This window comes from Gastrolobium bilobum, unplaced genomic scaffold (assembly GCF_033153095.1).
Source record: "Gastrolobium bilobum isolate Gb01-03AN ecotype WA unplaced genomic scaffold, APGP_CSIRO_Gbil_v1 utg413, whole genome shotgun sequence".
Lineage (NCBI taxonomy): Eukaryota > Viridiplantae > Streptophyta > Magnoliopsida > Fabales > Fabaceae > Gastrolobium > Gastrolobium bilobum.
Window position 1 is genome coordinate 36,024 of NW_026895670.1, and position 72,089 is coordinate 108,112.

Sequence of the window (72,089 nt, forward strand, 5' to 3'; positions counted from 1 at the left end):
GTCAGTGGCCTCCACTTATATACGAGAACTCTATGGGATAACCGAAGCAGTTAGAAAATGGAGACACTACCTACTTGGGGCCCATTTTATAGTGCGAACTGATCATCAGAGCATTCGGGAACTCCTATCCCAAACGGTTCTCGGTTTGGAGCAACATAAATATGTTTCGAAACTGTTGGGGTATTCCTTTGATATTGAATACAAGCCTGGCAAATCGAACATATTAGCGGATGCGTTGTCCAGGCAGAATGAGGAGGATAACAGTCAAGGAGCCTTGTTGTCATTAATTTGTGAGCTTACTTTTGACGTGTTAGCTCAGATTAAAACTGAGAATGACACCAAATCTGAGCTTTTGGCAATTCATGAGAAGCTGGCACGTGGTGATTCAGTTGATTCCCATCTCACACGTAAGGATGGACTTTTATACCATAAAAACAGATTTTTCCTCAGTTCCGATTCTGACCTTAAGGCAGCTCTGTTAGAAGAAGCCCATTATTCACCCATTGGTGGTCATGCAGGTATCCTTCGGACCTTTCTGCGGTTGTCTGCTTCTTTCTACTGGCCCAGAATGCGCACTGATGTCCAGAAGTTCGTGCAAGAATGTCCAGTTTGTCAACGGATAAAGTCCTCAACGCAAGCTCCATTGGGTCTTCTGCATCCTCTCCCCATTCCAGAAGCGGTATATGAGGATCTGACCTTGGATTTCATTGTGGGCCTTCCATGTTCACATGGATTTTCAACTATTTTGGTTGTTGTTGACCGCCTCACGAAGTATGCCCATTTTGGTCCCTTACCAGCATCCTACACTGCTGTAATTGTTGCAGAATTGTTTGCTGATATGGTCATAAAGTTACATGGTTTTCCTCGTTCATTGGTGTCGGATAGAGACCCAATTTTTATGAGCCAATTCTGGCAAAAATTATTCCGTCTTAGTGGTACTAAATTGAATGCGAGCTCAGCTTACCACCCTCAATCTGATGGGCAGACCGAGGTAACTAATCGGTATTTAGAGCAATACCTTCGAGCCTTCTGCTCTGATCAGAACCAGAAGTGGCCATCATTTTTATGTTGGGCGGAGCTCCATTATAACACATCGGTCCATTCTTCGATAGCCATGAGCCCCTTTCAAGCTTTGTATGGTCGTCTTCCTCCGGCTATGCCTCACTACCCTCGAGGGTTGATGAAGATAGAAGCACTGGAAACTATGTTACAACATAGAAATGAGCTGCTAGCTCAATTAAAGTTGTCTTTGGCTCGAGCTCAAAATAGAATGAAGTCTTTGGCAGATCAGCATCGTACTGATCGTAGCTTCCATGAAGGTGATTTGGTATTGGTCAAGTTACAGCCATATAGGCAATTAACGGTTCAACGTAGATCTAATCATAAGCTGGCAAAACGATATTATGGACCTTACCCTATACAGAAGGTTATTAGTCAGGTAGCTTATCAGTTAAAGTTACCAGATGGCTGTAAAATACATCCCACTTTTCACATTTCAGTACTCAAACTTTATAAAGGTTGCCCAAATGTTTCCTGTTCACCTTTACCTTCGGCAAGTATCAATAATCACCCTTTACAAGCTCCGGTTGCCATATTATCTCACCGTGTGGTTTCAGTGAAAGGGCGTTAACAGCAACAAGCTCTTGTTCAATGGTCAGCTAGTGTTCCAGAAGATGCATCTTGGGAACCAGTTGCAGAGCTTCGTCAAGCTTACCCATCTTTAAACCTTGAGGACAAGGTCCATGTTGAGGGGGGAGCAGTTGTTACGACTTCAAGAGTAAGGAGGCAAAGACGTGAGCCAGCATGGACAAAAGATTACTGTAGCGTGTAACTTTTGAGCACTTGATGTAATTACATAAATAAATGATACATTGTAATTGATTGGTTAGACGGTTAAAAGCTTGACAGTTGTCTGTAATATGTTAGGTATAAAAACTGAATTGATGTCATTACTTGGTTCATCTGAATAAAAAAACAACCTATTCCTCATTCTTGTTATTTTGCTCTGACTCTTGATACCTTGCGTATCACCTAGTATATTATTATTTATTATTTTTTATACTATTTGTAATAGTCCTCTTTTTCTCCTCAGTTCATTTCACCTCATTTTATTGGTTAAAGAGACTTTTTGAATGATTTTATTCTATATTATGTTGTTTGGATATACATTGAATTTATGAATATTTATGGAATCACTAGTATTGTTGATTGTATATTCTGTTTGGATAAATTTTTGTTGTCTTATTTTTTTTAACAGGCGAACAGGCTAAACCGGACTTTTATATTTTGTAAATAAGTCAGGCCACAAGCCGATAATTATATTTATAACAGGTAACAGGCTTGATCAGGCTGGCACATTTAAACACTTTTAAGATCAAAGCTCGGCTCGGCCCGTTAACACCCCTAGAGATTAACCTAGTGTTTCTTTGGAAGCTATCTAAGGTAACATACTTGAATTCTAATGATTTATTCTCAATATATCATCTATGTTTTCTCTATTTTAAGGTTGAAAAGATGATGTTATACTCTTGAGTATTTGATGGGGTTTGATGCCTAAGAATGTTGGTTGGTTGGTTTAAAATGAAACTAAGCTTCAAAGGTTAATAAAAATGCATGTTGGTGGGTTAAAAATCTAATTTGGGTTTCGGCCTATGCATGGATAATATAATGTATCATGTCTTTGATGTTTTATCAATATGAAACCATGATTATGGACAAGTAAATGGAAGCTTAGAGTAAATGGATTTGGGTTTTAATTGAAGAAAAACTATAAACACCTATGTATATAGCCAATTCGGCTATGCCATTGAATGAGCGTGTAAGTAGAATATAATGAGTTTAAAATGTACAATGATATTTGTAATAAGTTGTTAGGTGAATGGAGTATTTATTGTTCATGAAAAAGATGTAAAAACTTAAAGAATGGCTAGTGTCAAATCGGCCATATAGAAATAAAGTGGACGGAATCATGTTTGATCATGGTTTACTTAATGTTGATGAACTTTAAGATGTGTTTGCATGATTAGAATAATGAAAGGATCATTTGAAAACCTAATTAGGTCACTTGGAGTTTAAAGTGGACAATTAGGGTAACTAAAGAAAGATATCATTGAAAATGATTTGACAATGATTTTTATGGTGATTAAAATGCCAATGGAACCTTAAAGAGTTATTAAAAGCTTGGCAAATTCATGAATTGATCCATGCTATATGCAATTATTAAGTGGTTTAATGGAATTGGAAGTTGTTTTATAGATAACTACTTGAATTAAGCTAGGTGATGGATTAAGAAAAGGTGAATGAAAAAAATGTAAGGATAACGAATTAACTAGCCCAATATTCGGCCATCACATGATGTATAGCCTGGGAGGTTTTTTTAATTCAAGTAATTGGTGATAAAGAATCTATATAAGTCACCTAGGTTAATTGGAGAATTAACATGTAAAATGTTTGTGAATTGCAAGTGACACTTATTCAGTAATTGATAGTGTTTTATTTTATGCTATTAGAGTTGACTCAGGAGAAATATATTGGAGGATCAAGTTGCTTGTGAGAAAAGCTTAACAAGTAAGCTCTTGGTTTAAGGAGTTTTCTCTTAGCTTGTAGTTCTACCAGAACCCAGTGGGTTGATGGTTTATGTCTGTATTAATGATGTGGTTAGACACTAGTATAGTTGTATTCATATAGTAAATAAAATGTGAATATATGTGAAGTAATGGTGTTGATCTATTTGATATATCCGATGATGTTAATAGGTTTAAAAACTTGACATATCTGATAAATTATGAACTGTGTGATATGTTTGATAAATTATGAAATGATTGATATGTCTGACAATTCTGAGATAAACTGATAAGTCTGAAATTTTGGTGGTTTGATATGTCTGACAAGTCTGATGTTTGATGTTTTATAAGTGCAATGTGGTGATGAATTTTGGTGTGTATGATGATTTGATGGGGAATATGTATATACATTGTAGTGTGACAAGTGTTAAAATATATGTAATATGTTTTATACATATATTACGGATTATGAAAAAACTCTAATTAAAAAGGGATACACTAATTGTGTGTTTGAATTAAAGTGCATATTTTGATAATGTGATTATAAAAAATATGATATTTGATAAGGTGTATATATATATATATATATATATATATATATATATATATATATATATATATATGTATGTATATTCCAGTACAATACAAGGCCAATGAATAATCTGGTTGTACAAGTTGAGTGCATCTGGATGACGGGTGGCTATAGTGGAATATGATTAATTATTACAGTGAACGCATCCGGTCTTCGATTGGTTCCGCCTACTCTATAGATCAGTGATATATCTATATATTTAGAATATTGTGTAGAAATACTAATTACATGATATTGTGTTTTCTACAATATGTTTGAGTGGATTGTTATGTATATTTTATGCTCTTTGATTTAATGTATTTGTTGTGTTGTCTTGTTTGGCAAATAACTCTGGGTGATCTATTACTGATATTTGGTACTTGTTGTTATTTGTTCATTTTAAATATGTTTGTAAGTTCTGTAGTGTTAATATTGATGAAGACTGTATTTGATAGTTAATTGAGGTGTGATTATTATCTGTATTTAATTTGATGTGTAAGGTGGAAAGTTATCATTGTTTGATTTGAAAGAGATATGATAACTTAATATGAAAATATTGGATGATGCTATGATACTTAGAGATATTACTCTGGGAGTATCAGGTTATCGGAACACAGGTGATAGCATCCGTATGAACCATAACATTTAAATTGTGTAATGATTTCAGTATAGATTGTGATAATCAGGAATTGAAACAATGAATAATGGTGATCTATGAATAGTTTATCAAGTTAAAGTACAGATACTTGAAGGTAGATTATATGTTTACATGATTAATATTTGTAGTTGTGTTAATTGATTTAAATACAATAAGTTGCTTTGAAAAAGCAGGAAGATTATATGTAATTAACCTTAGGGTGAAAATCAACTAGATTAACTATAAAGAATTCTATATGCTATTTGTTGTATGTTATATGATGAATTTGTATATGTTAAATCATATGATTCTGCTGTCCTATGTGTGCCAACCAATTATGCAGGAAGTGAACTCAAGGGTGGAGATCGCTCTATAAACCCCAAGTTTACTGAGATTTTATATCTCACCTTGCGTTTCAGGGCATATTTCAGGTGCTCCTTCGGACGTTGGATCTTTTAAGATAAAGTGACTTGAGAAGGATGGTTAGCAGACATAGCCGGATCAACTTGACAGACTGATGTTTTGGGATTGTGCATATATGTTTATATTTCAGATATTATCTGTATTTCGAGACATAGATGTAGTTGATACATCTATATATATTTGGTATGATGGTGAATGTGTGCATTTATGTTGGAAAACACTATATACAGGTTTGGAACTTATTTCTAATATGAGGTTATGCAGTTAAATATTTGGATATATTATATACAGGTAAGTATATCTGTATATGTTAAGTTTGCTGAAAGTGAGTAGGTATTGGACCGGTCATGCATTTGACCCGGTATGAAATCGGTGAACCATTTCTAAATTAGGTTTAACCGGTATTAAAGAGGTATCAATTTTGTTTTAAAAATTGATTTTGTGAAATTTTTGACAAAAAACTTGAAAAATACTACTAATGAAATGTAAACCTAAACCATGTAAATTATAACTTATAGCACTTACCATTTATCCAACTCTAATTATTAGCTTAAATGCTTCTAATTTTATATTTATTGTATTTTGTTATATATATTTCATGTGGTTGAACCAGTAACCTACTAGTTGAATTGATGACCCATTGACTCAGTACCCCAACTAAGTCGATGATCGATCCGACTTTGATAACAGTATATAGGAAACGAATGTAGCACAAAAAAGATAATAAAAATGTGCAAGTGTGAGGAAAACATGAGTACTATTTGTTGTGATTTTTTGTTTTTTATATTTGAAGTTGTTATTAAATTTTAATAGTGAAAACGATTTAAAAGGTTGTTTTCTTGTTTATATTATTATATAGTTCACTTTTTTTTATACAAATGTGAGAATTAAACACATAACGTAATACAAATTACTCAAGTCCCTCACCACTGGACCAAATCTAAAGGCTTATATAATTCAATCTTTTAATTCTTACTGAGTCTTCCTTTGGGCTTGTGGCATGATTATGTTTCCACATGTTATTCCTTGCATTATTTAATTTTTACATAGTTCAATTTGATTCACACTTTTAACAATTTAGAAAAAGATATGTGCTGCATAATAATGATACTAGGTGTTGAAATTGAATTTGACTAGAATAATAACCTTGCTTTTTTTCTATCTCCATAGCTCAACAGCCATGAAGTCCCCTAGTAAAAAAAATCAACAAATCACGTTAAACTTCATACCAAATTAAAAGAAGAATAAGACCAACATAAGTCGTACTAGCTAGCACAAAATTAGACCTTACTAGAAGGAGATTTTGGTGGACACAAAGTAAGGTCATCTATACTATTAATTCATTACGAGATAATTCCATTAGGTCAAAAAGAAATAAGTAATAAGCAATAAAAAGAGGAAGAAGCTTCTACTATAGAATATGGATACAACAAAACCATGATACTCGACTAAAATAATTGGCCTATGTTTTAATTCCTTCTTCGCCAAAATGACGTTACTATGACATGAGTATTAAACTTTAATTTGGATTGGCATGTGCATTCAAATCATGACTTATCCCATATACTTTCAACATGCAATATCTAGAGGAGGTAGTTGTTTACTCTTATAAAGGGAGATAGAGGGGGGGGGGGGGGGGAATTGAATATTTTTGTTTGGGGTTTTGCACACTGCATAAAGCATGATAAACATGATACCAAAATCAAACTCCAGCACAAGCATGCAAGGGCTCTCAATTGCTCTCCTGTCTCTCTCCTTAGTTAATGTTAGTTCTTTCATTCATTTTGTTTGGTGTTTAAGGACCTCCAATGAATGCCTCATTGTTTTATCTCTTATTTTCATTTCTTTATTATATTAATATTGTTTCCTTAGTTACAGTGCCCCAGGCCAAAAACATTATACTGGATTCTATTGGGATCAATTTGTAATTTTGCAAAAAACTTATTTCCCTAAATTCAAAGTCATGACCTCTCGGTAACAAAGAACTCCAGCCTCACGATGGCATGTTCAGCATGGTTGTATGTTTAGTCAACCTTCAGAACCCCTGTAAATGAATTCTACATGTTGTGGTTTTTTTCATAGGGCATCATATAGGTGATAGTTTTGGGCGCCCACATCACAATAAGCCCACTCTGAATCTCAAGTACCCTAACGTTGAGGCACCAAGGAGTGAATGCATAAGTGCTAGGCCCGCTATCAAAACTGAAAACCATCATTTCTTGGTTCAAATGATTCATAAGTAGCTTCCTTAAGCATGACTAATGAAATCATCATAAGATCATTTCATCTTGTTGCACAATCAGAGCTTGATATACATTATACATGTCTTGTTGCTTGTTTTATCTTTCTACAATTTAAACCAAACCTAAACACATGCAAAATACCTATGCTTAAAGAATTTGTGGTTGTAAGAACACAGATATTAATAACCCTTCATACAGTGACAAATAACATTGTACATCCATGCAGTTTCTGGTTTCAATGCTCCAATGCTAGAAATTCACACAGCCACGGAACAATGAGCGTTAACTTTTCAACCAAGGGATAACTTTGGAATGAGAGCATAGTGGGATGCAGGAAGATTCCACTGGTTACTGAACAGTGGGTGAGAATGGAGGCAGCGGCAGGAGGAACTCACCAGAATTGAGGCACAATGGAGGAAATGGCTGCCGGAATCGAGCACTGCAGAGGAAAGCACCACTGAACAGTTGGTGTTAGGTTTTGATGGAGAGATGAAGTGAAATTGTGTAATAGTCTGCAAACTGATCTCTTATTTATATATAGTCACAATCAATCAAGGTGAAAATAAAGAGCTAACATACAATTGAGAAACTTTTAAGATATACAATTGACCATATACTTACACGCTAAATCTAAGATAAACAATAATCGAACTTATCAGCTCATTCTACAAATTATAAACCAATCAATCTATTTGACTGCCATATCAGCATTGAAAAATTGTTTCACTATATATAGAAAAATTATAAAAATAAATAAATAAATAAACCTTTTTGGAAGCCCATGAACTTACAAGCATTCATGTGAAATGTGCTTTAACTTGTACAAATGTATTCAGTTTTATTCAACACCTCTCTGAAACTTCAGATTGGAAACAAGCAGAGAAATCCGTCAATCCAAATTGGGGGTTCCTTGACCTTTTCTACTTCAAATTATAGTTGCACTGAGACCTCATCTCATCCAAAATCAATTCAACGAGCCAGAAAATTATTGACTGCTGAAATCAGAATTTTGAGGCTGTCATTTACAGAAAATTAAGCACAAGGCACACAAAAACCTAGATCTGAAAAAGCATGTGTCATAGAAGCAGTCAGTAACATTGCTTAGAGGCATTGAAGAAACAATGAGTAGTAGATATAAACTTTGTTTGGATGAAATATTTGAACAGTATCGCTACAAGTGTAAAATTATAGCACCAACAGGAGATCGATTCATAAAAGCAACATAATAAATGTTGGAATATCTAGAAGATATCTTATAATATTATGATTATATCTTTAAAAAATTATGAGTATCGTAGCTGATCTCTAACAATTGGTTTCCATATTTCCTTATATTTCATGATTTGTTTCTTATTTAATTAGGATATTACTACTTAAATTGAGGAACTATGTCTAATCAGACTACACAAGGATCTATTAAGACGATATGGCACACTAATATAAATACATTTTACGCTCCCCGTCAAGCTAGTGCATATATATTGTACACACCAAGCTTTCTACAAAAATAGTCAACCCAAGAACCTCTAAAGGCTTTGGTGATAATATCTATACCTTGATCATGGGAGTTGACTAATGTTATCTCGATTTCTCCAAATTGAATCTTTTCTCGGACAAAGTTATAGTCAATTTCAATAAGTTTGGTTCTTTTATGAAAGACTGGGTTAGAGAATACATGCAATGCTACCTGATTGTCACAAATCAGTTTCATTGGTTGTTGTTCATAGAGACTTAGTTCTTTGATCAATTGCTTTAACTAGATCAGCTCACAAGTTGCATCTCTCCTCACTCGATACTTAGCTTCTGCACTTGGTATGGCTATCATAATTTGTTTCTTGCTTTTCCAAGAAACCGGATTTCCTACAAAGAGAACATAGTAGCCTGAAGTGAAATGTCTATATGAGGGAGAGTCTGCCCAATCAGCATATGTATGGTCACAAACCTCCATATGTCCCTTATCTTCATATAATACGTCTTTGACAATTGCATTCCAATAGGAGTCACATGGAGAGTCAAGGAATTGGCTTTCCACATTGCAAAAGAGATATCTAGTCTTGTTACAATAGGATAATTTAACTTCCCAATTAGTCTCTAATAACGACTAGGATTTGTAAGTGGTTCCACCTATCCAGGTAGAAGTTTGACATTAGGATTCATAGGTGTATCAATAGGCTTGCACCCTAACATGTTAATCTCTTTCAAGGTATCCAAGGCATACTTGCTCTATGAATGGAAACGTTATGCTAGATTGCTCAACTTAAATGTCTAACAAATAACAGAGCTTTCCAAGATCCTTGGTATGAAAATATTTGAAAAGTATTATTTCAGTTATTCAAATTCAACTAGATCACCATTAGTGATTATAATGTCATCCACATATATAACGAGATAGATGCACGGGGAGCTATGCTGATAGAAAACAAAATGATCAACTTTGCTCTAAGTTAAGCCAAAATGCTTGAAAACTAAACTGAAGCGGCTTGTTGTAAATAGAAGTATAAAAAGTAAATTTATTGTAAAAGGAAGAAATCCCACATCATATATATCTCACTATTTTTCTCCTTTAGTTAGTTATATAATAGAGCCTCCATTGTGTAATTAACACACGAATTTCAATATATGCCTCTCGGGCCTTAATAGTTAACACGGTATATGAGCCTAACTAGAGGAACCTTAATATGTGTCTTTCTGATGGACCCATTATCCACCGAGTAATTTTTTTTCCAAAAACTGTCACATCGTCAATTTTCGGCTTCCGTCTACCTCCAACAACAATCTCAGATACTGTTTGGTCGCAGTCATTGTTGACAGTCACCGCCGATGACTTTTCCAGTGAATCACCCCTAGATCTGACCATTGCAACGAACCGGTTCTTTTTTTCCAGGGCCCACCCTGAACAACCCATCCACGCGCCTTCACGCGCATGACAAACACATTGTTCCAGAATATGCAGCAGCGCATGGAGGCACATGGGATGTCCCTTCACGCATGGCATGGACGAAGAGGCTCGCCCTCTCTTGTTGATTCCAATTATGTAGTCATAGTTAGAACCATCCAACTCGTCCGTGCATAATGGAAAATTAACATAATTGGTGAGAATTGGTGCCTCAGGCTTTGGAACACCCTTAGATGCATCATGGAGCTGAGAATCAACCATGGGTCACCTGAAAAAGGGAAAAAAACGCAAAAAAAAAAGCATTAACAGCAACGGAAAGGGAAAATTTTTTCGGGAAAACTTCAATGGAGTCGAAACCACAAGGTTCTGATCTCAAACTTTGGCTTGATGGACGGATCATGCTAATCATTTCATCACTAAGGCTGAGTCTATTCCGGCAGATGAGAGCCCTTGGTGGAAAAAGGTTGTTGCTCAATTATGTAGCATCATCAAGTCCACAATCCACCCACCATTAAAGAATATCTTTCATGCTCATGTTACTTGAGTCTGCTTGGCATCAAGCCAAGGCGCTTTATACTAATGTAATTCAGCGACTCTGGTGCTTGTCAAAATTTGATAGCTATTATTACTCCTCAACATTTTGATGTATCTCTGTCTATGTATTTGGGAAGGTTCATGACTTAATTCACTATTTCAATGAGCTTCTACCCCCTGCTAAGGACTGTGCTAAGGAACTTGAGCAATGAAACACCTTTATGTTACTAGCTCTTTATGGCTTGCCCTCAGAGAACCTTGCCAATTGGGATCAGATTCTAAGCTCCACTACTATTATGTCACTGGATTCTGTTTTATCTACATCGATTTGGATTCCACCTAACCTGCTAAGGAACCTACAACGTCTGCTCCCTCTTCGGTTAATTCCTCTACCCAGGTCTCCAAGGGTTCTGGTCACGGACTCAAACCCTCCAAGGGTCGCCCTCATTGCACTCACTGCAACAAGTCGGGCCATACTATTGATCGTTGTTGGGATCTGTTAAAGACCTTCTACTCAGATTACTAAAATAAGGACAGTAATAGAGATCCTTGGCCTGAATAATCAAGTTTTTATATGTTTTTCCAGAGACAATTACAATTGATACAGTAATTCAGAGACAAATTACAAGAAGAAAGAAAAATACAATGAACTGGAAATTAAATAACAGTAAGGAAATCAGTAAAGGATAATTCTAGAGGAATTCTAGAGCCCCCAGTCTCTCCTAAATCACCCTAAGGTGCCCAAGGTTCAAAATGGCCCAAAAGATGATCCTCCACACTCCAAATAGAGCAATATATATGCGCCTTCAGCATGCTTCTCACATCTAACCGTTTTCCTTACTATATTCACAACTGAACGAATATTTTCTTCTAATATGGCTGAGTCAGCAATAACAGACTTTGAGTAGCTGATCCCCAGAACCGTTGCCTATTGTGCACCCTCATCTTAGAAAGATCGTATCAATACTCCTCCCAAAACAATCACCTTGTCCTCAAGGTGAGTACAAATAATGAATGTTACCTCCGGGATCCCATTGCTTGAACTGTAAGGACCGCAATGCATGACAATTCCATCAGGATCCCATTGCAAGGTAGTGTAAGCGCTTAGAGCAATTGCTTGAGTATGCAAAAGTTCATTATAACCCGTGGTGCCCTCATTGTCATCTCGACTCACCAAAGTTAAAATATAATCAAGCAATTGGCCCCTTCTTTTCACTCGGAATGGTGTACCACTTCCATCAACATTACATAGTAATTTAATTGTTGTGATATCAGCTAATGTGGGACGATGCCCAATTGTTTTGGCCTCAGTCACTATTGATGGGGCATGCATAGTATCATTTTCATACATTAGAGTCAAAACAACATATATCACACTAGACTTTTGTGTTCCGAAACTATTAGAGAACAATAACGGTATCTTGGACAGAATTGCACGAGTTTTGAGTCTCTAATTCTGAATTAAGTCCATTAATAACAGATTCTAAGAAAGGAACTGAAGTATCATATTTTTCACCACGATGCCATTGTTCTTTTGCAACCCCCACTAGTTGAGGATTATAGATAGGCAAGTCAGAGATGCATCCCATTTTAGAATTCGTATGTGGAATTTCATAAAGCCAAGCATGATAACAAGGAATTGTTCCATCACTCATAATCCCAAAAAAAAGACGACTAAGTTTCCCTACCCATCTCAACCTGGCTAACTCCACAACTTTCGTGTTCAGTACATTTTTCTTCCTATCTTGGCAGACCACTCCACCAAAACTTCCATAATTTTTTTTAGAATATTTTGGCACCTCTTTCATCAAAGCATCAACAAGGTGGTTCTTTCCATATGAAAAATTTTTAATACAAAAAACACAAACGAAATTGGGCACACAAAATATTTCGAGGCAAAAATCTTCATAATCATCAACATAACAAATATTCCCCTGGCCCTGACCTGCACCCCCGATATCATCAATAGCTTCACCCACATCGATAGAGAAACAGGGCACCAGTGGGTCCCACACAAAAACCTCATTCAAATTAAAACATACTCCACCCAACAAGTTACAACCATTTGAATCAGACACGTGGTTCCCGGGTGGTTTCCAAAAAGAGACCACAAGGATGGAAGAAGAATATGGGCATGTCTGAAAACATATCTTTGTTTAAATTCGAATAACGTAGTCTAGCGCACGTGTCTAGACAGCAATGCTGCCACTGCATCGGTGCTGACATCAGATTGCAGGGATGGTACCACAGGTAATGAATCCATCAAATCTGAATTCTCCTTTGTTGGCGGTCGAGGCGGTTCTGATTTCGCTTCAGACTTGAGCTCAAGTGGCTTTTCAGCTTCAAGCGGTGCCTCATGTACGTCGTTTTCTTTTTCTTCGTCCAGGTTCTCTTCCTTTGGCTTGTGATTCTCCATTAGTGGCCAGATGTAGGCTCTGTTGGTGATTTTGTTGGATCTGCATAATGTGACTCACAAGCCCAATTTGTACAAAAAACAGGGGTTTCATTGAGTTGGGTTTGGAGAAACTTAACAGCAATTTGGGCCTGGCCCGTTACGTCAGTACCTTGGCTCAATTTTTGTAAATCTGACCTGGCTTGCCCCTCTTCTTCCCGCTTCTCATGCGTTTGCAGCAGCTGATTTTTCTCATGGTTGCACTACATTTTCCGATCCTCCTTTTCTCCATTTTCCAGTTGTCATAGATCTGAAAATTGTTGGAAAATCGTTGGCTCGATTCCTCTGTTCTTCCTTGTCTTCCATCCTCTTGTCTTCTGTGAATTTGATTTTTGTTGATGGTGTTCTCAAGAACATTGATGCGCTTCAATATCTCTGTATTTCTTTCTATGCTGCTCTTCCTTTCTTCCTTTATTGTTTTTATTTCTGGTTCAGCTTCATCATCCTCCAAGCAAATCTCCGATTGGAATTCTTTAAAGAATGCTTTTAAAAATGTCCACCAGCTAGCCATTGGGTTTTGCCAGATCCAGAATCGATACCAAATGCGAGCTTCACCAGTGAACGCCTTCACAGCTTCCTTGCGTTTTTTCATTTTCAGAAATTCCATATGCCTTAAAATACCGTTCAACCTGAATCAACCATTCCTAGGCTTCTTCTTCACCGGAAAACTTAGGAATTCTCATTTTCTGAAATTGCTCTTTCATTTTTATTTTTTTTTGTTATCAGCGTGGTTCAAAGCTACCCGGATCGGATAGCTCTGATACCATTTGTTAAAGACCTTCTACTCAGATTACTAAAATAAGTACAGTAATAGAGATCCTTGGCCTGAATAATCAGGATTTTATATATTTTTCCAGAGACAATTACAACTGATACAGTAATTCAGAGACAAATTACAAGAAGAAAGAAAAATACAATGAACTGAAAATTAACTAACAGTAAGGAAATCAGTAAAGGATAATTTTAGAGGAATTCTAGAGCCCCCAGTCTCTCCCAAATCACCCTAAGGTGCCCAAGGTTCCAAATGGCCCAAAAGATGATCCTCCACACTCTAAACAGAGCAATATATATGCGCCTTCAGCATGCTTCTCACATCTAATCGTTTTCCTTGCTACTCACAATTGAACGAATATTTTCTTCTAATATGACTGAGTCAGCAATAATAGACTTTGAGTAGCTGATCCCCTGAATCGCTGCCTATTGTGCACCCTCATCTTAGAAAGGATCGTATCAGGATCTTTATGGTCGCCCTCCTTGCTCAACTAATGTTGCTCAGATCACCTCCTCTTACTCGGACACTCAGCTAACAGCTACCCCACAACTACCTCCATCTATTCTCACTAACTTCATGCAAAGGTATGAGGAGAAACGTGCTATTGGTTCCACTGTCTTTGTTGCACACACAGGTAATTCCTTTGCTATCCTTTCTTAGTCGCACTCTCTTGGTCCTCAGATTCTCGATTCTGGTGCGTCAAACCATATTTTTTATATTAAGTCTTTATTTACTTCCCTTTGTACATCTGATATGATTAGGGTTTCGCGGAAGCAAGGCATCCCAGAACGTGAGCTATGGTACCAACTTATATTTGAGGGATTGTGTCTATTCAAACTACACAAGGATCTATTCATAATAAAGAATTACATAGGCTTGGACCTTATTTACATGATATGGTACAATAACATAAACAATCTATACAAATACTTTTGAACAATATTAGTACAAATACGGACAGTGCTTTGGAGTTTTAATCACATTATTATATCAAATCAATTTCAATTTCATATTATTGATTCTTTACTCTCTATTTTCTTCCTGTCCTCCCTATATCCCCATAATTACAACATGGTACAGGAGAGGTATCATCAATTGTGACCTGTCTCGTCACTACTCCACTACTGAGTTCCCTAAAAACTTGAGATCGACTTTATTTCCATGACTAGTTTTTCCCTTCCAATCAGTCATCTCTTTGTTGGGGTTTGCCTTTAGCCGTCCGTGTTGTCTTTCCAGCAACCTTCTCACTGTCATCCGCTAGTGTCCACTATCGTATCATCATTCCAGTAGTTGGGCCACCGTCTACATTCTCTGGCCTCCACCACCAGAAAATCTCCAAACAACCTTTCCAGCCGCAACCAACACTGCCAAACTCGTCGTCTATTGAACTCTTTGTTGTCAAAGTCTCACATCCAACCACCTCATGTGCCATTCCCATTGTTTGTCTGTATTCATTCTATACGGCCTTGCAACCACATCTAGACACGTGCATGACTTGTTTGCCTAGTCGTTTAATGCGCCATAGTTGCCCACAGTCTTCCCTCGTTTGATTGGGTTTCGCCCAGCCTTCTTCTCCAATGCCCAACCTTTTACTGCGTTGTTTGGTGAACTTGACATAGTAGACTTGCCTTATTGTCCTCTTTCTAGATCTTTCGTTTAATTGGCTCTTTTTCAAAGCCAACATAGCATTAAGGGGGAGAAATTTGTCCTAATTATGCAATCTGGCCCCAATCTTTGTCCCGAATATGCAGTCTATCCCTAGTGATTGGTCTTTGGCCCAAATGTAGTCTGACCCCATTAGTCTTTGCCCCAACAACGCAATTTGGCCCTCCTAATCTTTGTCCCAGATGCAGTCTAGCCCCGTCAGTTGTTGTCCCAAATACGCAATTCGATCTCGATCTTTGTCTCAAATTCAGTATGGCCTTGTCTCATATTATATTGTTTGTTTATTTTCCTTTCAAAAGGGGTTCATTTGTAACAAGCTTAAAGCTTGGTAAGTTTTAGTTTGAGGGGGAGTGTTAAAATAATTAGAAGATATCTTGTAATATCATGATTATATCTTAAAATAGTTTAGAGTATCTTATATGATTTTTCTTAGGATTGGTTTTGTATTTCCTTATATTTCATGATTTGTTTCCTCGTTTAACTAGGATAGTATTAATATAAATAGGGATAAGTGCTTTGTAGTTTTCATCACATAATAATAAATCAAATTTTATATTTAGTTCTTATTCTCTCTTTCCTTCCTTTGCTACCTATATAGCGGAAATACCTCATTGAAAAAAACAGAAAATAACCAAGCACTCAACAGCATTCGCTATGCACAACCAAAAAAAGATAGAAATAATATACAGAAAAAAAATTGAAATATTATAAAGACAGATATGAACAGAAAAAGAAGCTTATGCATATTAAGATAAGGACAAAATCTCACATTGGTGAACTAATGCCTAAGAACAGTTGGCAAGCATCTGCAGGGGGTAAAAATTGCAAGGCAGAAACTCAGAAAAACTGTACCAGAACAAAGTACCGAATTATCAATTGCAGGAAGTTACAATGAGCATAATGCAATGTGACATTTTTAAAATACATTTCATCTTCGGATATAAGGAACAGAGAATCTATCCAACAAAAAAATTTAACCAAATATCTACAATAAAAATTTGTAAACAAAATATAAACAGCATGTAGTAATTGCACGCTCTTCAATATTCATACAGTAAATTGACCATAACAAACATATTTACACATCTTTCCATGAACTTAGTAGAAGACTTGCCTCACTTTGTCATTTTCCATGGCAAAACTATTAAACATTTAAACCATAGCTAAGAAACTCGAATCTTTCCACTGAAATCATTCTCCACCACCAGAAATTAAAAAAGGGAAAAATCAAAGAAAATAACACACATAGCACACACGCTTCCAAATTCACCTAACGGACTTCCTCTATGTTCCTCATTTTCTACCCGTCTACATATCAGGTTTTAAAGTTGTTGAAACCTCTCTTAAGCTCTAGAATGCCACAGCACTGTAATCATAGATAATGAACTAGACACGTTCCCCCTTAATCATCTAATATTATCTCAGCAATTGTCAACGATCAACACAGTGACCAATAATTAATGATGCTACGTTAGTCTCAAATTTAATAAGACAACAGCCAGAAAGAAAGTGAAAAGGATTGAGAAAACATTTTACCTACTCTCATGTTCTACTTATAGCCTACTTGTACCATCAAATGGCGATAGTAACGTCCACGTATTATTCTGTGCCACAGAAAACGAATTAAAATGTCAAACCCCAGCTGCATCCGCTGCTGGACAAGCCTGCAACCAAATATCAGCTTGAATAAGTATCTTAATCCTCTACAGTTTATAATCAGCCCATTGAATCTAAAGAAAATCAGTTACCATCTCACTAGACACCTCTGAATTCCTTTAGATATGGGACGAAGGAAGGGTGGATCCCGTTGAGCATAAAGCAATCCCACCTACAAAAGACCACAAAGAAGGGGAAAATTGGCACGGGTTTTCCTTGGCAATGCATATAAGTAAATGGTGTTAATAAATTTTACAAATATATTTTAAGGAGTTTAAGGCCTTCATACTAGTGAAAATTTATAGCCAACCCCACTTAATGGGAAAAAGCTTTTGCTGTTGCTGTTGTTGTATACTTCTCATAATAAAATCACGAGTTTCGGTTTCCTAATTTTCTGAGGTTAAGTGTCATTTGACTAATTTAATTCACCCCAACTAAGGGATAAGTTAGGTCGTTATTGTTTTTTATTTTCTGCAGTGAAAATTCAGTAGTTCGTTTAAGCTTCTATTTGATGGTGTGGATTTTCAAATAAAAATTGTAGCCATAATAAACCACTTTTTGTAAAAAACACAAAATATAACAAACTCATTGAAACATACAATTCTAAAGTATCTGCTAAAGATCATCTTCTTCTTCTTCTTTTGTATATAATGATAGCACTGAGGGTTGAACCTATGACCTCATCATGCAGACTACCCAAATCCCTCACCACTAAACCAGTCCTAGTAGCTTACTGCTAAAGATCATCTGAAACATCTCAGAAGTTCAGACTAAATGAGCTAGTTAGTAATATAAAAAATGGCATGGAAAATCATGATAGGCTACTGGGATTTCTGAAATATTATTAAGATAAACAAAGATAATGTACCTCTAATAATGCAACAGTTGATGGATCATCAAATATTTCTTCACTATAATCAGTTCGGTAATTGACCTGCATGAAGATAACTATCAGTATTACCAAAAAGATGCCATTCAAATCTTTACATGGTCAATAAGTCAAAAAACTAAAGGTACCTTACAGCACTATAAACATCCAATTATTGAACCGGATACTACTTCCATGAAGATTGTATTCGAATATTTTTAGTAACATAAAATAAGTTGTCTGAAAAAATAAATCTTCAAAACAAATTTATCGAAAAAAAGAAAAAGTATTTGTTTATTCCTTCTCAGCTTTTAATATGAGACATTATATTAAGTTTCCTTTAATATAAAATATTAGGTCATGAAATAGCCAATAGTTAATCGCTTTCTAAAATCTTAAATGCAATTTGATACGATCCTAGTCAGCAAACACACAACTAATGCCACGTCAGCTAGGAGTTTCCCAAATTACCCCGTAACAGAATGGAGAGCATGGAGGTGACTTGAAGTTAGTTATATACAGAGGGAAGGCAACATGGTGGGGCATCAGAAAAGTATATTGGAATTGGACTCTTGGGAGAGAGTGAAGCCTCTCCAATTGCTTCACCACTATCCTTTATTGTATTTCCTTTACTGTTATGCATTTCCAGTTTTGTAATTGTTCCTTTTCTTGTAATTTGTCTCTGTTTAATGTCATAGGATCTGTAATTGTATCTTGAATTCCATAAATATATGAAAAATCTGATTATTCAGGCCAAAAAGTCTTGGTTTCTCTGTTATTAGTTGATTGTTCCTTATTTTCAATAGAGATCTGTATCACAATTCTAACAAAACAAGGGCAAGGAGGGAAACTGCTTATGATGGGTAAAGCAAGCTCAAAAGAAAATTCAAAAAAAAAAAAAAAAATGTTAGAGAATATAATATAAATCATTAAAAAGATCCCTCACCCAACACCTTAAGGTTTTGGATTGAAGTGGTTCTTTTACATGGTATCAGTGCTTCAGTGACCATGAGGTCACGAGTTCGATCCTCACCGCCTCCCCCTTTCAGGTGGAATTAAGAAAAGCACAAGGCAGACCAAAAAATGGGCTTGTGCAGCACAAGGCAGACCAATAATGGACTTGTGTCATATCCACACTTCAAGCCCAAAGGGCTCTTGCGTGAGGGAGTGTGTTAGAGAATATAATATAAATCATTAAAAAGACCCTCACCCAACACCTTAAGGTTTTGGGTTGAAATAGTTCTTTACAAAAAAAACACCCCGATACTGAGTTTTGGAGATAAGAGAGGGGAAAGGATAAGGGACACTTTAACTTGTTTGGCAGATTCCTTTGATTTTAAGAGGAAGGAGAATGAACATTGGGCCCATTCCCATCCTACGAGATTACACACGAAAATCTATATCCTAGAAAGCTCTCTATTCTACTAACCAAAGCAAGAACGTAAATTTCCTTCTTATTTCTTATCAATGACCCAAACCAATAGAAATCTCTAAGAGAATTTGCTTTCACCTTTAAATTGTCTACCAGATTGTAATAAGGAATTTCTGGGTCAGATATACATCATATGCAAATAATTTATTGAAATTATATTTTCTCCAAAATTTCTAATAACTATATAAGAATGAAAGTTTGTAGAAGACAGAAAACCCCATTCAAAGACCGATTTCTGAAAACAAAATAAAATAAAATATTTCTAATTAGACAAATATGAAAACCAATCTGTTATAACAGTCCCTTGCACATTAAAATATGATATTGTTGTAATTATTGTAAATTGTATGGTTCTTATGATAGATTATCATTTTTCATTAGGATAGATTATTAATTGTGTTAGATTTAGCTGAAATTTAGGCAAGTAATTATCTTGCTACATATTGTAATGAAACTGAGTACATTAATCAGTTTAGAAATAATATTCAGTTTTAGTTTTTTCACATTCAAGTTAGTATTAGAACTCTCAATTTGAGAGATTCTACTTTAGCAATCAACCCTAGTTTACCCTTCATCACAACAGCTGCCTCCATTGCAGCTGGTCCTTTGGTCTTTGTTGGAAACCATGTAAATAGTGTCTAGGTTCATTGTATAGACTAACTACAATCATGTAATTATGGTAATTATGATAAACATGATATCAGTATTTATTACCTTTTTGATTATATAATCCAGTCTACGTTGGGTAGTTTAGACACAGATTTTACCAAATATCTCGTTTGCTCCTTCCATAAAAGATTCCTTTTAGCTCAGGCTATTCCCAGGCATATAAGAATCCACTTTTCATACTTATCTCACTGTAAGTAAGGTAGTAAAGTTAAAAAGTCCTCTTTAACAAACAAAAACTCGAAAGAATTTGCATTTTCTTATCATATTTATGTTTGCATTTGATCTAGAGCAGTGGTAAAATTGTTCTTTTGTAACTGAAAGGTCACAGATTCAAATCCGAGAAACAGCCTCTTCGCAATTATGCAAGGATTAGTATTAGAGATATATAAAATCATTAATATAGTTTCACCCAACAACTAAAGCTTTTGGATTGAAATGGTTCTTTACATGGTATTAGAGCCTCGGCGTCAACAGGTTCGATCCTTACCGCCCCATTTAATTAGTAATTAATTAAGTCTTGTGGAGTTTCTTAGCACAGGTAGGTGGGGGCCTGTGCATTATCCATCCTTCAAGCCCAATGGGCTCTCGTGTGAGAGGGCGTGGCGTGTTAGAGATATATTAAATCATTAATGTAGCCTCACCCAACAGCTTAAGTTTTTGGGTTGAAATGGTTCTTTACAGTTAGTCAGCATATAAAGATTGCCCTCACCCCACCCTCGCTAGTCGGGGTTTAATGGGAAGTGGTGGTTTATGTTTGCATTTGCAATGTACAAATATTGTATAACTCCAGAATCTTTCATTTTTCAGTACAACAGTTGTATCATAAGGACAAGATATTAAATGAAAAAGATAAGGAAATTTACCCCGAATTCTGTATTAACCAGAGACTGAAGAAAATCCATTAACTGAAGCTTAGCCCACTCCATGCGCAATTTAGTGTCATCAGTTTGTGGTGGATGCCTCCAGGGGGCACCAAAACGTAATCGGTCTTTTGAAACCTTTCCGTTGCATACATCAATTGCAAATTTTTGCAAGATCTCCAATGCTCTATCCATAGCAGGATTCACAACGGCAATCTAAATGAAGTTGGATAACGTTATCACCATTAATCATGCATGCAGAAGTGAGAAGACTATTACATAAATAATTTAACTTGCCAAAAAGAAAAATCGAAAGAAACACATCTTCCAAGGTTTCCAAAATCACAAATCAAAAATCTCCCCTCCACCCAAAAAAAGAAAGGTAAATCATAAGAATCTCTCTTTCTAATTATTTTAATATAACAAATTCCCCTAATTTGAAATTCTCAATCTTACAAATTCAACATTTATTTGCGTCCTAGAGGGAGAACTTTTAATTTAGTACTTTCTAATGGGGGCATTTGAAATATTTTAAAACTTGAAGAGAGGTATATGTAATTCACCGAAAAAGGAAAATCACACACACCCACACATGATTTTCTTTGAGTCAATAATATTTTGAATACTGTAGAAGAAATTCAAAATTATTTAGACAAAAAAACTCATAAGACCTAGCGAATCTCCATGGAGTTGTGCAGCGTTTTATGTTATCAATTCCACAGAGATGGCAAGAGGAGCCTCCAAACAAGTCATTAATTAACCTCCTCTGCATGAGGGAGAGTTCCCAAGTAATAATAGAGGATTGAGACTTTATAATAAATTCTATAAATTATTGACTAATTATCAACTACAAAAATCCCTTGGCGTTTGGTACGCGGGAATCTCGAAGATTCCCGGGAAACTGAATTTTTCTAAATTTTAAATTTACGGATATTATCATAAACTAAATGTAAAAATCATATTTTTGAAAATTGAGATTCCCGGCTAAAAAAAAATTTCTCCTCTACCAAACGCCCCCACTTAACTCTATTGCATCTTTTGTAAAGGGATTCTAAGATTCATGGAGAAATTTGGATAACGATTAAAAGTCGATGGGGTCATCACGAACATGTTATTCTAAAATAGCTGCATTGCGTAATTTATAAGCCTTTTCATAACTTAACATTATAGTTATTGGAGAATTAATCCCAAGCCTACTGAAAGGTTTTGCTACAATTTGAAGTAATCCTAAACGAATGAAGTTAAATCCATCATTAATATGATCATCTAAAATTTCTTCATTTAATAATCTTATTGATTCACAAGTAGTTTGTAATCAATGAGAAAATTTTATTGTATGAATGTTATTTTTTTAATCTAAATCCAAGGTAATTTTTTTTATAAATTTATTTATTGATTCACTAGTAGTTTTTTATCTTTTTATTGCAGTAGAAGACCTAATAGGGTCTGGAATGAAAGATGTAATCTCGTGTTCAATTTGGAACTTACTTGCAAATATGCTAAATATGCATCTACAATGTCCTCAAAGGTACTAGCCTTGTCTTCTGTTGTCCTACAGTTAAATAAGAGCATGAGCTAGTAAGACAAACAGCACCAATTACGTGAAAAGATTATACAGCCCCTATGATAATGTACAGCACTTGCACACAATTCTTGAAAGTGTATCATTGCTTAGACTGCATATTAAATGTGGGTATAATATAATAGTGCAAAATAACTCTTACTTCTGGTAATAATTGCTTTGTTTAAGTGCATAAAGTTCAAATAGATGTCGAGGGTTTGTCCCAAGTACCTCCGCAATCACTTTCCACTGCAATTTAAGAAATAACTAAAAATTGTAAAAATTTTGAGGAACTAAAATAAGAAATTAAAAAATAATAATAATTTCAAGATACATAATATTCATACCTCAGAATGACTAAAATAGTCGGTGACCATGTGCATTTTAGCTTCTTGTGGAGTCCATCCAAAGGTCTGCCAACCAAAAGTTGTTGAATGAATAACATAAACTAAACCATATGACAAATGTAAAAGGCCTTAGACAGACCCCATCTTCATTGTAAGGACAAAATATCTCAAAATCATCTTCAATTCATAACCAAATTCCAGAGGCAAGTGCTCTAGGATGAAAACTTAATTGAAAAGCCATCGTCAATGATGAATTTTCATGCATATATAAAAGCAAACATAAACAATAATCATTGTTCCCACAATGATTCACCACAGATATTGCAAGTATACTTACATTGAGCTTAGCATAAAAAGCTGTAATGAATTAGTTGGATTAAAATACACTTCAAGACCCTAGAAATATTGCCACTTACCAACCTCAGTTCAAGTTTAAAACCCTACCTAGGTAACCTAGGGAAAATCAGCAGTTAATTCAAATAGAGAGAATATCTATATATGATGAGTACCTGCCCACTATGAAGCACCTACACTTCAAAAACCCTGACGTGTCGTGTCCGACACTCTCCGACACTTCAACACTCCCTGACACTCCAACACGCGTTATAGAAATTCAAAAAAAGATTCAAAGGTTGCGTTGCATTGAGTTTTTGGTTCCAGCTATTAGATTCGTTGGATTACGATTACCATTTTATTGAGTTTAATAAAAATATTTGGGATATCTTATGTTTCTTTGCAAAATTGATGAATATTATAAGTTTAGTTTCACTTTTTTGTTAAATTATTGAATATTAAATATAATATACACTACATAAATTAAAAATATTATTTAATATCAAAACGTGTCCTAACGTGTCGAAATCTAACATTTTTTAGAATTAATGTGTCAGAGTGTCGTGTCATGTCACGTGTTCCGTATCGGTATCGGTGCTACATAGCCTGCCCAACCCATCCATATAATCTCTCAAATAGTTCTCATCTCTCTTTCGTTGCAGCACTCCCTCACTATAGTTGCCGTAGTTAAGCTGCTTGAGGCACATTTGGGAACGGGGTTGTAGCATTAAAACCAGATACCAACCAATGGTCAAGTGCAACCAAATTGAAAAGGGACCTCCTCCATTTCACAAAGCTCTTCTTACATGGGCTTTGGGCACCAAACCAGTACTTGTAATTCTAAGTGCATGTCTGACCAAGTTTCAGCACCAAAAATTCAAGTGTAATAGTCCAGTGCAAAACCAAACACAGCATCAGACGAAAGAAGAGAAAGGAAGCACTTGATTTGTCTTTGTTGAGATATATAGTCCCACATTGGTTGTACGAGCAACTAATGTGGAGTTTATAAGGCTTTGGGCACTCCCACCCTTTGAGCTAGCTTTTGGGGTGGTGTATCCCAAGGTTCTTTACATGGTATCAGAGCCTCGTGTCCCGGGTTCGATCCTCACTGCCCCCCACTTTCTTTCAAGTGGAATTTCTTTGTTCGCACAGGTAAGTGGGCCTGTGCATTGTCCACCCTGCAAGCCCGGTGGGCTCTCGTGTGAGGGGGCGTGTTGAGATATATAAAGCCATTAATGTAGCCTCACCCAACAGCTTAAGCTTTTGGATTGAATTGGTTCTTTACATGGTATCAGAGCCTCGCCGCCCCCCACTTTCTCTTGTGGACTTTCTTAGCACAGGTAGGCTGGGCCTGTTGCATCTTCCACTCTTCAAGCCCAAATGGGCTCTCGTGTGAGGGGGCGTGTTGAGATATATAGTCCCACATTGGTTGTACGAGCAACTAATGTGGAGTTTATAAGGCTTTGGGCACTCCCACCCTTTGAGCTAGCTTTTGGGGTGGTGTATCCCAAGGTTCTTTACAGTCTTCAAACAAACATTCATTTGTTGTAATATTACTTCTTTAGACTGAGTGGATATAATATGCATATGTCTGAAAAAGAGTACTGAATACTAAATTTGAGGAGCATTCAGCCATTCACTCGTGGTGAAGCAGAAATACTCACTTTTTGTGAGCTTTGAGATCTCCCTTACATGATATTTATTACAATTTCGGCAAGAGTAGCATCTCTTACACAACCTATCTATAATTGTTAGTTCTTTGTTGCATTTGGATTTGGTGAAATTATGATGATGATATTATGCCATATTGTTACCAGTCTCAAATGGATTCCGATAAATGTGCTTATAAATGAAACTATATAAAGGATTTTCTCTGACTTTTGTTACCCACCCCCCATCAATCAAGAAAATTTTCGCCAATCAAAGAGAGGGAAGTGGTGGAGTTTTTGGCAGAATCAGGGAGTTAATGAACAAGGAGTGCATCTTCGTTTACAAGCTTTTGGTTTCTAATTCTTATTACTAAGAGTTTAGTATTCCCAAGAAGAAACAACACACAAAACGAAGAATAAAAAAGTAAAACAAAACAAAAAACTTGAGGTACTAAAACCAATTTTAAAATCTAAATTGTTTTGGTTAAATGATGATGTTTCTTAATGTTATTCTCTGTAGGTAATTATCTTTCACTTCACTTCTACCTAATTAGGAAGTGAAGCATTGGGACAGAAGTTGGAGATGTCGCCATGTGACCTAGAGGTCACAAGTTCAAGTCATAGAATTAGCCTCTTGCAAATGCAAGGTAAAGCTACTTACTATAGACCCACATAGTGAGAAGTACAGTGATGCTATAAGAACACTGCCAATACTAGATTTTATAAATGCCAAGCTGCATAACCCTGTACAAACCTTGTCGAACATTGGTAAACCCTTTTGAGAGTTGTGTGGGGCACTGACATAAGTTCACATTTTCTTTTTCCTTTAGACTTTCCAAGCCTAGAAAACCTAACTTCAGAAGGTAAAGTGTATTTTATCCTATTACTAATTTATCACATTTGGTTTCTTCCCTAGGAAGGGAGGCAGGGAGACATTCTAAACAAAACAGCTGTAGATTGATTAATCCTGCTTTTCATATACCATGTGTAATTCAAAGGAGGGATGCAAACAAGAGCATATTTGTTCATGTATCTTGAACCCAATTCGCATATAAAATCTCAGGATGTGTGCGTGCATGTGTGTGTGTGTATGTAGAGAGAGAGGGAGAGAGAAGGAGGATGGTAGTTATTAAAGTACCTCACGTGAAATGAATATATCCATATAACCAAAATCCAAGAAAGCTTCGTATGAATAGTAACTGATGCAAACAACAAGGTGTTAGAATTCGGAAAGAAAAATAAAATAACCACAGAAATGGTGGCACCAAATATTACAATTAAAACACTAAAAAAAACAAAGTGTGCTGAGTGTGGATTACATGGATGTCAACCTAGACCCATGGCCATGCAAAACATTTAACTACCGAGTGTATAGGCAAACGTTTAATATACTGCAGTACTAAAGAAATTATAATTGACTACTTGTAATGATCACAAAAAATGTTTGCTAAAAAAGCAGTGAATTGCAACAGAAAAACACTAGAAACGATTCTAACTATTCTGGTCCTGGCATCTAATAGTGCACTTTCCATCATTTGCTTCAAATAGTTTTCCACATATTATACTATCATATAGCTAGTCAGAAGTTTAATACATTAATGAAAAAAGTTGCAGTGCATTCTCCTGAAAATTTGTACTTATTTATAAAGTTGAAAATGAGAAGAAGATACCAAAATTCTATAAGCTCTCAAAATTTCAATAGCAAGACTTGAATATGAAATAATATATTGTGTATTAATCTGATACAAAGAGTTACAATATATAGAGACCCTAATGGGCTTAAGTGAGAAACCCAGAACTAATCCAAAAGAATATTTACAGATAGGAAGTAATCTATTCAAATCTAATCATATATAATCATATCTATTCTAACACTCCTCCTCAAGCTGGTGCGTATATATTGTGAGCACCAAGCTTGCTATAAATGTATTCAACCCGAGGACCTCTAAGAGCTTTAGTGAAGACATCCGCTAGTTGATCATTAGAGTTGACAAAAGCTGTCTTGATTTCTCCTAACTGAATCCTTTCTCAAATGAAGTGACAATCAATCTCTATATGTTTGGTTCTCTCATGAAATATAGGATTAGAGGATATATGTAGCGCAGCTTGATTATCACAAATGAGTGTCATGGGTTGTTTCTGTTCACAAAGATGAAGCTCCTAAATCAACTGCTTTAACCAGATTAACTCACATGTAGTAATTGCCATTGCACGATACTCAGCTTCTGCACTAGATCGAGCAACAACAGGTTGTTTCTTGCTCTTCCAAGAAATTAAGTTTCCTCCAAAGAAGACACAATAGCCAGAAGTACAGCGCCTGTCTGAGGGTAATCCTGCCTAATCAGCATCTGAATAACCACAAATTTCTGTATTTCCCTGATCCGAATACAACAAACCTTTTTCCTGGTGCTCCTTTGATGTATCGGAGGATCCTCACAGCAGCATCCCAATGAGAATCACAAGGGGAATCAAGGAACTGACTAGCCGTACTAACAGCGAAAGAAATGTCTGGCCTAGTCACAGTAAGATAATTGAGCTTCCCAATTAGCCTCCGATAACGACCAGGATCAGATAACGGCTCTCCCTTTCCGAGCAATAACTTGACATTGGAATCCATGGGTGTATCAATTGATTTACACCCCAACATACCAGTCTCTTCTAGGATATCCAAGGCATACTTCCTTTGACGGATAGAAATGCCCTGTCTAGATTGTGCTACCTCAATTCCCAAGAAGTAACACAGCTTCCCGAGGTCCTTAGTTTGAAATTGACTGAATAAATACTGTTTTAACTGACGAATTCCAGCTTGATCACTCCCGGTGAGAATGATGTCATCAACATAGACTAACAAATAGATGCACTTATCAGGAGATGTGATCCTATAAAATACAGAATTGTCAACTTTACTACGAATTCAGCCAAACGCCTGAACAGCAGAACTGAAGCGACTGAACCATGCCCGAGGAGACTGCTTGAGACCATATGAGGATTTGCGAAGACGACACACCTTCCCAGACTCCCCCTGAGCAACAAAACCAGGTGGTTGCTCCATATAAACTTCTTCTTGTAAATCACCATGAAGAAAGGCATTTTTGATGTCAAGTTGAAGGAGTGCCCAGTGACGAACAGCAGCAAGAGCAAAAAATAGGCGAACTGACGCCATCTTAGCGATCGGAGAGAAAGTATCGCTATAATCAAGGCCGGAGATTTGAGTAAAATCCTTTGCAACTAGGCGTGCCTTGAGTCGATCAACATGGCCATCGGGTCCAACTTTCACAGTAAAAACCCAACGACAACTAACTATAGACTTCTCTAGAGGAGCAGCCATTGGAATGAAGTGCAGTCATCTCATCAAGCATCGCTTGGCGCCACCCTGGATGGGAAAGTGCTTCACCTGTGGTCTTAGGAATAGAAACAGAAGAAAGACTAGAAACAAAGGTGAAATGAGGTGGAGAAAGACGGTCATAGCTCAAAAAGGTATAAAGAGGATAAAAGTTACGAGTAGTACGTGTACCTTTTCTTTGAGCAATGGGAAGAGCCTCTGGTGAAAGAGCCGGAGGGGAAGAATCAACAGCAGTGGGCGATGAGTCAGCAAGAGTCGAGTCGACAGGAGGCACAGTTTTGCGACGCTAATAGGTGAGAAGTGGACGGTCCTCAGGTATGGAAGCAATAGGTTGCTCATCTGGACTAGAAGCACCTGCAACTGGCAAAGACAAGTCAAGAAAAGAAACAGGAAGAACATGATCAACCTGAGACAATTGAGATGGGATAGAATTAAAGGGTTGTTGATCAAGAAAAGTGACATCAGCGGAAACAAAGTAACGCTTAAGATCGGGAGAATAACAACGATAACCTTTTTGAAGACGAGAATAACCAAGAAAAATACATTTAAAGGCTTTGGATGTTAACTTGTACTTACCAGGAGTGAGATCATGAACAAAATAGGTACAACCAAAGACATGTGGTGATAGAGGATAGAGAGGAACATCTGGAAGCAATAAGTTATAAGGAATGTCATTATTAAGCATAGATGACGGCGTATACGGTTGATGAGAAAACAAGAGGCAAGGACTGCATCGGCCCAGAAGTGAAGAGGAACATGCATGTGAATAAGAGGAGTCCGTGCAGTCTCAATGAGATGTCTATTTTTACGTTCAGCTACTCCATTTTGTTGTGGAGTGTGAAGACAAGTAGTTTGGTGTAAAGTACCCTGTGTGGCTAAAAAATTAGAAAAGTCAACAGAAACATATTCCTTAGCATTATCACTACGTAAAATATGAACAGAAGCACCAAATTAAGTATGAATTTCAGCAGAAAATTTTTGATAAATAGAAAATAACTCAGAACGGTTTTTCATTAAATAAATCCAAGTACAACGTGAAAAATCATCAATAAAGGTAACAAAATACCGAAAATCTAAAACAGACACACTACGACTAGGACCCTAAATATCTGAATAAATAATTGAAAAAGGAGCATCATCTCGTTTATTGACTCGATTAGCAAAAGAGGAGCGTATGTGCTTCCCTTGCTGACATGACTGACAATCTAAAGTTTGAAGACCGGATAAAAGAGAAACCATCTTTTGTATTTTTGAAAGACTAGGATGCCCGAGGCGACTGTGGATGAGTTGTGGAGATTTTGTGAGAGAACAAGCAACTGAAGGACTCGGCACAACCAGGTAGAACAGACCCCGTGACTCACGGCCCACTCCAATCGTCTTCCCCATACTCGGATCCTGCACAGAAACAGAATGGTTTGAGAAGGTGACAATACAGTTAAGAGAGTTGATCAATTTACTAACAGATATTAAATTATAAGGGATGTCAGGAATGTAATAGACAGATGTCAAGGTCAATAAGGAGGTTGGACAGATTTCTCCAATCCCATGAACAAAGGCCTTAGTGCCATCAGCAAGAGTGAAAGAGGGTAAATTATCAGAATATGTAAGGGATGAAAAGAGCTCCTTATTACCACAGAGGTGATCAGTAGCACCTGAGTCAAATATCCAAGGACCAAGTGATGCAGAATGAGAAACACAAGCAACGGGATTACCAGTTTCTGAAGCAGAGGCCTGAGACTAAGGGGAGGCCTTCCTGAGAAGGGTCTGGAATGTTGCATAGTCTTTAGAGGAGAGAGAGACTGTACCATTTGAAGCAGTATTCGATTGAGCTATATTAGCAGCATGAGAAGGTCGCAGGTGAGGATACTTTGTGTAGCAACGTTCCTCATAATGACCAAGTTGCTGACAATAATGACAACGAGGTCGCTGACCACGTCCTCCTGGGCCACGTCCACGACCACGTCCACCTCCAATGTTCCCGCGAAAGTCAGTACGGGAAACTAGAGCAGTGGAATCAACAACAACAGACGATGCAAGAGCAGATTTCTTATTAAGATTCAGAAGACGCTGATACATCATTGATAGATCAGGATCCCCACTAGTCAAGATAATATCCCGGACATTATCATATTCTTCGGGGAGACCAGAAAGTGTGGCAACCATAAAGAGACGTTCCACCTGTTTCCGATATGCAGAAGCATCAGTAGGGTAGGGCAACATATCCAAATATGCCAGCATCAAAGATCGACTTTTTCCAACATATGTCTCCATCTGAGTGTCAGATGATTTGCGTAGATCCATAAACTGAGACATGATGGAATAGAGCTGCTGAACATCATTAGTGTAGAGGTGTTTTGCTTCCTCCCACACTTCAATGCAAGTTTGAAAAGAATAGAAGATGTCCAAGACGACTGGATCAATAGACTGCCAAAGGATACTCAGAAGCTGGTTGTCAATCCTTTCCCAATCAGATTTTTCCTCCTTAGGAATATCAGTAGATTTAGTTGTGAGATGGTTACCATGTCCCTGTCCAAAGAACCAAACTCGAACAGAGGTGGCCCAGTTCTTGTAATTAACAGAACCCTTCAACTTTGAAGAGGTAATGGGCCCAACATTGGTGGAGATGATATTAGAAAAACTTTTGACAAGACGAGAGGGAGAATTGACCTCCGAATGAACAGGAGAAGTTGCTGCCATTATATTAAATCACAAGGGTATAAACCGAGTAAATAGGAACGAACCTGATCACAAATCAAGAAGAGGCGCGCACAAAAAGTGAGACCCACAAAGATCCAATCACAGATCTGGAAAAGGGAGGAGAGGACGAGCTTTTCTGTCCAAGAACGGCCGAAAAATTCCACCGGAACAGTGCACACACACCGGCAGAAGGTGGCGCGTGAGCACCACGCGCAGAGGAGACAGGCGGCGCGTGATGGCTGCGATGGTGGTCGGACTTCCACAGACTTGGTCGCCAGGAGGAGACGGTCCTGTTCGCGAGTGGTCTGGGCTAAAAACTCGCCGGAAAACTTCTCCGGCGGCCTGAACGGTGACGGACGGTGGTTCCGGTGGCCGTCGAAGGTGCTGACGCGTTCGGAAATTACTCAAAAGGGGCTTACAGCCCTAGATGGCTTGCCGGAAGGACGCACAGCAAAGAAAAGAGGACTCCTAAGCAGTGGGCTTAGGTTTTAAAGTGAAAACAAGGTTTTAAGCGGAAGTGAGGGTCCCCAGAACAAAAGAGCTCTGGTACCAACTTGAATATGAAATAATATGTTGTGTATTAATCTGATACAAAGAGTTACAATATATAGAGACCCTAATGGGCTTAAGTGAGAAGCCCAAAACTAATCCAAAAGAATATTTACAGATAGGAAGTAATCTATTCAAATCTAATCATATCTAATCATATCTATTCTAACAGCAAGCAATTTAAAGTTGTCCAACAAATTTTATAGAGTAAAGGCAATGAATACTAGACAATCCATCTAAGCCTGTGTTACAGGGCCTCACCTGCCAAAGGAAACCAATGCATAAATAAATTCTGAAATGTTTCATTGGAAAACAATAAGCTTAACAAACATAAATTTTGAAGGCCATAATGGCTAAAAAAAATTAATCTGATTCCAGTGACCGTTTAAGAAGAATAGTGTAGACTAAACTGTAACAAAATGTGTAGAGAGGAAGGAAATGAGATAAACAAAGATAATCACCTATCAGATGTCACCAGGATAACAGGCAGACACTGCTCATTCGCACCCAAAGCAATTATTCTCCATATCAGACTATCATGATATAGTGGTCCACTGACTGACAACTCATTATTTATAGTAGCATGCTTTAGAACTTCGATATTGTTAATAACCAGCTTCGGCTGCAGTTCACTTAATAATCATCAATTTGAACATCACAAGACACTACACAAGGGGTATGCAATCCAAGTTCATTTCAAAGCATAGACAAAATAAGAACAGAGTGTGATGCCTTGTAACTGAAATGAAGAGAAAATGTGAGAAAAACAGAGAAAGGGGAAGAAAGTGAAAACTCTTGCATCCTGTTCTGAATCACAGCAACAGTAGTTATGAAGATGTACAAGGATTGCAGAGCAAGCTTCAGCTCAAACTAAACTAATGAACTGAAACAGTTCAGAGTGGTTATAACAGAAAGCCACGTGGACTAAACTAACTAACTAACTGCAAGGTTGAAGTGATATTAATCTAGGAGGTTCAGTACGGCGACTACTACACCAGTTCAACTAGCTAAACAGGCTAACATATCACATAAAACATTACACGAGAGTTTTTTCTTTCTATTACCTTAGCAAAAGAAACTCATTTTTGCAGCATGAAATGTATCTTTTTATTCCACAATTAGATTGCATAATGTGGGAAACAAACAATGCAAGTACCTGAAAATTGTCAATTTCAGCAGCCTGTGATAACAACTCCAACAACAAGCAAGGCCAATCAGTACAAGAATGCGTCAAACTCCGAGAGAACACGCCGGTCCGATTCATATGCGCGATGGCATTCGCCCTCCACCCTTGCTTAACCTCAATCACCTTCTTTGCGAGCTTCAGGGCAACAACAGATTCCTTAAAATAAGAAGCCTCCTCAACAGACAAGCCCTTCTTATTATTCTTCCCCAAAACAGATTCAATCTCAGCGGCATTACATCGAGCAGATAGCGCGAATATCGCTCGGTCCCACAGAGCAACCGGCGAAGCCCTGTCTGAGACAGGGGATTTGGGGGAAGCAGCATGTAACACGCGGCGGAGCGCGGCGGTGAGGCCGTGCCATTTGTTGAGGGAAGTGAATATCTGTTGGGAGGTGATGGTGCCTTTCCGGACAGCCTTCTCGGCCATGGACTCCAGGCATTGCTCGAGGCTTTTCCGGCAATCGGAGAGTGCGGGCCGTGGGCCATTGGACCACGAGGCCCACGGAGATGATTGGGCCTGAGATGGTTGGTTGTGATCTTTGATGGATTCGGCGAAGTCGACGTAACCGGTGATGTGAGGGCCTTTGTTCCAGTCGCCGAGTAAACCTGTGAATGGGAAAGGTAAAATGGGTTAGAGAAAGTGAATTTATAGAGAGAAAAAGAGAGATAGAGAAAGGTACGTTGGAGTATGAGGGTGGTTTTTCCGACGCCTCTGGGGCCGTGAAGGAGGAGGGGTTGATGGACGCGGTGGTGGTGAGCGTGGTTGTTTAGAATGGTTTCTAAGAGGGGTCTTGGAATGATTCTCCATGGTTTCTTTGCTGCCATTTAAGATCTGAGCTTTTTTGAATTGGTGATGAGTTGATTCTGGTTTTCTCTGTAATTTTGTGGCAACTTCTGCAACTAAGGTGCAGACAAGAAGAAATGAGGGTTTTGGGGGTTTAGTTGACTCCAAAACAAAAGGAAAAAAAAAAAAAAAGTAAAAGTTTATGTTACTACTAGCATGAGAGGAATTTATGTACCATAAATTAAGCAGTGAAGATAATTAATGAAATTAATTAGATCGGTTTTTGTGATAACTAACTTTGGTGGCTGATGAAGCACCGACACTTCAAAAATTTTGACATGTTGTGTACGACACTTACTGACCCTCCGAATTCTCGACACTACAATATACTTGTTGCAAAGACTCAAAAAAGATTCAAAAGTTATATTGCGTTGCATTTTGAGTTTCAACTATTCGATTCGTTAGATTATGATTACGATTTTATTGAGTTTAATATAAATATTTGGGATATATTATGTTTCTTTGGAAAATTGATGGGTATTATAAGTTTAGCTTTATTTTTTTGTTAAATTATTGAATACTAAATATAATATACATTACATAAATTAAAAATATTATATAATATCAAAATGTGTCCTAACGTGTCGAAATTTAACATTTTTTAGAATTAACGTGTCGGAGTGTCATGTAGTGTCGTATCCCGTGTCCCGTATCGGTGTTGGTGCAACATAGGTTGTTGATGTAGAGTATCCATTACCAATGTTTAAAAACTCGGTCCGGCCATCGACTCGGCCGAGGTCAGGGGTCATGGGTTCACGGGTTCAACCGGGAGGTCATGGGGTCACTTCGCTGACCCGATTTTATATATTAAAAAAATATAAATATATATTCTATATGAAAAATTCAAAAAAATCAAACCACAATCATTAAAGATGCAAAATATACTTAACATAATTCAACAAATTACATCCACAAGTCAATATTCACAAGTTAATCAAAGTATCAAACTATCAAAGTATAAAACACATATTCCAATGGAGTTAATGAAAAGTTATATCATCAAACTCAGACTTTTCTTGTCCTTCTCATGCACCTACAACAGTATGTGAAATGAGATCTCTTACCCAATAGAGGATAGTGGAGGAGAGGCGCTGACACGACAAATTAATGGTGGGGAGAGAAGAACAGCATTGTGGAGGAGATCACCGGGACAGGGAGACCGGTCTGGGTCTAGGAGAGAAGATTGGAAGAGAAGAAGAAGAACGATTTATATTTCAGATCTAGTTTTAAATCTAGGCAACAACGAGTTTTTGTTTTGTTTATTTTTTTTTACACATCAAACGACATAATTTCGTGTATAATTTTTTTTAAATGCAGTGACCTCTTTGACCTCTCTGACCCAAGAGTTATGGGTTCATCCGGAGGTTAGAGGGGTCAACGCGCAAGTAAAGTCTAACTACTAAACCGAACTCTCAGATAGAGAGAGGGTCAATGACCCGGAGGAGTCGATCCCGAGGTCAAAGTTTCGTATACTTAATTTTTTAAAATTGCTTAAATATATTTTTTACTTTTATATTTTTATAAATTAAGAAACTTTAATTAATTATATTGAAAATTGTCTATAATTCATTTGTTGAAATCAGCGTTTGAATTGTATTGACAATTGAAACTTAAATTACATGCTTTTTATTCGGAATTGGTTCTTAAAATGATTGATATTAGGTGTATTTATCCTGCACTTTTATTATATTTCTATTCTTGCAATTAAACTAATAAGCTTTTTTCTGTCAAATATTAATTAGTAATTTTAATTAAATTTTAAAATTCAAATGCTCAAAAAATTACGAGAGAAGTAACTGATTATATAAACTTGTTTTTAACGTGTGATGCACGGAGTTCTTTGATAAATGGTGTAAATTTTGTCATATTATTATAAAATTATAATTAAAATATGGGTTCACTTTTTTGCAGTCAATGTAGATAACTTATCTATATTGAGCCTAAAACGACGTCGTTTTGAGACAGAAATCCAGATATTTTTGTAATTATAATTTATTTTAGGGTTATAATAGTCTTTTTTATTATAATTTTTTAATTTTTCAACCCAAAACGACGTCGTTTTGGGAGCGAATATAGATTGATAACTTATCTACATTCACTCTAGAAACATTAAAGCCTTAAAATATAGGGAAAAGTTCACCAATGACCCTGTGGTTTGCTTCAGAATCACCTATGCCCCTGTGGTTTTTTTCCTATCACATATGCCCCTGTGCTTTGTAAAAAAATAAAAAATCACAGGGGCATATGTGATAAAAAACATACCCTTTTACAAACCACATGGGCATATGTGATAGAAAAAAACCACAGGGGCATAGGTGATTCTGAAGCAAACCACAAGGGCATTGGTGAACTTTTCCCTAAAATATATGTATTTAATCCAATAATTATATTATAGATTTAATCAATTATTAAAATGATGACTTATATATTTAATTATTTGTTTCAATTAAATAAGTGTATAGTAGGTATAATGAATCATAAATGTAACAATATATATTAGTTTGAAGGCAATAATATATATTTAATGTACCTGTATAATTTTTTTGTATTCTAGATTTAGTTGTAATATATAATTAATTGAAAGTATAATCGGACGTAAAAATTTGGTAAAGATATCTAATATTTACCTAAATTTAATTCAATATATCTATTGTAACTACATTAATACTATAACTAAATTGACGTAATTTTTTATGATTGATGGAGTACATTGATGTCAAATTTTTTTAGTGGATGAAATTGATATCTCATTTTTGTAATTGGAGGATATAAATTGTTAATTTTATTAGAATGACCAAAAAATGTTACCTGTATTTTTTGAGGATTAAAAGAAGTGTTTACTCAATAAAAATATCATTAATTAGAAAAAAAATGAGAAAATGTTAATAGAGTATGAAGTTAAATTATTAACTCAATTATAAATTGGTCAACCAAAAAAAAAAAAAAAACCGAAACTCTGGCATGCTCAGGTTTCCTCTCCCACGTTTACTCTCCACCATCAAAATTCACTAACTAAAAATAGAATCAAATTGAACGTCCATACTCTATCTTCCATGTCATTTCCATTCTGAACAACTTCCATATTCAACTTTTCCTAGAAATTTTTTTTACAACAAACTTGAAATGCTTAATCATGTTCAAATCCTGATAGGAGACACAACAAGGATTATTAATTTAATTTGATTCACCATGCCAAGCAAGCTAAGGAAGGCAATTGGAGCAGTGAAGGATCAAACTAGCATTAGCCTAGCAAAGGTAACAAATGCAGCAAATCTTGAGGTCACAATTCTTAAAGCCACAACACATGATAAAAATCCAATTGAAGAGCGTTATGTGAATGAAATTGTGAACATAGTTTCCTCTAACAAAGTGTATGCAGCTGCATGTGCACAATGCATAGGCAAACGCATTGGCAAGACCCGCAATTGGGTTGTTGCCCTTAAATCTCTCATGATTGTCCTTAGAATATTTCAAGATGGTGATCCATATTTTCCTAGGGAAGTCTTCCATGCAATGAAAAGGGGTGCCAAAATTCTCAACCTTTCAAATTTTAAAGATGATTCCAATTCTAGTCCTTGGGATTACACGGCATTTATTAGGACATTTGCTTTGTACCTTGATGAACGCTTGGATTGCTTCCTAACAGGAAAGCTTCAAAGGAGATTCACATATGATAACAGGTTTCATGAGAAGAATCAAAGGAACAAGCTATCAAAAGAGCCAGGTATTATTAAAGACATGAAACCAACAATGGTTCTTGATAGAATCCCTTATTGGCAAAGGTTGTTGGATAGAGCAATAGGCACAAGACCAACAGGGGCAGCCAAGACAAATCGTTTGGTTCAGATTTCGCTCTATGCTATTGTGCAAGAAAGTTTTGATCTTTATAGGGATATCTCTGATGGGCTTGCTGTTGTTTTAGATAGCTTCTTTCATTTACCACTTTCTTCATGTGTTACTGCATTCAATGCTTGTGTAAAATCTTATAGGCAATTTGATGAGTTATCAACTTTTTATTCTTTTTGTTCAAGCATTGGGGTTGGTAGGTCATATGAGTACCCTAGTGTGCAAAACGTTTCTGAAGAGCTTATGGAGACATTACAAGAGTTCTTAAAGGACCAATCCTCATTCCATGGAAATAATGATTCAAAACACTTTATTTTACCAAAGGACCCTGCAGGTTGTTCAAGTTCATCACAAGATGAAGCTAGTGAAAGATATGGTAGTACACTTGAAAGGTTTTTTGAGACTGGATCTGAGTTTGGGTCTCAATGTACATCATTGGAAGATCTCATGAGTGCTACTGATGCTGCTTTGAGTCCCAGAAGGTCCCTTGAGCAAGTTACGGATTCTGAGGAATCAGACCAAGATGAGAAACAATCAGAATATGATGACTTTGCTAGTGCAAATGGTTCTGGCTCTACCAAATCATTGCCAGTTGATCAAACATCAAGGTCAAGTTTGGACATAGTAATCTTTGATGATTTGCAACAGGAAGTGCAACAAAATCAAACAAATGAAAGTGAGGTACAAAACACAAAAACAGGTTCCGATAATGGTTCCATAGATTGTTGGGAGATAGTGTTGGCAAAGACAGTATCTGCTGCACCAATAGAAACATCACCCAAATTGGAAAATGGATTTGACCCATTTGTCACCATATTTGATCAAGCTATAGTACCTCAACACACATACAATCCGTTCTTGGAAGACATAGGAACTGTTGCTCCTCCTGCCACCACCATTACAAGTTTTGATAATGTTTTTGATGTTGTAGCAACATTTAATGCAACAGCACCATCCTTTTATGCTCAGGATCCTCTTGCATCAACCTTCTCAGATCAAAAATCTCATTCCATAACAAATTCTGGTCTAATTTTTGGTGACATAAATCCAAATGAAACAACAATGGCACCAACTTTCAAAGCTCAAGGTTTTGAAGAGATCAACATGACAGTACCACAAACATTTCATACTAAAACTTTTGATGAGATGATTGCTTCACCAAGCTTCCAGGGTCAATGTTATTTTAAGAATGATTCATCACCAACATTTCAAGTGCATAACTCAAATGTTAATGCCACAATGGAAGCACCAAACAATAGTGCTCAGAATCCTGACATGAGTATTGTTCCTCTGAACTTTCAAGCACAGGATTTTTATAATTCAACAGTAGCACCAACTTTTAGTGCAAGGGATTGCAATGAGACAAAATGGGCAACACACAAAGAAGATGATCCCTTTGGGCCATGGCCTTGTGCAAACACCAATGAACAAACATCTAATGTGTCAATACAAGATCAAACTTTGTTGCAGCTACAACAACTATGGTTGGAGCAACAAAACAAGATCATAGCAAAGCATATGACTTGAGTTTTCAAATTAAAATATCTCAGCATTGAAATTTTGTAAATATGTGTATTATTAAGTTGATGGCTTTCTATCTATCTACTTTTGTTTTCTTCTTTGCATCTCTCTAATTTCTTCGTTTTCCTGTGCCATTTTACTGTCACTTTGTTTATTTCTTTTTGTAAATTCTTCCTATTCTCAATCAAATCAATAGTCTCTATATACATTATAGAGAGAATGTGTTAGTGTAACGTTGTTATAGAAAAAAGGGAATGAAAACTATTATACAAGAGCATGCATCACAAGTAATTAAGTTTCACATTATTATTACCAAAAAAAAAGTTTCAAATTATCATTTCAGAAAAAGTTATAAAAATTAGAGTTCAAGAAGATGATTAAATAAAACAAATTAATGATATTAAATAAAAGAAGACAAATTATACAAAAAATAAAATAAAATCATTTCATTAACGTAAACAGATGATGAGAAATGAACGAGATGAGTGCCATGGGAAAGGGCACAATTTTTAAAGGGTTTAACTTTTATCATGTTGAAATAAATGTGTCTCCTGTATACATAAAAATGTGTGATTTTATGTGTGTCGGGCCCATGTAAGAAGAAGAAAAGAAAGGAACAAAAATGTCTCATATAATTTTATGTGTATATAAGAGATAACTTTTTTTTATTTTTGATACAATAGGAGATACATTTATTTTCTGTAACATGAGAAACAATAAACTCATTTTTAAATTAGAAAGAGTAATTGAAACGTGAAAACAAGGAGATAAAAATGCATATTAGCATAGAGTTAAAAGAGAAAAGGAAAGAGTCTTGAGAATCAAAGATCAGAGAAAACATATTTGTGAATCTGAAATTCATTATCTTGAATGTGACTATACATGTGCAACTTCATATATATCTCTAATACAGGTGTGTAATAAGATAAATGCTCTAACAGAAAAACTAGAAGCAGTTATCTGGCATGTGACCTCCTAACAAACTTAAACAAAAATTACAATGTGGAGCTGTCATTGTTTCTATCATGATTAGTGTTTCTATCATGCTTAGTTGCACTATGCCACTCCCTCAAGTTGTGTAAAGCCTTTTGCAACCAATCTTGCTTTGTAGCATTCTATCTCTCCATTGGACTTGTATTTGATCTTGTACACCCATTTGCAACCAATGGGTGTTTTATGAGAAGGTAGATCAACTACTATCCAAGTGTTGTTAAGAGTTAAAGCAGATAATTCTTTGTCCATAGCTGATTTCCAGGCTGCACTTTTAATGGCTTGTTTGTATGTGTGAGGTTCAACATTGGTGATAACATTGAGGCAAAAAATTTTGTATAAAGGAGTACAAGAATTATAAGAAATAACTTGAGATAAAGGATGACGAGGGTATGGGATAGAGAGGATACCTGATGATGGATGATTCTGCTGCCTGGAGGACAAGCTATGGTGATAATCTTGAAGATATCTAGGAGGATGACTGATACGAGAGGAACGACGAACTGCTGGGATGGCAGAGTCGTCTGGTGTAGGTGATGCAGCAAGGTTGGGATAGGTAATCGGATTTGAAGGTTGGGATGATAAAGGATCCACATCTGGGATAGGATTATTGGGTGGGATATTGGTGGCTGGAGGTACTGCAGAATAGGGTGTAGAGCTTGGAATTGGTGTATCATCTGTGATAGGGTTATTGGGCTGAGTACTGGGGGATGGAGGGACTGCAGTATAGGGTGTAAAGCTTGAAATTGGTGTATTAAAGAAAGTGGAGCTGTCATAGTTGGGGGAAAGGTTCGAATTGGTTTCAATATGCATATAAGGCAATGAGTTGCTGTCAGGGTTATCATATGTAAATGTAGGATGGACAAAAGGCAGAATCTTCTCATAGAATACAACATTTCGTGAGAGAAAAAGTTCATTTGAACTAAGATCATATAATAAGTATCATTTTGTCCCTTCTCTATAACCCAGGAATACTGCTATTTATGTTCTCGGTGAAAACTTTGTACGGTTAGCTGATAGTGTGGATGCATAAGTAAGACAACCAAACACTCGCAGATGAATAAAAGTAGGGACATCATTGTATAACTTTTCATATGGGGACATATTGTGAAGATTGGGTGTGCAGATGCGGTTTATCAAATGAACTGCATGTGTAATGGCATAGCACCAAAGAGAGCTTGGAAGCTGAGCTTGAAAGTATAATGCACGTGCAACATTCAAAATGTGTTGATGCTTTCGTTCTACAACCCCATTCTGTTGGGGTGTTTCGACACAAGTTCTTTGGTGTAGGATTCCCTCTTTAGCATAAAAATCAACCATCATGAATTCAGGAACATTGTCAGATCTCACTACTTTAACATGAGTGTCAAACTGGTTCTTAACAAGCATCACAAAATGCTGTAAATGTCTACGAGTTTCTGCTTTGGTTTGCATAAGAAAAAGCCAAGTAAATCACGAGAAATCATCTAGAATAGTAAGGAAATACTTGTGTCCATGGATTGAATTAACAGACTGGGGGCCCCAAATATCAACATGAATCAACTGAAATGGTTGCACTGTTGTTGTGGTACTAGAATTGAAAGAAGGCTTATGCTGTTTAGCCAAATGACAAATTTCACATGGACTAATATGAGCAGATGATATAAAAGGGTATTTAGTCGACACGACTTGTAAAACATCTTTTGAAAGGTGCGTTAAACGTTGATGCCACAATATAGAAGCTTCCTTATTCTGTACGGTATTACAAAGAGAATGGTCAGGTTTGTAATGGTTGTTGGTATCGGTATCACTGGATATCACATATAGCCCATCCTTCCTTTTAGCAGAACCAATCGTCATCTGGTAGCCTTGGTGTTTCTGTTGGATATGACAATAAGAAGTGTCAAAAGTGAAAAGGCAAGGAATGGTACTTAGTAACTTTGTAACAGATAAGAGGTTAATATGAAATTCTGGAACAAAAAGTACTTCATTAAGAACAAGTGAAGGTGAAATGATTACTGTGCCTGAGATTGTGGCTTTAATTGTGGAACCATTAGGAAGAGATATAGTGATGGGGTCAATTGTATGAAATGAAGAAAAGTTTGACAAATGGAAGGTTATGTGGTCTGTAGCCCCAGTGCCAATCACCCAATCAAGATTGATTATACCTGATGGAGCTGTGTTCGTGTGTGAGAAAATAGCAGCATTTGCAAAATGCTGTGTAGGCATTGCTTCACCAGCATTAGGTTTCTGTAACAAATTCAGTATGTGTTGGTACTAATCTTGAATGGCAGCCATTGAGGAATTATCATGCTTCATAACATTTTCTCCTTGAGATTGAAAATTGCTGATTGCATTAGCAGCTGACATAGCACCTCTTCCTCCATTGTTTCTGTACCCCGGTGGAAATCCATGTAGAACATAACAAAACTCAATAGTGTGATTATTTCTGTTACAATGTGTACAGAATTTTGCAAAGCTTTGTCCTCTTCCATTATTGTAGCGACCACGTCCTCTATAGCCTCTTCCATTATTGAAATAATTGTTCCTTCTTGTCTGATCTCCTATTGCTACAAGAGTTTGGTGACTGTTTGTGAAGCTCAGATTATTTTCAGACTGCATCTGTCGCTCATGTTGTATCACCAGAGAAAAAGCCTTTGCTACATTTGGCAATGGATCTATCAACATTATCTGTGACCTTACATGAGAATACTACTCATTAAGGCCACGAAGAAACCTCACAGTCTGATCTTTTTCTCGATACTCACGCATTTTTGCTATTGCTCCACATGTACATGGAGCTATTGGAGTGGGAATTGGCTTCAAATTCTCCAATTCTTCCCGCATTGTCTTCAACAGAGTGAAATACTCACTAATATTTTTATCTCTTTGGCACAATTTATATAAATCCTCTTGCAAATCACACATACGGAATACATCCGATTGAGAAAATTTGTGTTTCAAATCATGCCATGCATCTGAGGCTTTTTCAATCTATAATATGGATTGAGAAATATTCTGAGTAATGGATCTATGAATCCATCCAAGGACTATGGTATTACATCGATCCCATGCTTCGAATGTGGAATCATCAATTGATGGTGGAGGAAGGTTTCCATTATTAAAACCAAGTTTATTTTTAGATTTCAAAGCCATTGTCATGGCTCGGCACCATGCATGATAGTTAGATCCATTCAGTGGAGGAGTAACCAACACTTGAGATGGATTTTCACTTGCATGCAAGAAAAAAGGATGAGAAGGATTCGTCAAGAATTCAGGAAGGGAAGATTGACTCACCAAAGAAAGGTATTCAATTGAGGAGTCTGATTCATCACAGGTGGTTGATTCATCACAGGAGGTAAATCCATTGCAAGGAAGAAATGGAAAACAACATCTAAAGAAAAAAATCGAAAGAATTCGAAGCAGAGTATCAGAGCTTAAGCTCTGATACCATCTTGAGAATCAAAGATCAGAGAAAACATATTTGTGAATCTGAAATTCATTATCTTGAATGTGACTATACATGTGCAACTTCATATATATCTCTAATACAGGTGTGTAATAAGATAAATGCTCTAACAGAAAAACTAGAAGCGGTTATCTAGCACGTGGCCTCCTAACAAACTTAAACAAGAATTACAATGTGGAGCTTTTATCGTTTCTATCATGATTAGTGTTTCTATCATGATTAGTTGCACTATGCCATTTATTTTGAATTGGGTTGGTGTATGTATTGGGCTGTTGTTGAGTGGGCTGGTGTTGAGTATGTTGTAATAAAGAGGATTCTAGTGACGAATCTCGTGAGAGGTGGAAAATGAAGAAGTGAAAACTCTTCAGGTTATTTTTTTTACATATAAGAAAGAACATAAAACTTCTAAATCCCTAATAAAAGTCGTAAGTTGTTCATAAAATTAGCTAATTAGGAGTTAGTCAGGTAATAATTCAGTTTTTCATTTTTTTTTAGGATTTCCATTAATTTTTTCCTTAATCTTTTTAATTTTTAAGGGAAAAAATTAGCTGGGAATTCCTCTCATTGTATTTAAAGATTTTGTTGAAAAAAGCTAATAAAATATAAGAGAATCGGATGGAATTATGTTAAGAGATTGATTCTCAAAGTTCCGGATATTGAAGTATCAAAGAGGGATGGAAAGTAAATTGGAACAATGTTTCTCGAAAAAGAGATAGAAATAAAAAAAAAATGAGATCCATTTATTTTTTTTATGTTTGTAAAAGATAAAATTATCTCATATTTACATCTATTTATGAAAATCATTAAATCCAAAATTAAATATGTATAAACAGTTTATGAATTCTGGATACTCAAAATTCAGGCACGAGCATTGGGAATAGAAGACAAAGCAATGGAGTTCCCATTACACAGCTACACTGGCGCTCGAGTGCTAGCATTAAATTATATATAAATAGGAAACCTACTGACACCATAACAGTTGTAATTCTGATAAATCCAAATTCCTGTAATACAGAAAATCCAGACAAAACATAATTTACATTATCAGACTTAGAATTCATACATGAATTTACACAAAATCTGGCTCAGTGCCAGTCCTGGAAACAACAAAACCTGTGAATCTTGAACTTACAGTAGATCAATACAAATATATGAAATACCTCATATATTGAACTATGACTTAGAACCAATACACAAATACATACTAAAATTCATAACATCCTAAATAAATACTCAAAACAAAGGCTAAACATGCCTCTCAAAATGATGACAACTATCAACATGCATGAATACTACTCATGCCTCAAAATAAGTATATACAATATACAAAAAAAAACTCAAAATACATAATCAAGCTCCAACTCTAGCCACTCTCCACAGGCTTCTTGCCCTGAGATGACTGATCAACAATTGTTGGAATACCTGAAATATATCCCCACAACACGGGGTGAGAAATAAATCTCGTAAACTCAGGGTTTATGGAGAAGTCTCCACCCATGAGTTCACTTCCTGCATGAAAAGTCAGATACATAGTATAGCATACATCAGACCACCTGTAACACCCCGGTTTACCAACCAGAATGCTACACGCTTACAGTAGATGCGCACTTAATTTAAGTATAATAGCAAAAGACTTTAGAAATATCACAATATTTCTCTTGAAACTACGTGACTAATTAAAACTTTTTCTTTATGTTCACAACATGATAACAATCTATACAGTCCCATCACTACATAGAATTCAAAACTTAACATCAAATTATAACAGCTACTGTTTAAATAAAAATGGATAGCATATCCTCTATTTATTAGATTATCAAAATCCTTAAACTTGTAATCCAACAAATAATCCATATAGAAATATTCCATAGCAATAAATTCAGAATCTATCCATAGATTCTTACTCATTTTCAGCACGCTTAAAACATACAGACATACTTTGTTGTATGTAACATATCCAAATATTTAGCTAGATAATCTCATCTCAAAATATATATAGATGTATCCACTACATCTATGTCTTATAATATATATATATATATATATATATATATATATATATAATATAATATAATATAATATAATATCCTGAATGTAAACATACATGATTAATTTCAAACGTAAGTCAACCGAATTGTTCCTGCTGTGTCTGCTAGCCATCCTTTTCATATCACTTATTCCTTGAAGACTAATTATCCCTAATGGCACCTGAAATATGTCCCCAAAATGAGGGGTGAGAATACAACATCTCATTGAGCTCGAGGTTTATATAGAATTCTCCACCCTCGAGTTCTCTTCATGCATAATTGGTCGGCACACATAGAATGGCAGAAATATACAGCTTACGCATACAAATGTTCAGATACAACATACAACATACATATTTTGTTATTAATTAATCTAGTTAATTTATATCCTAAGGTTAATTACATATAACCATCACAATTCATCAAACAACTATAATTATATTAAATCAATTAACACAGTTACAAATATTAATCATAAAATGCATAAGCTACTTCAAATAACTTTACTTTAACTTTATAAACTATTCATAGTTTCACCATTTATTCATTATTATCCACTTCCAATCACCACAGTCCTTACGGAAGTCATTACACAATTTAAATGCTACAATTCATACGGAAGCTCTCACACGTCTTCCGCTAACCTAATACTCTCGAAGTAATATCTCCAAGTATCATAGCATTATCCACACTTTTCGTATTAAGTTATCATATCTCTTTCAAATAGCCACTAATGATTTTTCACCTTACACATCAAATTAAATACATATAATAATCACATTACAATTAACTATAAAATATAGCTTTCATCAATATTAAACATCACAACACTTGCAAACATATTTGAAATAAACAAATAACAACGAGTACCAGACAACACCAAAAAATTACACAGAATAATTTTACCAAATAAGGCAAACACAACAAATACATTAAATTCAATAACATAAATTATACAATACACTTAACACAAACATACCACAGAAACACAATATTCAAAATATATACTCAATCATCTTTGATCTACAGAGTAGCCGAAACCAACTAAAAAACGGATGCGTTCAAGGTTATCACTAATAATATTCCACCAGAGCCATCCATTATTCGGATGCACTCAACTTGTATTTTGATCTAATAGGACCAAGGTATATGTGGGGACATAGATGTCATTATGTGAAAAGCCAGGATTAGTTTGGTAATTAACCAAGGTTAGGTCAAAGCTTAATTTTGATGATATAATTAAATTCTATAGTTAATTTTATGGATTCAAAGTGATCTTATTATGATCAAATAAGGTTTTGATTAATTTCTAAAAATAAGTCAAAGCATGAAAATTAATAAACCAATGGAATTGGATTTAAGTCAAAGGCGTATACAAAGTTGTCAAGTTAGTAACATAACTTAACTTTGTGAATTCTTTGCATGATTTTGATGCATAAGTGATTCTTTTTAACCTTGAATGATTTATATTCAAGAAGGTCAAAGTTAAGTGAAGACTAACCAATTAGAACTAAGTTTGACTAGTCTTGAACAAATGGACCAATGAATACTAAGTTTGAATATTTAAAGGATTAAAAGTGTACAAGTAAGCAAGCTTAGTCATTTTCTTTCATGTGAGGTGGCTAAGTGACTTGGAAGAATTCTAGAATGTATATAAGTGATGACAATGTGAGGGTGTAGAAAAAGCAACCAATAGAAATTAAACTAGTGTGTAAAGTTGGAAAGTGAAAAAGTTAAGAAACTTATAGATATTTCTCTACACAAATCGGTCACCTTTCTTTCCATAAAGTCCCACACAAGTTTTTCTTCTTCTTTCCTTCTTCATGGTCGAACCTTGCTTGGTGAGAAAGAGCATGGAAGTTCTTGGATTTTAAGTCATTATTTAGCAAAAACTTATTTCACAAAAGTGATAGCCTTTAGGTCATGTGATCTTAAATCTCTTTTCTTTTCATCTTGAGAAGCCTTGTAGTGAGAGAAACATTCATCCAAAGAGAGTTGGTACTATTAATCTAGAGAGAGAAAGTTGGAGTTTGAACAAGTATTTTGGTGGAAAAGAAAGCCTAGTTCACAAGGAAGCTATTTAAGGTATTACATCTTAAGTCGGGGTATAAAGCCCAAATTATGGTGAAAGAGTGCAATTAGAAGAAAGGCATAGATTTTGAGGATATATTGAGGATATATTCTCACCATTAGTGAAGATGACGTCAATCAAAATTGTTCTAGGCATAGCGGCTACTCAAGACTTGGAGGTCGAACAGCTGGATGTAAAGATGGCATTTCTTCATGGAGACTTGGAAGAAGAAATGTACATAGAGCAGCCTGAAGGTTTCGAAGTTCTAGGTAAAGAACATATGGCATGCCGACTTAAGAAGAGCATGTACGGTCTAAAGTAAGTGCCCTGGAAGTGGTACAAAAAGTTTAAATCCTTCATGACTCAGCACGACTTTAAGAAGACTCAAGCAGATCATTGTGTTTTTATCAAGAGGTATGATGTCGACTTCATCATCTTCTTTCTCTATGTAAATGACATGCTAATAGTGGGGAAAGACACAAGAAAGATTAATGCCCTCAAGAAAGCCTTGAGCAAGTTGTTCGTTATTAAAGATTTCAGCCTAGCAAAACAGATACTCAGGATCTGGGATCGCTCAAAGAAGCTATTGTGGCTATCTCATGAGAAATACATAGAGAAAATCTTGAAGAGGTTCAATATGGACCAATCGAAGACGGTTAGCACTCCTCTGGCTGGACACTTAAAGTTAATTCAGAAGCAGGGTCCAACCAGTTACAAACAAAGAGACGAGATGTCAAAGGTTCCATATCAGTCAGATGTAGGCAGTCTTATGTATGTCATAATATGCACAAGGCCCGACCTTGCTTATAAAGTCAGGGTTGTAATTCAGTTTTTTTCGAATTCGGGCAAGGAACATTGGGACACCGTTTGATGGATATTCAAATATCTCAAAGGCACAGTAAGCAGGTATTTGTGTTTTGGGAGAGGAAAATTCGAGTTAGAAGCCTACTCGGATGCCGACCTGGGTAGAGATGAAGACTCAAAGAAGTCTACCATAGGTTACCTGACTACCTTTGCAGGAGGAGATATTTCTTGGCAGTCCAAACTCCATAAGTGTGTTTCCCTTTCCACTACCGGGGCCAAGTACATTGATGCAACTAAGGCATGCAAGGAGCTAGTGTGGATGAAGATTTTTCTGCAAGAGCTCGAACACAGTCAGGAGAAGTATGTGCTAAAGTGTGATAACTAGAGTGTTATATACTTAGTGAAGAACTCAACATTCCATGCACGACCAAAGCACATAGACATGCAATACCATTGGATCCGACATGTGATAGAAGAGAAGTTTCTGCAACTCGACAAGGTGCATATCGACTATAACAGGTCAGACATGATGACCAAGATAGTTCCAACATAGAAGTTTGAATATTACTGAGAAGGTTCCGGGTTGACTACCCCGGCCCCATACCCTAGATGAGGGGAAGCTTGAATATCCTCCCTCATAGGCACGGAGGGGGAGATTTGTTGGGTATGTGACCTATGCTGGACTCGACCCAAATTGTTGGTGCCCTAATCTCTGCTTAGATGTTGAGCCGTCATATAGAGAAGAAGAAAAGAGAGAAAAAGATGCAGACGTATAGAAAGAGAAACACACCAGAGAAAGCACGAGACAGAGACGAAGATTCTCCGAGGAAGAAATCAAGCGCCATATTTGAAAAAGAAGATTATCCTATAGAGTAGGATTCTCAATCCCCTTTACGAAGAGAAACACTTGTGTGAGGCATACACTTGTGAGTAGATCCATCATTTAGAGGGTGAAGTCTTCTGGTTAGTGAATTAGAGAGAATCGTTTGTAAATCCCATTATTCATAGTGGAATTTTTTATGGACTTGGTCCCCTGGTTTTTACTCTTCACATCGAAGAGGTTTTCCACGTTAAAATTCTTGGTGTTCTCTATTCCTCCCTATCTCTGTTTGTTTGATTTTGATTTATTGTTCATCAACGCTTTCGCAGGCCGACCTAAAGAAGGCCAAACTAATTGAATCCGAGGGCGGACTCAAAATTGCCGGGCTCTGAGACATAACAAAAATATGATAAAGGCGAAAAATGAAGAGTTAATGAGATGTTTTTATGATTTTATCCTTTCTTAAAAAACTAATATAATTATTATATTTTACAGATTAAATTAAATTTAAAATTTCAAAAAAATATATGTAATTTTCATATTTAAAAAATGACTCTCCCTTTAAAAAATTATTTTCTCTCTCTAAAAATTATTTTCTTTCTCTAAAAAATGATTCATCTGTGTTTCTGAATTAAATGAGAGAAAATCAAAAAATGTGAAAATGATAATAAAGGCACATTAGTAATTTATTATATTTTTCTTCTCAAACCCCCGCCCCCAAATTAGGGAAACTCTGATTTTAAAGGATGATAAGGGTATTGGAGGATTTTACAAAAAAATCTATTCATTTTCCCTATTTTTTAAAACTCACATACAAGGAAAATGCATAAGCAAAATTTCCCCCTTCCCTTTCTTTCCCAATTAATATTGACCTATGTAGCACCGATACTGACACGGGACACGTGACACGATACGACACGACACTCCGACACGTTAATTCTAAAAAATGTTAAATTTCGACACGTTATGACACGTTTTGATATTAAATAATATTTTTAATTTATGTAGTATATATTATATTTAATATTCAATAATTTAACAAAAAAAATGAAACTAAACTTATAATATTCATCAATTTTGCAAAGAAACATAAGATATCCCAAATATTTATGTTAAACTCAATAAAATGGTAATCGAAATTCAACGAATCTAATAGTTGAAACTAAAAACTCAAAGCAACGCAATCTTTAAACTTTTTCTTGAATTTCTATAACACGTGTTAGAGTGTCGGAGTGTCGGTGAGTGTCGGGAAGTGTCAGACACGACACGTCAGGGTTTTTGAAGTGTCGGTGCTTCATAGATATTGACTACCAAACGCACCTTACCTTATTGATGTGTGGATGGCAATTTTCTCCTACCGTTGGCTTTTTCTGATTGATCAACATTGATATAAAAGCTAATGATTAATTGGCTTGTATGAATCAAAGTCTCATGCTGGTTAGATATGGACTAAGTGAATATATATATATATATATATATATATATATATATATATATATATATATATATATATATAGAAAGACTCCAACTTAATACCTTAATATTTTAGATTGAAATATAATGTTAATCGGGCTTTTAGTGGAGTAGCACCGAATTAGATAATCATTCGTTGATTATCAAGAGCCTTGATTAATAACAGATGGTAGATCCCCAGGCTAGCTCAAGAAAAGGGATGGGACAATTTCAGTTGATGACGACTAGTGGGATACATGGACTTGGGCTTTGGGCTCAAGTTTGTACTCAAGAGCAAGTGGGAGATTGTTGGGTTTTGCTCTTTCACTAAATCCAATAGGGTCTAGTGTGTAAGAAGAGCCCAAGAAACCTAAAGCTCATTCTGCTTAGGTCTAGGGTTTCTTGGAACCCATATATATTCTACATGTATAGTCATCAGCCTCTCTAGTCTTCACTTGGCAAGTTGTAGAGGCTGAGGTAATGTCATCTTCGTGAAAGTGAGAGAGTGCCCACACACTTCTCATTCCCCTTTGAGACATAGTCTGAAAGATCTGCCACAGTTCAACTTCAAGGAGGTTGTTCGTGCTACGGCGCTGAGGTGAGCTGTTAGTGAAGAGGAATCATACAAGGGAAGATTCTACACGAGACCTGCGCACCAAGAGGTAATTGTGAAACAAGATGATTCAGTAAACATACCAATGTACTAGGTCCTAAACCGCTTCCACGTAAATTCAATATTAGTGCCTATAGTTGCTTAATCTATTGACGGGTGAATGATAATTTTTCCTAGATTCGATATCAGAGTCATTGATTATAGCCAGAGATTCGGTATCGAGCCCATATATAACGATAAGTATTGTTGTATGAGCTCTCTTAACCGGCCAACAGTAAGATCGGCTAAAAGCTTGTGTTGTGAATCTTGTGATCGCTTCCAACCTGCAATTATAAAAGGAAACATAAAAATAGGATCATTAAACGTACTAGATTAAAAATAAAATGTCGCAATAGCTTAAAATAGTTAAAATGTAAGTTCAATCGTGGACCCCAATTTAAAGCCTTGGTAGACATCATCATCTTAAAAAAAATAAAAAAATCTGTGGGTCTAATTTGCAAAAGAAAAGGAAGAGATAAAGATCTCAAGTGATCAACAGTAAGTGCATGAATATCATAATGGTTGCATGACTCATAAGGTGTTTCTTTTTTATGAGAACTCGACAGAATGTGCGCTCAAAGTGCCAATGCAAGCGTGGACTGTTAAGAACCACAGACTCTCCAACTTTGTGGCAATTTAACTTTCAATCATGCGCGGCAAGATTATCCAAAAGTGTACATGAGGGGACCATTATTCTTTTGTACGTTTATTCATATATATACATTTATATTATAAATTATATTATAAAATATATGTCACTTTACATCATATTTATTAACTAATTCTCAAACTTATTTAAATATTAATTTACTTTTATTCAATTATATAACTATATTTAGGTAATGAGTATTCCTATATAAAAAAAATCCTTTTAGGTTTGTTAACCCAAATCCACTTTTGTGAAATCATCATTAATCTTCACTTAAAATTATCCATAAATGTGCATGAGATTTTTCTAGATTATAAATGTAGCAGTGATTTTCTTTTCTTTTCCCTCCTTTTTTTACGTCTTTGAGACGAGTTAATCCCATAAGTTTTAACTCTTTGAATACCTATAAAATTAATCTTGAATTGAGACTTAGTCACAATTTTGTTTTTTAAACTGAGTTCCCTTCTTTAAAATGAGTTTACTGACGGAAAGATCATTCTTTATCACCAGCAAAATCTAACAAGTTTTCATCAATATATCTCACACATACATTAAAAAAATTAAAAACTCACCAACAACCACCGGCTCAAGTTATAAGAAACTTATTCCATTTAATTAGAGATTTTGAGTTCAAGCTTGAAAATGGAGAAAATGATCTTGGGGTCCGACAATATTTGAACAAGACTAGTTGGGTAATCGAACTGATTGATATATCCAAAACAACAAAATTACAAACTTTGTTGTGCATTTTTTTATTTTACAGATAATTTTCTATTATTTTTATGGAAAAAATGTGTATCATTTTAAAGGATGTAAAGTTGTGTCATTTTAAATGAGAGAAAGAGATAGATTATGTAGGGGAGAGAGAGTGAAAAAAAATAAAGATATGGGTCTCACCTCTTTGTAAAGTAAAATGATACAAGTTGTATCATTTAAAAGGACAAACACTTTTTCCTATTTTTATTTATTTATTATCAAGAGGGTCTCTAGCAAGGACATAATATAACAAAAAAGAGTAGCATGAAGACAAAGTAGCTTTTGTAAAATTAAATGACTGGATGCTACATGAGATAACGTTTATGAATTATTTATATCACGTTAATCATGATTAAAAAAATTTATGCATTTTTATAGAAAAGCATGCAGTTACGTGTGTTCATTACAACAACAAAAAAATTATTGAAAAATTACACAATATACTATTAAGTCTAAAATGTTATTTGGAAATTTTAATTTTTTTCTTGAAAAATATTTATAATTTAAGGTTTGAAACTATATATAAAATTAGATATTTTCATTGATTTAAAAATTCTGGGCTCGCCCCTCATCATAACTGCAGTTTGGTCGAGCCATGCGAGTTGTGTCTGTTTTTTGAATTACATTATTAAATTTGTTTATATTTATATAAAAGTATTCAAGATTCGGTCCTTTTTCCTTTAAACGCTTGTGTCCATTCCCAACCATCTCCAAAACAAAAAAGTCATAACGAAATAAGGGAATATACATGCATGTCAACAGATCCTTTCAGGTTGCCCTCAATATGGGACCAACTATTTGGACATATCCCTTGGAGCATGTGACCAAACATGTTAATCTTTGTAAGCTATTTTATCTCATGCTAAACTCTTAGATCATCGATATTATTTTAGTAAATTATTAAATATAATTGTAATTGACCATAATTACAAATATATTTGGACTCGATAGGCAGGCATCAAAAAATTATTTAATGGGGCTGCTTGAATTTTATATATATACAATTTTGAACATGTGTAGTTACGTCTAATTTTTTTTTTTTTTTTTCTTTATAAAAATCCGGTCTTCGGTTACTAACGTATGCTGACTTATCTGAATTCAAACTGGGCAAAGATGATAAGACCCACAAAACTCTTCCTAAAACTTGCGTCCAAGTTTTACTATGCACTCATGCAACTAGAGTTGTTTAAAGAAAATTTAATCTATGCACTGCTCTCTGCCATTTCTCGCTTATAGTTTATTGTTTTCCATTGGCTGAGCAAATTGTGTAATATATACGTCACATCTTAATTGTTACATTTTAGTAATTCCCATTTGCAAATTCTCCATCAACGGCATTAATATTAAGATTAATAATTGGACCAAGTAGAAGAAACAGAAAACAAGTTACATTAAGAGTCGTATACTAATAATATAAGATGTTGAACACGTGGATAAACTTAAGGGTTGGAATGTCATGGAAGCTTTTGCGTGTCATAGCCACTAGCCATAGTCCACACACCAAATTGCATAAATGGTGACATCAAACAAAAGCACCCCAAATTTGTTGTACTCAAGTGAGAATTCAACACATAATCTAATATAATCTATCCAAAAAAAATTTATTGTTTAAATGCCTAATCTATCTGACATATTAATGAAAGGGAACATGCATGTACCATTAACAAGCCTTTAAATTTCTCACCTTTTTTTTCGGTAGCTCTGATTTTTCCCTTACTAGGTAACATAAGAGTAATTGTGCTCAGACAAAAAACACGTCATCTATATAAACTTCTAAGGTGGGGAAGGGGATGCTATAAGATTTTGGAATTGCAATTGCTAGATACCTTCTTAGACATCACTTTCAGATTGTTAACATTTAAGAAATGAAAAATGAATAAACGGTGGTGGCAGCTTATATGGTTTAATTTGGTCAAATATTCAAGAGTTTTAGCCACCAAGTGGGTCCAACCTAGGCCAAAGTGGCAAGACAATTCAACAACGGAACGAAAAAAAATACACACACAAGCTATGAAGCTATGATATGGACTAGAGCTAATAATAAAATAAGGCTGAACAAAGCAGATAATTAAGATATATTCATGTAATTTTTAAATAGTATTTAGTTATGTTTGGTCTTGATCTAAAGGTCTATAAATACCATCCTCCAAAACTCTAATAAGCATAGAGCAAACTACATTACTTAGAGAAAGAAGCATTGAGAAAGATTTTAGAGTTTGAGAAATGGAGAACTTCCCAGTTATCAGCTTGGACAAGCTCAATGGTGAGGAGAGAAAAGTTACTATGGAGAAAATCAAGGATGCTTGTGAGAACTGGGGATTTTTTGAGGTACCTTATGAACCCAATGAAGCCTCTCTCTTTTTTTCCTCTGTTCTTTGTTAGTTATTGTGCTTTGTTTTGGTACTTGTCTTTTATTGTTTGCTTTGGTAACTGTAGGTGGTGAATCATGGCATACCCTATGATTTAATGGACACTGTGGAGAGGTTGACCAAAGAGCACTACAGGAATTGCATGGAACAAAGGTTCAAGGAATTAATGGCCAGCAAAGGGCTTGAGGGTGTTCAAACTGAGGTCAAAGATATGGATTGGGAGAGTACCTTCCAATTGCGTCACTTACCTGAGTCAAACATTTCAGAGATACCTGATCTCACTGATGAGTACAGGTTACACACAAATCAAATATTTGTCAGTATATATATTGCATGACATAAGAGGGTGAGCCTTTGAGTTGCACTAGAAGGTCACGGATTCGAATCAGAAAAACAATAAAATAATAATAATAATAATAATTGATATAATTTGCTAAGAGTTCCCATATGAATTGGAGCAAAAGTTATCCTTTAAACATTGCTCAATTTTGATTTTGTTTCTTTATATCCTTTAGAGTGTTGTCCCAAGACATTACCAAATGATGCCAAAATTCTAATTTACTCTAGGCAATGATGCAGGAAGGTGATGAAGGAATTTGCTTTGAAGATAGAGAAACTAGCAGAGGAGCTGCTAGACTTGTTCTGTGAGAATCTTGGACTAGAGAAGGGGTATCTCAAAAACGCCTTCTATGGATCAAGGGGACCAACTTTTGGTACCAAGGTTGCTAACTACCCTCCATGCCCAAATCCAGACCTGGTTAAAGGTCTTCGTGCCCACACTGATGCTGGTGGAGTTGTCCTTCTTTTCCAAGATGACAAGGTCAGTGGCCTTCAGTTGCTCAAAGATGGCAAGTGGATAGATGTGCCTCCTATGCGCCATTCCATTGTCATCAACCTTGGTGACCAACTTGAGGTAAATATGTTAAGACATTTGTGGTGAATCAACTCTCCCAAAAAGATTAAGCTAGTTGGAAAAAGGCATATGAATGATTTTTTTTATATTTCTAAAACGTTCCATCAAAAGACCTCAAGTTTATTTATTTATTTTAATTATAAGAATGGGGTAACAAGGATCAAACTCTGAATTGTTTGGCTATAAAGGCTTTGATATTTTTAGTGAAATATAAAACCATTCATGGGACTTTACTTATCAAGCTTAAACTTTTGGTTAAATAATTCTTTACATGGTTTTAAAACCAAGGATCACGAGTTCAATCCACATCATTCATAGAACCATTGATGGGTCTTCTTCACATATCAAACTCAAGTTTTTGGGTTGAAATAATTCTTTACAGATACTATATCATGAACCAATTCTCTCTAAAGCTTAAGTTTCCAATGAAAGGAACATAAATGGTTTCTATTATATCTCTAACAACATTTGCACAACATGTCAAATGCAAAATCATGATTCTTAATGGTGAAACAGGTAATCACCAATGGTAAGTACAAGAGTGTGGAGCACCGTGTGATAGCACAAACTGATGGGACCAGAATGTCAATAGCCTCATTCTACAACCCTGGTAGTGATGCTGTTATATACCCAGCACCAGCAATAGCACAGGAGAATAACCACGTGTACCCAAAATTTGTGTTTGAGGACTACATGAAGCTCTATGCAGGGTTGAAGTTCCAAGCCAAGGAACCAAGATTTGAAGCCTTCAAAGCATCAAATGCCAATCTGGGTCCAATTGCAACTGCTTAAATCTGTTTTACTATAACTACAAAAGGTGCTTGTTTAGAGAAAAGCAAAGAGATGTATAAGTATCTTAAATGAGTATGTGATGATTTACTATAGTGAGTGAAATGATTCCTTGTACTATTATAAAATGACCAAAAATATCGATGTTTTATAGTAAACTATTATTCAATTAGAATAATCTTTATTGCCTCTTGTATTTCTCTATCTCATTTCCTTTTCCGATTTTGGTTGGATATGAATGATGAAGCTAGCTGTGTTTTGGACCACAAATTATTATAAACACAAGTTGTCAGTCTTAAAGAATGTAGACCTATGCTTATCCAACAGATAACAACCATATGAAGATATTAGATAAACTTGATATTTCAACTGTGTGTTTATCTCATTCATTGGTAGCCTTTAAATAGGCGAACATACAATAAATGGTAACAACGTAACAGACTAAAACAAATAAATACTCTATCTAAACAGTCCTACGGTTACAAAGAATTGAATTCAAACAATATACATTACACAGAATTCAAACCTACGGTTACAAAGAATTCAAACAATATACGTTACATATAATCTCCAACACTCCCCCTCAAGTTGGAGTATGTAAGGATGAAATGTCCAACTTGGGAAGAAAACTAAGAAGCTCGCGTTGTCCCAAGGCTTTAGTAAACAAATCAGCAAGTTGGGAACGAGAAGGCACATGAGCTGTTGTAATATGCTTGGCTAGAATATGTTCACGTACAAAGTGGCAATCTAACTCAATATGCTTGGTACGCTCGTGAAACACCGGATTCGCTGCAATGTGTAAAGCAGCTTGGTTATCACAAAACAATTCCATAGGACTTGAGTGAGTGACCTCAAGAGAGGTCAGAAACGACTTGAGCCACACAATCTCTGCTGTAGCTGCAACCATTGATCTATACTCTGCTTCTGCAGAAGAGCTAGACATCGTTACTTGTTTCTTGGTCTTCCAGGATACGGGTGAAGAACCCAACATAATAAAGAAACCAGTGAGAGATCGTCTGGTAAGAGGACATGAAGCCCAATCTGAATCACAATAGGCATGAATTTTTAGGTCACAATCCGATTTGAGGAGAAGTCCTTGACCAGGATCTCTCTTTACATATCGAATAACCCGGAGAACAGCCTCATAATGAGCTAGGCGCGGTGAATGCATGAATTGAGAAAGGATATGAACAACATAGCTCAGGTCGGGTCTTGTGATAGTGAGGTAAATCAACTTACCAATGAGTCTTCTATACCGTTCAGGGTTCTCATATACTGGTTCGTCATCCAAGGCAAGACGATGATTTTGTTCTATGGGGGAAATCGCCGGTTTACATCCACTGAGCCCGGAATCAGAAAGAATATCCAGGGCATACTTACGCTGACATAAAAAAATTCCTTTCTTGCTGCGGGCAATTTCAATACCCAAAAAATATTTCAGACTACCCAGGTCTTTTATTTTAAAACACTGATTCAGATACCCCTTGACTGCAAGACAAGCATGTGAATTATTACCTGCTAAGATGATGTCGTCGACATAAACTAAAAGTGAAAGAGACACCTCCCCTTTTTGCATAGTAAAGAGCGTGTAATCAGCTTTTGACTGAACAAATCCATATGCCGTCAACGAACTGCTGAGTTTGGAAAACCAGTTTCGGGGTGATTGGCGCAAACCATACAATGACTTTGTAAGACGACATACTTTATGCTTAGACCCAGTACTGAATCCAGGGGGAATCTCATGTAAACTTCCTCACTTATTTCTCCATTCAAGAATGCGTTATGAACATCAAGCTGGTGCAACTCCCAGTTTCTTGCTGCAGCCACTGCAAGCAATGTACGTACACTCACCATCTTTGCCACTGGTGCATAAGTCTCACTGTAATCTTCTCCGGCAATCTGATAATTACCTGCAATCACCAATCTTGCCTTATACCGTTCCACCGTTCCATCAGAACGATATTTTATTTTAAACACCCACATGCTTGGAAGAGCACGCTTCCCTGGAGGTAAATCCGTGAGGCACCATGTATGGTTGTCTTCTAAGGCTGTGATTTCAGCCCTCATGGCTTCCACCCATCGGGAGTCTCTCATAGCATCTTGAAATGTACGTGGTTCATGACCTGTGTCAATAGCTGCAACAAAATCTTGATGTTGCATAGAAAAGTTAGTGAGGCTAAGATAATTGCACATAGGATACCGAGTACCTGAGGTGACATTGGTTTGAGTAGGGGAGAGATGAAGGAGTGTGTGTTTCAGCTACTTGACATGCATAGTCCTGCAAATAAGATGGCTGCTTCCTGGTACGGTGCTGGCGTGTGACTGTTTGACGTAGATTTGCTTCCAGCAACTGCTGTTGGGTTGATGCATCACTAGAACTCGAACTTCTTTCTAGTAAGGAGGACTCCCTAGCGGCAACTTCGTTAGTTGGTGTTGCTTCCAGCGAAACACTCCCCCTATCGTCCAGAGGAACACATGATCCACTAGGCGTTGGGCTGTCATTTGATGCATCAGAACCGTCATGGACAATTTGGCCTTCGTCAAAGTAATTTGGCTCTGTAGGCACACGAGAATTTGGTGCAGAAACAGATTGTACTGGAGCTTCGTGAAAAGGAAAAATATTTTCAAAAAATTTTACATCCCTGGACACAAAGCTTTGTTGCGCTTCTATATCAAACAATCTCCAACCTTTCTGCCCTATTGCATATCCGATGAAAACACATCGTCGCGAACGTGGAGCAAACTTGTCAGTTGGTTTCGGTCTTGTATTAGCAAATGACAGACAACCGAACGTGCGCAAGTATGTATAATCTGGTTTAACTCCATGCAATTCTTCATGTGGTGACCTGCCTCTGAGAACTCTTGTAGGTGTTTTATTAATTATATGAACAGCAGCAAGAATACTCTCCTCCCAAAAATCAACAGGGAGATTTGCATGAAACAGTAAGGCACATGATACATTAAGGATGTGTCTATGCCTCCTTTCGACTCTCCCATTCTGTTCAGGCGTATAAACACAAGTTGTTTGTTGCAAAATACCTTTTTCATTCAAGAGTTTCACCATGTTATTAGATTTGAACTCAGTACCATTATCAGACCTTATTATTTTTACGGTCTTACCAAATTGGTTCAGAACCATAGCAAGAAATTTACACATCCGATCATAAGTTTCACTTTTATCGGCCAACATAAAAACCCATACATGCCTACTATAGTCATCCACCACAGTTAAGAAATAACGTGCACCAGAAGAAGAAGAATTTTGATAAGGACCCCAAGTGTCACAATGGATTAAATCAAAACATTCTTTGCTGCGAGAAAAACTTATAGGAAACATTGATCTAGTTTGCTTGGCACGATGACAAACTTCACATGCCTTACATACTACTTTATTTTGCAAAGCTTTAAATTCTGGAACCAGAGATAAGATATCATAGGATGCATGGCCTAGCCTGTTGTGCCACAAGTCAATTGACTCTCCTGCTTGAACTGCCGAAGCTGAAGCACATGAAGGCTGAAACACATAGACTCCTTCATGAAGTTCACCCAAACCAATCTCCCTCTTCAGCACTTGGTCCTGCAAAATGCACTTTTTATCAGTAAATGTAACGCTACTGCTCTTGGAGTGAAGCAATTGGGAAACAAAGATGAGATTGCAGCGTAAGTTAGGCACATATAAAACATTTGACAAGCTGAAGTTTGTATTAAACACCATCGAGCCTTGTTTTGCAGCATAAGTAATAGAACCATTTGGTAGAGTCACAGATAGAGGGGGAATAGGTGTAATGTCAGCTAATAAAGCCAAAGTGCATGTCATATGACGTGAGGCCCCACTATCAATGAGCCATTGAGAATGAATACGCTTACCAGATAATTTTTCATGTGACTGAGGCTGGTCTACCATTGTTAACAGTTTGTTCACAATTTCTGGGGTCAAAACGGAGTGTGCAGCAACTTGAGAAGAGGCAGAATGGGAGACGTCTGGAGGAAGAGTTAGCAGCAACTGGGTGTGAGGCATCCATTGCAAACGTCGCATGAGCATGCGTATAACGTCCTGCCGAACGTCCTCCCCTTCCTCGTCCGCGACCAGCACTCCTGTTTGGTGGAAAACCATGAACGTTCCAGCATTTGGAAGGGTCGTGATTGGTCTTGCCACAATGAGGGCAAGGTATTCTGTCTTGTGGTTTGTTAGGAACCATCCGCTGCTGCATGGACGTGTCTGACTGCTTCATGGAATCGGTTTGGGCTGAGTATCCCACTACCTGACTCCTCTCATCTTGAACGCGAGAAATACTACGATGGGTCTCCTCTTGAGTGACAATTGCGTACACTTTGTTGACACTAGGAAGAGGAGAAGTGTTGAGGATATGGGATCTCAGATTGCCAAATGTAGATTCATCCAGCCCCATCAAAAATTGATAAACACGATCATGCTCTTGCTCCTCCTCGATTGCTTTGGCAATGGCACACTTATAACCACAATCACAAGACTTGCGAGTTTTGCTTCCTTCCAGATCGTCCCATACAGCCCTGAGTTTGGTGTAATAATCACCAACGCTATCTCCATGTTGCTTGATATTGGCTAAACTGGATTTCAGTTGATACTGTCTTGGAAAGTTTTGCACTGCATACCTTTCCTCTAGGTCATTCCATAAGTCCTTGACGTCATCAAAGCACTTGATGAATGGTTGAAGTTTTGCATCAATGGTGTTGTGAATCCAACCATTGAGCATCGAATTGCACATCTCCCAGGCGCGCCACTCTTCGGCATCATCCTCTCCTGGTTTCTTGACTGAACCGGTCACAAAACCCAATTTGTTTTTCGCCTTCAATGCGTTTTTCATGAGCTTGGCCCAGTTGTCATAGTTGGCCTCACCACGCAACATGACAGTCGTTAACAAGAGACTTGGACTGTCGGATCCAGCCAAGTAAAATGGCGAACTAGGATCAGTTGTTTTGGACTTGCTGCCACCACCTGGTGCCATGTTAAATGAACCAGCTTTCGCACTGAAAGGGAATGCGGAAACGTGTATACTAGGATTGCTCTGATACCAAGATAAACTTGATATTTCAACTGTGTGTTTATCTCATTCATTGGTAGCCTTTAAATAGGCAAACATACAATAAATGGTAACAACGTAACAGACTAAAACAAATAAATACTCTATCTAAACAGTCCTACGGTTACAAAGAATTCAAACAATATACGTTACAAAGAATTCAAACCTACGGTTACAAAGAATTGAATTCAAACAATATACGTTACAAAGAATTCAAACAATATACGTTACATATAATCTCCAACAATATTATGCAGAGGAAGTAAATTTAGTAATAGCAGAAAATATTAAAGAAGGTGAATTTTTTAAATAAAATAAAATAAAAAATTAGAAAAAGACAGAATCAACTTTTTTTCTCTCAGATTTTGTTCTTCTAAAGTTGCGTGTATAATTTTGGGCTTAGGCCACGATGGTTACCAAAAAAAAAAAAAAAAAAAAGTTTAGAGTATATTATTTATTTATTTTTTCTTCTATTTTTGCCTTATGTGTTTTAGTTAATCTAATGAAGTTCTTTTTAATTAATAAATTTAGCATTATTTCCAAGACCATGTGATGCAATCCAAACTCATACAAGTACATTGTCTGTTGCGGGAGAAACTACGAGGGCACTGGCTAAGATGATCAAAACATTAATAACGTTGATGGATGCTCGAAAGTTAATTAATTAGGAGTGTTACATTCAATGTCTCTCAAAATCTAGAGATAAACCTGGGTTTTATGTTAGAAATAATATTCGAAAGTGCTCTAATTAAGCCAATTTATTTAGATAGTTAGTTAGCTTTAATTGATGAGAAATGGCCTTTGGTTAATCTATCTAAAATAATTTAATTTGTATCATATTTTGACTGGTTGGTATGTAGGTAACCTAACCGCACTACCAAATCGATTGAAATGCTATCCTTTTTCCATTTTGTGTTGACGAAAATATTTTCTCTCAAAGTTTAGACAGAATTTAGATTCTATCAATAATTTTGATTGAATTTTTTTCTTTAAAAAATTTATGTCACTGATTATGGAAAAATCTAGTTCTATCTCTAATTTCGTCTTTAGTTTTGACGGAAATTTTTTGACGTATATGATTTTCATCAAAAATTTCATCACTATTTTTGACGAAATATTTTTCGTCGATAAATTCTGTCGGTATTTGAGACTTTTCTAATAACGTCACATTTAAAAATGATTCATATTTATATAGTTTTTACATTTTAATGCTAAGAGTAGATAAATAATTTTTAATATTTTTTCCTTCAAACCCCCAAATTGGGGGAACTTTAAATTTAAGAAAAATGAGGGTTTAGTAAAAATCCTCAATTTCTTCCCCTCGTTTTTTTAAACTCACAAACAAGATAAGGGTTTTCTAAAACCCTCTATTTCCTTTCATTCCCCTCCTAAAACCAACTCCCAAACAAAGCCTAAAGATTTTGGTGTTGTATATAACAAGTAAGACATTTTGAGGCACACTCACTATTTTATTTTGTTATTGACTATCAAAACATTTTCTTAAGATCTTCATACATAATTGAAAATGGAAGTAATCTATAGGAACAGAAGTAATTTAAGCTGATGTGGCAATTTGATAGATGTCAACATAGCTAATGGCTCAATCTTGCAGCTTATAATCCTGAATTTATATATTATAAATAGGGATCAAAGTTTTTCATGTTATAAGAAATAATTTATAAAATTCTCTTATATATACATAAAAGTGTGTAAAGCTATGTGAGAAGAAAAAAATTAGGACTCACATATTTTTACGTGTGTATGCAGTGGCGAACCCAAACAATTTTATTTATGTCTGCACATTTAGGAATGGGGTTTCGTTTTGCCCCTGATTTTTTTTAAAGAAATTTTTAAATGTATTAAAAAACAAAAGAATATATATAAACAAAAAAAGAAAAAAAAAACTTGAACTTACTACAAAAAGAAAGTACATTTTGGATCTCAACAAAAATCACGGAACTCAATTTAATCTCTTGGGAAAAAAATTAATCCCTCTGAATTTCAAAATAGACTCATGTTAGTCTTTTTGAAGACTAATGTAGGTCTTCTTTAAATTTTAGAGTGACCACGATTTCGACTAAACAGGTTTATTTTGAATTTCAAAGGGATCGAGAGTTGACTTTTTTTCTAAGAGATTAAATTGGGTCTTGTAATTTTTGTTGAGAACTCAAAATATACTCTCTCTTTTTTCCCAAAAATTTGTGATTGCACTTGCACACACTTGCACCAATACAGGTCTGCCGATGGGTGTATAAGAGATAATTTTATCTTCTATAATATCAGAAATATTAAATCGTATAAATAGACATGCAAACAAAGAATCTCATGTATTAAAAAAAGTATTTATTGTTACAAAAAAAAGTATTTAAAGAGAGCGATGAAAATTAGTTGTAAGAATAAGACGTTTCTACTAAACATGCATATAGTAGAATGGTTTTAACTAATTATCTTTTTTTTTTGGAAATAAACTAATTATCTTATTAGTACATTGTTCAGGTTATTTTTATTTTATTTATATAAAAATAAATTTTGTTTCATTATTATTTTGGATATTTTAAGTATTACAAAAAAATTAGAAAAATGAAGAAAATGTTTGAAATTTAAATTTATTATATATTGCTACCTACAATAGTTATGTATAGTGGTAAATAAGTTGCGTTATCTTTACCAAAAAAAATAAAATAAGTTGCGTTATCAAGAGAAGAAGGATATCTTTTTTTTTTGGAGTACAAGAATGATATCTTTCGTATTACAACAGTACCTACTTCTTTATTAAAATTTAGAAAATATACCAAAAAAGAAAAAAAGAAAAAAAATAGGATTCAAGTGTCATTAACCATAAAGAAATGACAGGAAAAAATAAAGTTAAGTATGTTATTTTCTTCTACTTTTAATAAGGGTATGCTACATTTTCAATACTCTCATAATACTGAGATATTTTTAAAGAAAAAAACCAAAGTGTTGAAGAAAATAATTATTAGGAGCGTCATGTCATGATTAATAACTACAAGAATGTTGAAGACAAAAAGTTGCTATTACTATTACAAAAAAAAAAAGAAAAAAAAGAAATGCTATTATAACTAATAAATTCTTTTTTTTAAATATTTACTTGATGAGGATTTTATTATATTGTTAATTTTATTCTCAAAGCAATAATGCAATGTTGATAATAATAAAATAGGCACTAGCTAGCCTTGTAAATCAAAATAATAATATTTTATCAAAAACAACAACAACAACAACAATAATAATAATAATAATAATTGTTATTATTATTATTATATGCTATCATTATTCATATTTTACTAATTCATCTCTATATATTAAGAACCACTTAATCTACTTTTCATTAAAGATTAATATACATCATTCTTAAATTTTCTTCTTTATATTTTAAATTTAAATTCTTTTAAATGAATGATGCAGATTTATTGTCTTAGTTTAAGCATTTTCTCATCTAATTTATACCCTTTAGTTTTTTTAAAAAATTAATTACGTGGATTTCCCTTATAATTATAAATATTTTTTTATAAATATCTTTAATTTATTTTTGAGTAAACACCCTTTTTAGTCTCTGGCAATATCTACGAAGTCCTTTTCAGTCCCTGGCAATAAAAAAGGACCAAATTGGTCACTGAAAGTACAAGAAAAGGGCCACTCTACATATTTGGGAGTTGACATAAGGACTAACATGACCCTTTTTTTGTAATTTCAGGGACCAATTTGGTCTTTTTTTATTGCCAGGGACTAAAAAGGACTTCGTAAATATTGGTAGGGACTAAAAAGGGTGTTTACTCTATATTTTTTAAATTTTGCATTAAGTTTAAAAATATTTATGCAATCATTCTTACTAATAAATATAAGGGATTTATTAATCTCCTTTAATAGAAAATACTTTGCATCATGCCATAAAAATAAATTATGTGGGTCCCACTATTTTTAAAAAATAAAAGAATGGCACAATTTTTTATGTTTCACTAGCATAAGATATTTGTCTCCTTTAAAAGGAGACAATTTAAACCCATAAATATATGGTCTGATTGATCGTTCTTCTTTTTTTATTTTGACAAATTGTTTCATAGAATTATTGCTTACAATTATTTTGCATAACAAAGAAGGGGTAGGATATTGTAACAACCAATTAGTGTTATTACCAATGTTACTACCAATCAATTTCACCATTAGATCGTAATCACTTAACTCTTTCTAGGGATTTTAACCTTAAGAGCGAATAATCTAAGGCCTTGACAGTTGCTGTTATCATACAATTCACCTTGTCTATCCCAAGATCAATCATGAGAGAAGGGAAGCGCGGCGGTGCAACAGCGGCGGTGGAGTGGGCGGCGCGATGGCAGCTATGGACAGCGACGACAGCTATAGAGAGTACAGTCAGAGAGAAGGGAAGAGAGAGAAGGGGGAGAGAAAGGAAGAGCGATCAATCAAATTAGTGTTATTTTACCAATGTTACTACCAATATTTTAACCCTTCCTTTTTCTCCCCCTTCTCTCTCTTCCCTTCTCTCTGACTATACTCTTTATAGCTATCGTCGCTGCCATAGCCGCCATCGCGCCGCCCACTCCACCGCTGCCATCGCGCCGCCGCGCTTCCTTTCTCTCATGATTGATCTAGGGATAGACAAGGTGAATTGTATGATAACAGCAACTGTCAAGGCCTTAGATTATTCGCTCTTAAGGTTAAAATCCCTAGAAAGAGTTAAGTGATTACGATACCAAGCGACTGGGTTTTGATTAATTTAGAATAATTGATCAAAAGTCATTAATCTAGGTAAACAATTGGAAACAAAGGTAAATCAAAACCTAACTACGTCTTTATTTTTAAATAGTTAATTCAAACAAGTTCAAAGACCCAAAACACATGAAGAGAAAATGCTAATCGGATTGATCCTTTTTGGTTATCGATCCAAGTTTAATAATAATACAGGTAGTTCTTTCATAAATTTTATATATTGAATAAAACACCCGAACTAGTTTTCTTTACCATGTTTCATAATTTTGGGTTGTTACACTTTTGGAGTAAGGCGTCGGTGCCAATACAAATGCTATTTTCCTTCTGACTATGTAACTCAAGAATAAGATCTTGAATCTCATTAAGTAGATCACCTCATTGTAGGTTGTTTTCTGAAATGGGACGACAGCTATGGGCAACAGCGGCGGTAGAAAGTAAAGTCAGAGATAATGGAAGAGGGGGGAGAGAGAGGCTATATAAGGATCAAATCAGGACCGTCGGATCAAAAAACCAATCTAACGGTAAAATTGATTGGTAGTAACCCTACTTGGTTGTTACAATATCCTACCCCAATATTAAATATGAAAATCATAACCATACAAAGACGAAAATAAATATAACCGTTGGATCAACATAATCGATCTAACGATGAAATTGATTGGTAGTAACATTGATAGTAACACTAATTGGTTGTTACAATATCTGTCCCCAACAAAGAATAGCATGGTTATATTTACAAATTTTTTATTTATAAACTCTTACGAATTACACTACATACTACTGGTTGTAAATACTATTTGAGTATGTACTACTACTAATACATAGTATAGTTTTTTTTTAAAAAAATTGTAAACAAAAAATTTGTAAATATAACCTACCCCAACAAAAAATTTTAAAAACTTATTTATTGCACATACACCAATAGCAGTGACCACTACTCCGGGGACAACAGTGTTTTTATGTTTGCATTGAACCCTATCAAATGTTCTAATTTCTAAGCACAACATTTATGAATCCTAACTCTCAGGTTGAGTTTCTCTTCTTTGATTTCGATAAACACAGCTCAATTCTCTCCTCTTTCATCCAAATCTCTTTGATTTCACCACCCACTCGCGACCTCATCGCCTGCGATCACTGCCACCAGCCGAACAATTCATACATCCCTTTCTCCACCAGCATCCTTCTTGAATGGGTTCTTCCACTCCTTTTTTTCTTGAAGATATTTTAATCGGTTTATCACTTCACTACTAGTCGGCAGTTTCATGTTGTAACACCCCAATTTCATGCTGGATAGAAATGAACAAAGGGAGAGAAATAGAGGGGGGAAAATTGAAATATTGTTATTTTAATAAATAATTACAAAAATATAGTTGTTCTGAACTAATTTACAAATCTAGTACACTTAGGGGACTTTAAATATTGTTATTTTAATAAATAATTATAAAAATATAGTTGTTTTGAACTAATTTACAAATCTAGTAGACTTAGGGGACTACGACCTAGCCTATATCAAGTCAAGCTCAGCCTATTACATATAGTCAAATATAACAGGTCCGAACTTTTAAAAAAGTCTATTTATGAAGCAAGTTATAGGCTTTTTTTATATGTCGGGCCTATAAGCCTATAAATCGGCCTATATAATATTATTTATTTTAAATTAAATAATATTATTCATAGTAGTACCAAATGATGATAGTTTAGTTGGTGCATGTGAGCTGAGTAGATGGTGGAAAGACGTAGGTTCTATCCCCCACCAATACTACCTTTGGGAGTGACATAAGATTTGTACCAATCTCTACAGTACCATTAGAATCAACATTTAGTGCTGGAGGAAAGGTTATTGATACCTATCGTTTTAACTTTGCTGAAGATATCATCAAAGCTTTAATATACGGTGGAGATTGGCTACGTAATAAGTATGGCTTGAAGAAAAAATAAAAGATATAAAAAATGTTTAGTTTTTTTTTCATTCTTTAGTCTTATTTTTTGTTTTCTACATTTGCAAATTGTTTGCCAACTTATATAACCTTGGAATTGTATTTGCATAGGAGAGAAGATGATGAGAAGTTTTTGGATACTACAAGTATCATGATGCATTTGTTGGATTCATGCAGTTATTTTAATTTACATAGTATAGATTAATTTGTTGGATATGATGAAATATACGTTATTTTGTTTGGATATCTTGCTTCTGAAAATGACTTAAATGCAGATTGTGATGAGTTGTTGTTGAGATTCACGATTTTGTTTGAACGTTGAAATTGTGATTTTTGTTTTAACAACAAAATTTGAGTATTTTGTGAAGTTGATTCATATTCTGCTTGAAAGTTAAAAATTAATAAGCTAACGGGCAAGGACAGACCATTTGTTTTTTTATAAATGAGCCAGACCAGGCTAACACTTAGACTCGTACTATGCTACCGGGCCATGTCAAATTAAAACAATTTGGCATAGGCTTGGGCATTTTGGGACAAAATTCGGCCCAGCGCAGACCACTTTCACCCCTAGGCGTGACCATTCACACCAAAGTTAGGCGTGACTCATTTGGTGTTGACACGTGGCATAAAAAAGTCAATAGTTTAACCGTAAAACTTCGAAAGGCCATAACTTTTGACTCGGATGTCCGAATCAGATAACTTGTTTTATTCCATATAATTTTTCGAGATCTATGCAATAACACCTTATTTGCATATTTTATCTCTCACAAACATAGTTCGAATTTGCAACAATTGTACTACAAGAGTGTTTAAACCCAAAAGCCTCCGAGTTTTTTCCGAACCAAAATAAGTCATAGAACTCTTTATTTAATGATCAAAAATCAAAGGAAATTAAACTCTAATTTTTGTTTTCACATTTTGTTAGGCCATTTTTAAGAAATCGAAGTACTTCACTTCGAAGGAAATTATATGCTTTTTTGTTGTGCAACCAATATGTCAAGTTAAGCCTTGGATCAGAAATTTTACCTCTTGTCATGTGTTTTAGATATAGACTGACCCAAAAATAAGTCCTTACGCAAATGTGATATGTGGACTAATACAAGTCCAACAATAATCCATCAAAGCAAATGCATTATACTTACCTTTCCAAAAAATCACATATGTTTAGGAAAAACCAAACTAAAAAAAATTACTAAAATAGTTTTCACATTGCTATTAAAATATTGGAAATAAAAATAATTTAATTATGAGTTTAGAAAATAATTCTATAATTGACTTGGAATAAATACAAATATATTAGAATAATTATCGAGATGGTCAAATAACGCTTAAATTGCTTTTCTGATGAAAAGTGCGGATATCGGTTCTGCTTCACAGTATAAATGCGTACCAGCGAAGTGTTCTGAAATATTATAATAAAAATACAAATATTCCTAGAAAAATATCTAGGTCAATGATATCAATTTTGGAGTAAAGACAATGAGCGGTGATGTCCGAACTAATATCGGTTATGTGTAAAACGCGTACCAGTAAAGTGTCTCGAAAAATTAATGTAAAAATATGATAATTCCTATAAAAATGTCTAGGTTAAGAATATAAAATTTTAGAGTTAAAAGAAGAGCGAAACTAATTAAACTAATAATGTTAGTTTAAGTGAGTGCTCTTATAAATAGCTAATGGCATTAAATCCTAGGTCAGAACACCCATGTAGATACAGCCTCTCATCCTCTCGTTTCTGTCACCCTTTGTTCTTCATGAAAGACAAAGCCTTTCTTCAAGAAAATGCACCAAGAAACACCCATTAATCATTTCACCCATGTAAACACCCTGAGTTTGTGAAGTTAGTGAAGAAAGTGAGCATCTTGAGAGAGTGTACTTGCTGCCTTGGTGAGTGAGGAGTGTATCTTTGTGTGTTTTGTGGAGTTGGAGCCATTTTCACCTACTTTCAAGCTTCAAGAACCAACCTTTGTGGAGAAAGAACCAAACTTGGAAGCTCAAATTTGTGCACCTTCTTGTACAGTATCTTGGAGCTATAGCAAGACCTCTAAATCCTCTTCTTTTTGCTGTTTTCAAGCATTGGGTATACACTCTACCCTTTCCTCTTTATTTTCTATGAAAAAGAAGAAGTTTTGGGTTGTTAAAAATGGAAATTTTGATGATTCAAGTAAAAGGTTGTTAATTTAAGTGTAATATGGTAGTTTGAACTTCTGTTTTTGGGCAAATCGAAGGTGGGAACCTTGGGAGGCCATTGGAGCTCGAATTATGTAGAAAAATCTGCATTTTCACGTTCTGCACTGGTAATCGATTACCTTTGAGTGGTAATCGATTACCATGATTGATAACCGATTACCCCCTGTACGGTAATCGATTACCTAGTGCAAATGTGACAACAACGAACTAGTTTGGTAAAATCGCGATATCTCGAGCTACAGAGCTCCAAATTGAATGAGATTTGGACCTATATGAAGCTAACACATAGGAATACAACTCTGTAAAATTTAGTAGTCATTGTATAAGTGGTTTGATCTCGGTATTAGTTTGAAGTCGCATCTTGGTTGCTGGAAATTTAGTTTGCAGCAGTCAATTTGCGAAAATCATAACCGGAGTTATACAACTCCGATTGAGACATAAAATATGTCGTTGGAAAGCTTGAGATGTCTAGTTTAACATATTAAAATAATAGAATATTTGGTAAAGAGTTGAAACTGCAGATTTAAAAATGGTAAAGACAGTTTGTTCTTGGGGGCTTTGGGAGAAGCCTGCAGTACGCTAAACGAAAAAGAAAACATGTTCAATTTGACATGAAATTGTAAGATATGATTATTGATGATGTGTTTTCCATTAAACCAGATTGTGACTCGCTGGATTGTCTGGTTGTTGGTGACCACGTTGATACTGAGTTGGTATTAAAGGACTTTACCAGTACATGTAAGCTTTTGGTCCTCAGTTTTATCTGTTGCTTGTTCCGCCATAACCCATGGGGGATTGGTTTATGTGCATGGTATATTTTATGGAATAATATATGTTTATGTTATGAGTATTGGATAAGTTGTTGAGTTGGATTATGGAATTATATATGTTTATGTTATGAGTATTGGATATGTTGTTTAGCTGGATTATGATATAGTGCATTTTCCATATGTATATGTATGTGGGGTATTCTATACGAGACAGTAATCCCTGAGCATGTTAGGCCACATGCAAGATGGTAACTCCGTGTGTGAGGTACATGGTGAACTCCTTGTACTGTGGGTTGTAGACGTACGCAATCCCTACATTTTATTCTCTAGCCAGTAGGATCTATGCACACATGACATGGACATATGCGGCATTGCACACTCATTTGATATATTGCATGACATGCTCATTTTATATACTGCATTGTTTACTGCTATAAATGGCCCGGTATATCCATTCATTTATCTTGTTATTAATATGCTTCTTTATATACTTCCTGCACTATTTTTGAACTTATATTATACATGTAAGT

The 72,089-nt window shown here is 35.6% G+C and overlaps 3 protein-coding genes across 6 annotated transcripts; 2 read left to right on the forward strand and 1 right to left on the reverse strand.

The window, feature by feature from the left end:
- Positions 1-7,630: 7,630 nt before the first annotated feature.
- LOC133288707 (uncharacterized) lies at positions 7,631-33,794 on the reverse strand. 3 transcript variants are annotated; one of them, XM_061486534.1, is made up of 14 exons: positions 33,586-33,794; positions 32,877-33,511; positions 32,182-32,342; positions 26,270-26,330; positions 23,150-23,215; positions 22,966-23,051; positions 22,730-22,793; positions 21,245-21,457; positions 18,281-18,346; positions 17,505-17,584; positions 17,293-17,420; positions 16,526-16,602; positions 8,229-8,432; positions 7,631-7,894 (listed from the first exon to the last, which is right to left on the reverse strand). In XM_061486534.1, exons 1-11 carry the CDS (start codon positions 33,728-33,730, stop codon positions 17,306-17,308), a joined length of 1,692 nt encoding a protein of 563 aa, XP_061342518.1. In that variant the 5' UTR covers positions 33,731-33,794; the 3' UTR covers positions 7,631-7,894; positions 8,229-8,432; positions 16,526-16,602; positions 17,293-17,305. The 3 variants fall into 3 exon arrangements, with proteins under 3 accessions (XP_061342518.1, XP_061342524.1, XP_061342512.1); XM_061486540.1 differs by lacking the exon at positions 7,631-7,894 and having other exon boundaries at positions 8,151-8,432; positions 16,526-16,562; XM_061486528.1 differs by lacking the exon at positions 7,631-7,894 and having other exon boundaries at positions 8,151-8,432.
- A 3,144-nt stretch (positions 33,795-36,938) lies between these two features.
- On the forward strand, positions 36,939-39,122 carry LOC133288681 (clathrin coat assembly protein AP180). The gene has a single exon (XM_061486499.1). The coding sequence runs from the start codon at positions 36,939-36,941 to the stop codon at positions 39,120-39,122; it is 2,184 nt and encodes a 727-aa protein (XP_061342483.1).
- A 10,082-nt stretch (positions 39,123-49,204) lies between these two features.
- LOC133288625 (1-aminocyclopropane-1-carboxylate oxidase-like) lies at positions 49,205-57,065 on the forward strand. 2 transcript variants are annotated; one of them, XM_061486442.1, is made up of 5 exons: positions 49,205-49,226; positions 55,007-55,113; positions 55,222-55,448; positions 55,734-56,067; positions 56,584-57,065. In XM_061486442.1, exons 2-5 carry the CDS (start codon positions 55,009-55,011, stop codon positions 56,857-56,859), a joined length of 942 nt encoding a protein of 313 aa, XP_061342426.1. In that variant the 5' UTR covers positions 49,205-49,226; positions 55,007-55,008; the 3' UTR covers positions 56,860-57,065. The 2 variants fall into 2 exon arrangements, with proteins under 2 accessions (XP_061342426.1, XP_061342418.1); XM_061486434.1 differs by lacking the exon at positions 49,205-49,226 and having other exon boundaries at positions 54,917-55,113; positions 56,584-57,062.
- Positions 57,066-72,089: the final 15,024 nt, after the last annotated feature.

What these genes read in the sequence shown, in the direction of transcription:
- LOC133288681 (XM_061486499.1), top strand. Translation starts at nt 36,939, where the DNA reads ATGCCAAGCAAGCTAAGGAAGGCAATTGGAGCAGTGAAGGATCAAACT.
- LOC133288707 (XM_061486534.1), bottom strand. Translation starts at nt 33,730, where the DNA reads ATGGCAGCAAAGAAACCATGGAGAATCATTCCAAGACCCCTCTTAGAA. An exon ending in CTGAAATTGACAATTTTCAG is followed by an intron (nt 32,343 to 32,876) that starts GTACTTGCATTG and finishes AGTGAACTGCAG; the next exon opens with CCGAAGCTGGTTATTAACAA. An exon ending in CATATTTAGCATATTTGCAA is followed by an intron (nt 21,458 to 22,729) that starts GTAAGTTCCAAA and finishes AACTTCATTTAG; the next exon opens with ATTGCCGTTGTGAATCCTGC.
- LOC133288625 (XM_061486442.1), top strand. Translation starts at nt 55,009, where the DNA reads ATGGAGAACTTCCCAGTTATCAGCTTGGACAAGCTCAATGGTGAGGAG. An exon ending in AGAACTGGGGATTTTTTGAG is followed by an intron (nt 55,114 to 55,221) that starts GTACCTTATGAA and finishes TGGTAACTGTAG; the next exon opens with GTGGTGAATCATGGCATACC. An exon ending in GATCTCACTGATGAGTACAG is followed by an intron (nt 55,449 to 55,733) that starts GTTACACACAAA and finishes GCAATGATGCAG; the next exon opens with GAAGGTGATGAAGGAATTTG.